The sequence below is a fragment of the Centruroides vittatus genome, unplaced genomic scaffold, assembly GCF_030686945.1.
Source record: "Centruroides vittatus isolate TY-2023 unplaced genomic scaffold, ASM3068694v2 contig_1381, whole genome shotgun sequence".
Taxonomy (NCBI): domain Eukaryota; kingdom Metazoa; phylum Arthropoda; class Arachnida; order Scorpiones; family Buthidae; genus Centruroides; species Centruroides vittatus.
In genome coordinates this window covers 1,934,906-1,998,418 of record NW_027120867.1, presented here as the reverse complement: position 1 = coordinate 1,998,418, position 63,513 = coordinate 1,934,906, and the positions used below count along the sequence as shown (strand labels likewise).

Sequence of the window (63,513 nt, the reverse complement as noted above, 5' to 3'; positions counted from 1 at the left end):
AGAAGTAAAAGAATAAAACCGGTAACTCGGTTAAAGTCTATCAAATGATATTTAACATTCCTGACTTACAGAGATAAACACATGTCGAAATCGTAACAGATATAAATGGATATCGATATGGAACTTTTTTAAATTTCTAAACACACTCGAGATACTTCGAGATAACGTTTAGTTACGGCCTTGAAATGCTTAAAGGATCCCGTAACCGACTCGTAACAACCCTTTGCCACGCGCGACAATGTCCGTTACTAAATACACAGACGTATTTCGTATTTACGAGTGATTTCTACTCAATTTTGTCATTATTAACGGTACTAGAAAGCGAAACTTTGTCGATTTTGCGCGTAAAATACGATGTTTTGGTGTTATCGATACGTGAAATTCCATAGCAGTCCTTTACATCTGTGGATGATTTGTGTTTTTAGGCGGACAGATGTTCAAACGCACGTCTTTAATCATCTGGAATTCGGTAGCTACAACTATTTAAAAGATGATGTCGATATTCAAGGGCACGAATAGGAAGAAAGGAAGAGAAAAAATAATAATAATTAAAATAAAAATTCGGAAGTTTTAAGGCGGAATTAACTTCTCTTACGTAACATAATTTGAGTTATAACACCACAATGTTTCTTTTTCTTTTCTGTCCTTCGTTTGTGTGACGTAAAACTTCGTCACGAGTGTTCTGTGTGATGACATAATCGTTCTTAGTAGTTAATTGTTTGCGGCTCTTAATATCTTCTATTATTGTCCTCGTTAATTCTATAGAAAAATAAAGAAAAAAAGGATAAAGAATAATCAACCGAGTTTTCAAATTATTAATGAATTAGATTGAAACAAACGACGGTCTTACAAACTAAACTATTTTTTTAAATTCTTGTATAAAAGATCAACTTATAATTAATTAAAATAATAAAAATTCCGAGTATTTTAGTTACTAAAAGAAATAACCAATGATTTCAAATGAGAGGAGCTATGTCATTGGCTGTATTAAAGCCGCTTTGCCAGGTTATGCATCCAATGATAAAGTCTATCTCAAATGAAACGAGTGATATCATTGGTTTACTTAACTGGCTGTGTTAAACCTGCTTTACTGGGCATACCTAAAATTAATGTTTAAATCTATAAATTATGCTTATAATTTCTTTTAAAAATCTTAAATAATAACGGATTTTAAAAAAAAATTTTTGAATAATTAATAGCTGTAGCGCCAATTTTAAAAATTTTCCTCACTAAAATAAGGAGGTCCCATCGTCAAATTAGCAAATTACCTCCAAGAATTGCGTTTAAATACGATTATTTTCGATTTTTAATAGGAAACCAGCCCCTATTTCGGTGTTAGACACACGAAGAAAACCTGAAAAACTCTTGGGGTCTTTAAGTGTAGGGGATGCCAAACAAGCGCATAGCTTCTTTATAAGATAATTTGCTGTTGAGTATTCTTTTTTTTATTTTTGACTCTCCGCTCTGTGCCCACTAAAAGAGCATTTTTAATAATGCCCAACATGGATTCTGCCAGGCCCACGATACAGACAGCCGGGTGATGAGGAACGAGGCCCAACGTATCCGGGCCAGACCAGCACCCGAACGCGATTCTGGGTCCTCCGCAGAGGTAGGCTCACTCCTCAATCACCTTAGCCATTATTCGTGATTATCATGCGGGAAAAATAATTTTAAAAGTTACCACCGGAGGAATAATCGCGCTGTCTTCGTCATAATAGTTGATAATTTATAGAAAGTGCAATAATTTTTAAGCGGTAATAACAATTAAAGTCGAGAATGACGACTGTTGTTACCTGATCTCAACGGTAAGCAACATGATATTTCTCGAGATGATGTTGATTTGCCATGTTATTTACCCTTCAGATCTTTAAATATAGCAATTTTACTATAGTAGACAGTGTTTCTTAGAATACTTGACAGTAGAAAATCAGAAGATTCGAGTAGAAAAAAATCCTGTCGAGTTACAATGAGTGTATCAATAGAAGAATGGCGGATAACATCCATCGACAGTTGACGTGGATTACAGTTCTGGGTCAAAATTGAATTTTAAATTTAGTAACTCGAAATCGCGGGTCAAATATTTAATTTGGGCAATTAAAAAATGCTTTATAAATTTTACTTTATTTTATATTTTAATGTCTATAAAAAATTTTATAAAAAATTGTAAATGTTAACGCACAATTATTTATTTTGACATGGTCACAATGCCGGGCTGCAATTTTTAATCATTTTAATTTTTTTAATTTAAAATATATGCTCTCCACCTCAAATTAGTGGCTTACCCCTGTATATCATACTTTTCCTGTTACAATAGAGTCGTGCCGGTCATCTATCTAACTCCTTCACGGGAAAACTTTTGAATTGAAATAATGTGACTTCCGGTTTTCATCGGAAGTTCGTATACCGTAGACCCCCTATAACACGGTAGATACGTTCCGTGTTATAGAGGGGTCTACTGTATAATTAATCGGGGACTCCTGCCCCTTTCCTAAGGAGTTGCTCGTCCGGATTCGATTTCGGATTCCAGGAGTTCGAGTGATAGGCTAACACCTTAACGGCCTCTGTACCAATATTCATTTTTCAAACTTTTCTCGAGGTTAGAAAGATGGAGCGCCAGTTTTCACCTGGTATCAACTTTTTCAATTAATTTTTTTTCCATATAATCGTATAATCGTTACAGTGGTCATTCTATAACAATCTCAATGTTTTCACATCAATTAAGACACGAGGAGAAATATATAGGCAGAATAGTGTGTTGCCATATAGATTATACAGTGGTCCCCAACCGTATGCCCGCGGGCACCATGGCGCCCACCAATCGTTTTACGTGTGCCCGCCACTGTGCGACCACGATAAAAATAAAAATATTTCGGTTTTCGATAAAATGCTATGTAAAAGTTTTTTCACTTTGAATGATTAACCATTCAAAAGTAGAAATGGCGTCCAACACAGATGAAAGCACAAAGCGAAATGCGACCGATCTCTTTTTCCCCTCCGCCAAATCTGCACCAATTCAGTTTCCTATACCTGAAATGAAGTAAATCGGTCCGTTCTGAATACCATAAAATCAAAGTAGGGAAACGTGTAGGGCCCGTAACTTGGAGTGACCTAGAAATTTCAGCAGTCGTTAACTAAAAAAAAAAAAAAAAAAAAAAAGGCCAACAGCCATCCGTGTGTCAGAAGTAATCTCCGCCACGATATCTCTCGCGCACCATCTAGAAATATTCCTGGGTGACACCACGATATCCGCACATGTCACCCATGCTAATGTCACATTATATAAGATTTGTTTAGAAGCAACTTATTTAAATGGGGCCCCAATTTAAATTTTGTCTAGGGCCCGCTAGAGGCTTAATCCGGCGCTGTTAACTATGTCCAAATATAAATTCACCTTGAAAAAATAAATGGTGCCCGTCGTCCAGCCGGTATTACTAGACACGAGGAGAAATATATAGGCAGAATAGTGTGTTGCCATATAGATTATACATTATTCTGAATACTCCATGTATGATTTAAGATTTGGTACATTTATAGAACGGTGCTAATTTTTCTATTCTAGATTTTTTTTTATCACCGTTTAAAAATTATCGTATTTCCTGCGGGTTATCTGTGTTTGAAAGATAAGTTTGGGGGAAGGATTTGGTTTGCTTTGTTGGAATACGGCAACGCAACGCATGGGCGATCTGCCAAGAGGCATGCCTTCGGAAAGACTTTCTATAGGAAACTAGCCATAGTTAGACATTAATACATGAAAATCCAAGAAACTGCACTTGGCCAGCCGGTTGGTGAGGTGCAAACCCTTCACCAATGACCAGTGTTTAGCAGTTTTTATCCATTCTGCCACTTGTACGCCAAGTTTAATATGTAGGATATGAAAGTTTTATTTAAATACAACATTTTTTAAATAGGATCATTTCACTCACCAATTATCGTTAGTTTTATCGCACCGTACCAAATAATATTGACAATAAATAGCACAAAGAAGTAATTTCTCATTAATCATCCTTCCAAAAATTAAATAAATTTAAGAATAAAAATTAAAATAAACAAATGAATATTCTAAATTAAGAAATCCCTTCTGAACTCTTCTTGTCCTCATTCTTTTTTCCGTTTTTATATTTTAGTAATTAGTGAGATTTTCAAAATAGAAAGTGTTCTTTATATAATAATTCAATTAAAAAGTCATTTGCTATTTTACAAAATTTATTTTTAAACAGAAAAATATACAACTAAATGAACATTTTTATAATTATTTGAAAATAAAAGAAAGTAAATATATTTTTAGAATTCTTATGAAATCATTAAAAAATAGCATTTATAAATATAAAATGTAAATTTTACGTCCGTCTTATACTTCAGACAGAAAAACAGAATATATTTGTATGCACGAACAACTTTATGAAGTGTTATATAAAATTTTACGCATTAATATGACAGATATTTGGATATTTTATATAAGAAACATTGAAATTTAACGAAGAAGAATACCTGAAACACAAATGATACAATTCAAAATATATATTTATATATGAATACTAATTTTTCTTTAAAAGAATGTGAATATATGAGTATAAATTTTTTAATTTCATAAAATTCAATTTAAATATTGTATTTTTAATTATTTCTTATTAAACTGTAACAATTAGAGTAGCAAATATTGTTTAAATTGCAAGAGTGTGGCAAGTCCGGAGTCAAAACTTCTGAGTATACGTTTTCGGCACCGACGTATGATATGTAGTACGACGTGAAAAAATATCGATTCGGTGTGTCGAATATTTGCGAGTGTTTTTAATAAAACTAAATAAAAATACTGAAACTTTATGGCAAATATATAAAAAATGACTTTTGATGGACTAAAAACTGGCACAAATAACTGCATTACTTCATCTTCTGCAACTGGAACATTTTGATTTCTTTACTTCAAAAGTATCTTTGTTGTTGTGCAATCCTACAAAATAATTATTAACATAAGAATAAAGTAGTTTGAGTTATTTAAGGAATTACGGCATCACTTACTGACAAAATCTTCCGATATCTCTTTTCTACTCGGAGAAACCAACTCCCTGAGGACCGAAAAATTAAAAGCAAGAGCGGCCAATCGAAAGAAGAAGTCCTTTACATTTTCTCCTGCAGAAAAATAATATATCTTATATATAAAATTCTCGTGTCACAATGTTAGTTACCGTACTCCTCCGAATATATATATATTTTATACTATCAAGAAATTCAATATAAATAGATTTGAACATAATTTCAAATATTATCAGGTGTTATAAACATAATTTTTTACAAAATAAAAAATAAATCAAGGTTTTTTTTTCAATAGATGTCAGTTAGAATTATATTTTGAGTTTAAAACGTAATAGCCATTAATGTTTAATCTCGACGACTCGATGGCCGAGCAGTTAGGGTGTCGGCACACTATTCCAGAAGACCCGGGAACGAATCCGGACAGGTAAAAAGATTCCAGAAATTTTTCAGGGTGATCTGTCCTAAACCACCTGGCCTAACCTGCAATGGGTTTGGTTAAAAAGCCCTCTCAGTGGCCACAGGATAGAAAGAAAAAATCCCAGCAACAAGTTGTATAACTTTTCCTGTCAAACTTTGTAAAATTGTATGTGGCACCATCTGTTACAAGATTTATATTAAGACTGAAGATATATATATTAACTGTAGATATTTTAAAAAATAAAACAGTTTTATTTCATTTAAATAAATTTATTTTATCATTTTATTGTTTGTTTGTTCGTTTATTAAGTTATGGCAATGCAACACTTGGGCAATCTGCCTAGGGAAGATGCCTTCTGGAGGCCCTTATTCGGGCATTACAGACGTGGAGAAAACTCAGAAAACTCCACGTCCCGCAAGGTGCAAACCCACGACCAAACTCCCGGTGTTCGGGGAACACAACCGCTTGGCCACTGGTGGGCCTTTTAGCATTTTAACTGCATATGTAATGTTTAATTTTTCATTCAGCCATTGTTTCAAAGGTAAAGGAATTAATTATTGTTGTTTGAAAATAATTATATATGGACTTATTTTTTAATCAAAATATGATTGTAAGATGTTTATAAAATAAAATTTTATTAATAAATAAAAATAGAAAATATAGATAAACACAAGCAAAAACAAATATTTGTGACATATTCTTAAGATTTAAATTAAATTAACTATTCATACTGACATACGCTTTTATTGATTTGATATATTATAAACTAATTTTGATATAGTTTTACCTGTTTTTGATGAAACTGACCAGTATTCTGCTTGCAGTTTATTAGCTAGAATGATAGCTTCTTTTTCAACAATACTGTATGTCGCATCTGACTAAAATAACAGTTTTTGTTAATTTATTAAATTTTAAATTCTCCTAAATAATATCTTAACCAAAATATTAAATAATTACAGACAACCCCAAACTTTTCTATGAAACATGTTCCTAAAAATATATACAAAAGTGAATGGCCAAATGGCTGAGACAGTTAGGGATCAATCTACTGCTTGGGGTCCAGGATCAAATCCAGATAAGCAATTCCACAGGAAGTTTTGTGGTTGTCTATTCCAGATATGGCAGATCTGTCTCTTACCATCTGGCCACTCCCACCACGGGCCTGGCCAAATCCATAATGGATACGGAAAGAGGCCCTCTTAGTGTCCTCGGAACAGAGTTAAAATATACATATAAAAATATCCGAAAGTCAAACAACGGAGTTGGATATTACAAAAGTTGTCTCTAAAGAGCCAAAAAATTATAAAATCTCGTTACAGTAGAAAAGTTTTACCTTTTTATAATGCATAAAACATTATTTGAAATATTAAAACAAAAACAGAAAATTTGTTTTTCTCCGTATATGCCAGGTGATCCAGAAGTCCTTTAATATAGCAGCCATTTGCAGTACCAACTTTAATAGTAAGAGTTTCTTACATGTGCATGCATTTATTATTAATGGCTATTTGTTTATACATTTATTACACAAATCACGTGACATAGCAGTGCAAATGCTTCTATGTCAAAGGACTTAAAATTACTATCAGCATACAAGTACACAGCATAATTAATCCAAAATTTTGATAACCTTCTACTAATTAACTAAATAAATAAATAACTAAACTCCAGATTTTATCAGACTATAAATAAACTAGATTTTAATTTTAAAGTAATTTGATTTAAAGGTAGGACATTAATATTGATACGAGAAAGCAGCTTAACCACCAACCTTCAGACAAATTACTCAAATTCTTTAAGGTCTAGTCTACTTACAACTTGATAAAATAGTGCTAATATATAATATATATTTACATGTAATAATATAAATATACTTATTATATATTTATATTATTAATAATATTATATATATTTCAATTTCAAAAATATCATAAATTTTCTTTTCTAAAATTACCAGATAGTTAAATATGATTTGACTGCTAAGATGATTATACTATGTCTGAATGCGGATTTATATTTTGCAATAATGCTTATTTCGTTCGTTTGAATGGTCGAGGCATTAAAACACTCGGCCTAATATTCCAAGAGATGGGAATCAAATAAGAGTACAATCCTCAAGGTTTTCTGGGTGGTTTGATCCAGTTCTTCACCACCTGGCTACCCCATTACAGCCTGAAAAGGGCTTTCTCAGTACAGAGTAGGGAGGAAAAACTGTTTCATTTATTGTTATTTAAATCATGAAATATTTGTTTCATACAATTCAATACAAAATTTTAAATATTGGCTACAATCAAAATGCCCAGGAAGATTATTGCAGACAATTTATTTTGTAAAATTGATGAAGTACTTATCCATTTCATTTTCTTCATGAAGAGATGAAGTACTGTACTTACCTGGCTTATGATCTTAAATTTAAATTCTGCACTGGATCATTTATTTCTTCTACATTAATTGATTCTAACTATTAAATTATTTAGATAATTATGTCAAAATGTTTCAATTATTCCATATTGTGCTAGATATAGTTACTTTTTTTAAACAGTTTTTGATTATAGATTACAAACAATAGTTGTTTAAGGCATAATTAAATATCCTAAAAGTTCCTATAGAGAATATCCACATCCTCTAAAGGAACTTTCAAAATATACAGCATATCCCAGATCAAACAGATAAACCAAAATTGAAATATATTAATGCTTTAAATGCCACAAAAGTTTAAAATTACACTTCAGTGAAGGGATCAAAGAAATGGCTTCAGTTGAATTCATGTCTTGCACTTTCAATGCATATCTCTGTGATCTAATATTGTTAAAAATTTCAATATTGGAAGGTTTATAAGTTAAAATTTAATTTCCACTTATAAACTTTCAATTAAATATTATAATTAACTATAAAATAAACATTTGTAAAAGAAAATTATGTCAAAACAAAACAAACAAGTTATGGCAATGCAACACTTTGGCGATCTGTCTAGGGGGAATGCCTTCCAGGAAGTCTTTTTAAGGGTAACTGGCCCCTAAGCATTACAGATGTGGAGAAAACCCGGAAAACTCCACGCAGCCGGCTCGTCCGGGCGAGGGACGGACCCACGACCTAACTCCCGGCGTTCGGGGAACGGAACCACTCGGCCACCGGTGGGCCTTATGTCCATACTAATTACAGTAAAAAGATTTTTGAATAATAAATTACAGTAACAAACTTAAAATGATTATAACTGAATTATCCTAGCAAATTTATTTTAGTTAAATAATTCTTACCACTAAATCCTTTTTGGTTCCAACAAGAAAAACGACAGGATCCTTATAATTGTTCTTATGAGTTTCTTCATACCACATTGCACAATTCTGAAGGCTTAATAAATTTGATATGTCAAACACAATAACTATAACTAAAAAATAAAAAAAATAAATAAATTTTTGAAAATCCTCTACATTACATTTCCTCTACATTACAGTAGACCTTTGATTTAATGGATTGACCAGAGAAAAGAATTGTCTGCTATTTCCAAAAGTCCACTAATAAAAATCTATTTATAAAGTAGAAATGGGCACTAAAAAAGTAGAAATTTAATATATTATTTAATTTTATTAATATATAAAAATAAATAACACAAGAAGTAAAAAGGAAAACAATTTACTAAATTCTATGAAATATAATTTCAATTTTTTATTTTGATTAAGTTTTAAAGTACTTTCTTTATAACTTATGTTATCTTAACTACGATGTGTAATTTATACTCACTGATTCAAATTTTTAGTGTGTTCTATTTATGGAAAGAAAAGATTCTAAATTTTTCTTTTAAAACAGAAATTTCTTGTTCATTAAATCAAAAATCTACTGTATATTGTTAAACAACAAATGTAATAATAATCAAAACTTATTCTTAAACTTTTATTATATTAATCTTTATACATTAAAATATTTTTAAAACACACACTACAGAAACAATGCATAAGTAAATAGACATCCTTATTTTCAGACACTGTCTTTTACTTCACAATATCCGTGCGATACAAATGCCACACAAGCACATTAAACTTAGTTGTCCCACCACTCACCTTCTTCAAAGCCTTAATCCATTAAGGCATAGAATCAATGAGTTTTGCTATCTTGGCCCGTGGAATGTCGACCCGCTCGGCACACAATCGACGTAAAAAATTCTCCACGGGTAGCGGGTTTTCTTAAACACCGTTGCATTGCACGATCTATCGGATTACGGACGTGTTCGATGGGATTCGTGTTAGGTGACCGACTGGCCAAGATTCCTTGGGGAATCTTGCGGATGCCTTGTGTTGCCGGCCGGTTCTGGATCGTTTTGGCAGCGTATCGTCCGTGAACAGATTGGATGTTTTGTCAACCAGCCCACCAGAGAATATTGGAAGACACTTCTCCAATATGGCAATGTATTTTCAGAGTTAATATTGCCTCATGCATTTGCTGACATTCTGAGTATCTACTTACTTATGGGTTGTCTCTTACATTTAACGCATTCCTTATCATTTATGTATATCAGTACAACTTACCTAAAAGTTCCACTTAAAAATGATCAGTCTTATAGTAATGATTTGATAAAATTATGATTCAAGATATAAAATATTTCAAGTAGACAGTCTATTACTCAAAAAAATTAATCTGAAATAAATGTAGTTATTTCTATTATTGTTTGGTTTATGGCTGAATAGAATAGAATGAACTACATAACTGAGTTCAAGTTTCATGTATTCTGGACAGTCAAAATAGATAAAAAGATGAGAAATAATGTTCAAATATGAAATATCCATTGTTGAGCTGCAATTTTAAAAAATTACAGACCTATAAATTCTCATTGGCATCTGTCTGTCTATCTGTCCTTCCTTAATCTCGAGAACAGAGTTAGATAGATGAAAGTTGAGACTAAATATGGAGAGCTTAGAGACAGGAGGCCCCGATTACCTATATACAAACTTCTGGCTTGGAATAGAACGTGTGTTATTTCAATTAAAAAATTTTCTCTTGAAGAGAGTTAGACAGATATCCCGCACGACTATTGTTTAACAGAAAAAGTATGATGTACAGGAACAAAGAACTACTGAAATTGAGAGCATTGTGATGATATCACAATAAATAATAGATTGTAAATTATGAATTCTATATCAAATTTGAATCTAGACCGCTATAGGGTTTAAGATTATTGATTCTTTACTGTATAATTATGTAATCATTATTTTTGAAATTACTGGTCCAATTTTTTTGATAAGTAAAAACACGTTTTAAACACATTGTGCATATACATTAGCTTATAATTTTGTCATAAAGAATAAATACAGTAAATAAATCACGTAATAAGAATGACTAAAAATACAAATGAAAGGTGGCAATAATAATAGTGAGTTTTGTCTGCTATAACTGTACAAATCAGCAAGGAAAAAATATTTTTAGTTTATTCTTATATACCGCATGTTCTGTTACTTTAAATCAGGGGTGTCAAACTTGTGATTTATAGAAAATATGTGATCCATAGAATATCTTTATGCAGCTTATGAAATAAAAGATAACAAATTTCAATATGTAATTTAATCAATTTAAAATTGAAATTCTACATTAAAAAATAAAATATGTATGAGAATTATCAGTTTATTAACTATTATCAATATTTAGTAGACGTTATTGATATTATAGACAAACTAGTAAAAAAATTGTATGCACGGTTTTGTTTTTGATGTCCGTGATAAAATTTTTTAAGTGGCTTGTATACAAAAATCTGTATTGCTAGTGGTTACTGGTAAACAAATTTGACATCCCTGCTTAAAATAATTTCATTAATATAAAACATTTTTACTAAATTCAAATGAATTATACAATGTACAATATTGAAGACAAAATTCTTTATTTTACAAAGTAATTTTTATAAATATCTGATGGTACAGAAACTGTTATACAATTTGCATACATGCAAGTGAAGAAGAGTCTATGAAAAGGGTGAACTTGGCCAGTGTTAATATTGTTCTGGTGATTTTAAGACTCAAAAATATATACACAGTGGGTGATCAGTTAACAAACAAAATCTGTTCCAAGACTTTGCTATCCAAATTGTTTGTTAACCGATTATCGATTTACCATAGGTTTTTATGAGAATTTGTTCTGAAAACTCCAAAAAATAAAAGTTATATACTTTCTTACTATGTTTATTTATATGTAATAATAAAAATACATACATACACTGTCTTGCATTTTTATTAGTCATGTTTTTTCCATTTGTGGGGGTTAAAGAATCTGTCTAATGTCAATTGCTTTTCTCTCTTTTTCAGGATTTAAAAAAGAAATTAATAGCATTGTAATTGTAGAGATCCCTAAGCCTATTAACCTCAACCTGGTTTGGATGCCATTCTAAGACTGTTGTTCTGACATCCTCCCACTTCTTCAAAAGATATTTAATAGCAGATATAAATAGAGATAGTCAAAAATCTGGACTTATAGGGGCCAAACCCAATTCCGGCATTAATTCTGTTTTTTCGGAAGAAAACATATCTCGCCGAGTTTCTTGGTGTTTTTCATTCGAGAGTTCTCGACGTTCTTCCGTCGTCAGATCAGTTTCGGATTCCATTATGAGCTCTTCAATGTTCTTTATTTCTCAGATGTGATTTTTCTTATTCCTTTAGCTGCTTGAGTCTTCTTGATTATACCGTATCTTTCTTAGATAAGATTGAACTGCGGCCTACCGTAGACCCGTTCGAGCTATACTGCCCTGCAACGTCAGACGTCTTCCGCCCACTCTCTACCTTTGTTATTATACTCTCGCCTTTCAAAAATAAAAACCCACCCAAAATTTAACGAGCGCTCACCCACAGTCTCGCGAATACTATAAAAGAATTGTTCTGTCAGAAAAATAAAAGGCTGGAATTACAAGGGAGAGTTTCAAAGTTTGGAGGAATACTATCCGATCGGTATATACCGGGTCGAGCGTCCGTGCCGACGTCTCCCGCACTCCGAAAAGTTTCGAATCGTTGCCCAAAGGCGAGGAAAGACCAATTGGTATTCGGTATTTTACGTTGCTGCTTCTTGTGTTTGTTCCACGAGGTGTTCATTGTCCAAATATAAAAATCTCTCGTGAAGGTGTTCGTTATCTGATTTATTCATTAACCGATCACCCACTGTATATTTAAATTTTGTTTTCATCATTATACAGAAACGTTTCTTCCTGGAATTTTTATTTTTATTTTTCTAATAAAATAATTTATTACATTACACAATAAACATTATAATAATTACCCTGAGATCCACGATAATAGGCAGATGCTAAACAACGAAAACGTTCCTGTCCGGCAGTATCCCATCTAAACACGGGGCATACACAATCTTATTAAACATTATAATAACTATACTATATATACTATTTAACTAAACACTATTATACAATTATATGACAAGAATATTCATATAATATAAGCTAAATAAATTGAAAACAATTCAAACTAATTTTTGTAAGTTTTAAGTTATATAAATAAGGATGAATTCCAATAGAAAAAGTGAGGAAAATATGTTAATCAATATCAGAGTAATTTAGTAATCTGATATATATGAAACAAGATCTTCAATTAATTTCTTGACAGAAAACATTGTTTTACTAAACATAATTTATATAGCAACAACTTTAAGATATATTTATGCAGTATTATTATTATTATACTTTAATAAAATAACAAATACATAAAAAATTTTATTAAAGTAAAGTGTTTTTTATTCAGTGATAACATTTGAGTCTGTATATATGATACATCTTAAATTCTTACAGGAAAAAAAAAATCTCAAAGACTAGTGTTATGAATAAAGAGTCTTTATTTCACAATGCATGTATATTTATTACAAGTAAAGTAATTCTAAGTGTTTTAAGTAACTGAAACTACAATTTGAAAATTCTTCTTAAAATTTAACATTGAAAATAATGTTTTTTTCAAAAGTACTAGCAAAGTAGATATTTATATATTTTAATAATAAAAATTTTCTATTATTTTACATAAAAATTCAAATTATATGTTCCTACCATGTAATTTAATTTTACTTGATAATAAATTTTAGACTGGTTTTTATCAAAGAGAATGTCGTGTATTAATAGCCGTATCTACGATTGAGTAATTTGGATACATCACGCATACCCTTGAAAATTTTTATGGAACATTTAGTAATTATTTTTTGTTTAAATTAGTTATATAGAACGCTAGATTTCGTGTCAAATTCTCTGATGAAAGTGATAAAATCTTTTGTTTCTAACAAAATACAAAAAGTTTTCATGGGTCTATATTTAATTCTTTTTAGGAAAAATTTAAATAGAAAAAATATACAGTGAAGTGTCAAAATCTGGACTTATGGGGGCCAAACCCTATCTGGATTTTGAAATATATGTGTAAGTTAGCATTTTAAGTACAGTAAACTCTAAATACACTGAAAATCAAGTTTAGGTGTTCTATGTTTAGACCAGTATTTCATAAGGAATGTAGGAATACTGACAAAGATTCAAAATATAATTCACAGGATCACTATTTAAAACAAAAAATACACTAATTATAATTTCAAAATTTTAAAAATTACAATTACAAACTGTAAATGAAATATTAGAACATCAACAATGCAAGGATAAAAGATCATCAACAATGCAAGGCCTAAAGAATAACAACAAATTTATCATTGGAAAAAGTTAATATCCATTTTTTGACATTGAATCTGGATTTTCAATGTTTCACTGTGTATGTTCCTTTCAATAATCTTTTCATCTAATTAAATAATTATTAGGTTAGATGACAATTTGTTTCAATGCTCCAGAAACCTTAAATCCAGTACAGAATAGACACAGTTTATTGATGGAACTGATGTTTTCAACCTTTTTTAAAGGTTATCTTCATGTTCTAAAGATGGAATAGAAATCACTCAGAAAAATCAAATTCAAAAGTATTTGTCAGATATGCAATGTCAAATATGCAAGATCTGAACATATAATTAATAAATACAAAAATAAAACAAAATAATATAAATTTATTTTATTTTGTTATATTTTTGTGTATTTACCTTTATCTTATTTATTTTTGTATTTATTAATTATATATTCAGCTCTTGCCCATGCAACATTGTATCTGACAAAGCCTTTTGAATTTGATTTTTCTGTTTGATTTGTATTCCACCTTTAGAACCCAAAAATGACCTTTAAGAAAAGTTGAAAACGTTAGTTCCATCAATAAACTGTGTCTATTAAATTGTATCAATAGACAAAATATTCTCTGCTGGATTTTTAAGGTTTTTTTTTTTTTGAAGTTTTGATACTAAATACACCAGTTTGTAAAGGAATTTTTGTTTTGTCTGTATATAAACTTTTATATAAAAGTACATTAAAATCTAGCATAACCTTTATTTCTGCACAATATATTGGGTTGATAAATAATTCATGAACATTTTTTTCAAATATAAAAATGCATGCAGAAATATAAAATGCATTGGAAAAATGTTTTATGTTATTTGAAAGAGAATTTTTTGCTCTACAAGATAGTGCGTTTTGATTTTTGCATAGTTTCAGAACATTAAAGTGGAATGTCGAGAGGAAAAAACTGAGCATTTTCGACACCATTTGCTTTTTGCATTTAATCGAGGCGTTACGGCCATCGAAGCCGCTCGTGAGATTTGTGCTGCGTACAGAGAAGAAGCAATGCCTCAAAGTACCGCCTACGTTGGTTTTCGCACTTCAACAATGGAAATTTTGACGTCGGGGACGGATCACACGCCGGTCGACCAATTGAGTTTGACGAAGAGCGATTGAATTAACTTCTTCGTGAAAATCCACATCATAAAACCAGATAATTGGTGGGGCAGATGGATTGTGATCAAAAAACTGGTTAACCATCTTCACTCAGTGGACAAGGTTCGGAAACTCGGCACTTGGGTGTCACACGCTTTGAGCAAAAACTTATTCAACGACGGGAGGACGTCGTAAACAACAACAACAACAAGTATATTAATTTGTTGTAGTTTTTTTGTTTAAGATAAATTAAAAAAAACAAAAAACGCTTATGAATTATTCTTCAATCCAATATATATTTATATTGTGCAGAAATACTATTTACAGCAATACATTTTAACTTTGATGCATATTTGTGTAGAGAATAAGACCTTGAATTTCAGTATAAAAATTATGAAAACTTTTTAAATTTGTTCTAATGTATGTATTCTATGCTACATTATTGTAAGCTGTTAAATGCAAGATTTTAAGCTGAAGATGGTCAGATCTTGATTGAAAATGCTTACTTTGTTTCAGGAAGTCAATCAACACTTATTAAACAAAGTGTTGATTGACTTCCTGAAACAAATAGTGATTTCTTTACTTATTTATAAAATATTTATATTGAAATTTATGAGGTGTTAATGTTTATCTTTCCACATATACATACACATAAATACAAACGAAGTACAAAATAATCTTACAAATATTCAATGATTTTAATTTAATTCCAATTTGAAATTTAAACAAGTTTTTCAACATAACATTCTATAAAAATGTTAAAAGCCAAGTTATAGATTGTTTTTTTAGATTTGCAAGTTGTTCTATTGGAAGATACTGTACTGTACATACATGATGTTAAATCAAAACATTTTTAATATAATGAAATACTGGCTCTTATATTCTAGTCTGTTCTATTTGTTTTAATGGAATTTTTATTTACTTCCTTAAATAATTGAAATGAAAAAATTTACAATTAATTATAATAATAAATAAATAAATAAAATGTTTTATTACTCCTAACTCCACGCAAGTACTTACCGTAATTGACACGTTAACCTCGTCGAGGAACCGTTCTCCGACGAGGTTAACGTGACAATTATAAGTATTTGTGCTTACGGCATAATTTTTTTCAGTCAAATTTGTTGTTAAAATATTTATCTTTGTAGCTGAATCTTTATCTAAATTTGTAAGTTAATTTTATATATTAATACATAGTTAATACTAACAGCATGTCTTATCCATTCATTTGTTTGTTTATCTTTTTTTATTATGATTTAAATATAAATGAGGGTTTTAAATGATGTTCGGGTATTTTGAATATGTGAATAAATTAGTTATCTGTACTCGAATTATCCCAAATACTCAAATATAAAATTTTTGTACTTTTCAGCACTAATTCTAATTCCATACAATTCATACCAAAAGTCACATAATAGAGGATATAATTAAATAAAATTAAATTTTTATAAATTATATATTGCTATATATAAAAATATACTGTATATGATGTCTATCATAATCAAGAGTAATGTTGCTGTAACATTACAGAAACATTAAGCAATGTTAGTAATATTTATTTAATCATATTAATTTTGCAATAAAGAATGATTAGAAGAGTTTTCAGTTTCACTATTGCCTTCTCTTAAAGAAAAAAGGATAAAACCAATAGTAAAACTGAATAATAAAAAAATTAAATTAAATTTCATAGCATAACTAGAACTGAAATTATGAGGGACAAATCAGAATTTGCAAACCTACATGTGGATGTAGCCACGTAGGTTTGAATGAAGAGGATGAAGAGCATGCACTTAGATATCGTATATACATGTATACAAGTGGATTTGTCACATTCAAATCTTTCTCCTGTATTTATTTGATTTTTTTTAAAATTTATTTATTCTCAAAGGAAGAGGCCTTTCCTGGTTACTCTACTGACTGCTACGAACTATTTCATATATTTAGAAATTCTCTATTTTATTAATTATTTTACGTTACTTTATGTTTTAAAATAAAAAGTAAATTATTTATTTTGTATTTAAAAGATGATAAAAGTAATCTAGTTAATTTTATAAATTTTTAATATATGTATTACATTTTCCATCAAAAGTATAATAATAATTGTACTTTTTTGCAGTTTTAAATTAAGGATTTTATTAAAAACATAATACTGTTAATAATGCTTAAAAAGTGCATGCACACACACACACACACACACACACACACACACACACACAGATATATATATATATATATCACAAAGAGAATTATCTAAATTAATTAACTTGTAAGTTAAAAAATTTATAATGTTCAATGTTTTTATCCGGTTAAACTGACTCAGAGTATTATGTTATTCAATACTTTGGATTGTGTGCTGTGCATTATAAAATTCTACATAAAGGCATCTACTAGATTAGAAAATTTACAGCAAATTTATAAACATTCTAACTTCTGAATTTCATAAATCAGAAACCGTACACGGGTTGTATATAACAAAACATGACCTACTCGACCCTTTAACCAGGTGGGGTGCGTACAAAGTTTATTCTTCCAAAACAAACGTTTTCCTAACCCCCTCTGGGTTTTACCCAAAGAAGAACCCAGAAGGGGTTAGGAAAATATGGAAAGCTTAGGGTCAGAAAGCCCAGATTAACTATATACGAACTTCCGATGCAAACCGGAAGTCTCGTTATTTCAATTCAAAAATTTTCCCCTGTAAGGAGTTATATAGATGACAGCATGACTCTGTTGCTAACAAGAAGTATGATATGATGTATAAGACAAGACATTACTAATTTGAGGAAGGGAGCATATATTTTAAATTAAATAAATTTAAAAAATACAATTAAAAATTGCAGTCTGGCATTGTGACGACGTCACAATAAATAATTGTTCATTAGCACAAATATTTTTCTTTATTAGAAACAATTATGTTTTTATTAGAAAAAAGCAATAACAAAACTGAAAACTTTTCTAAGTCACTGTTGCAAAATTATCGTTGTATGTAATTAAAATAATTAATTAATGTCATATGTCATATGATGACTATTATTATTAACGATAGTGTATTATTAATGTATATGTTGCAGTTAAAGCCTGTGAATTGAATAAAACTGGGATTAACTCGGCTACTGCTAGCTTTATCCAAGTCTTTTAGCAAGTAACACTATTAATTTTGAAGTTTATCAGTATAAAGCGTACTTTATCCAATTTATAAGCGGATAAAGCTGACGTCGTCGAAGAACAGATACGAAGTACTAAAGTGAATATATTAATAACATATATAAAATCAATGTATTATTTCAATACAATAATCTACATCAATCATAAAATAGACTAACAGTAAAAATAGAAAAAATGTAATTCAGAAATAAAATGACCTGTTTTAATGCATTTTAAAAGTACATTTTTGTAAATAATTAATTACCTAAACAAACGGATTGATTTATTACTAAATTATTTGGTAAATTTTAACATAATTGAGTACTTTCACAACTAATAATGTATTAATAAATCTAATTTAAACTTACATTTGTAAATTAAAAGGCACATTTAAAATGTCAAATCTTTCAACTTCAAAATCCACTCCTATAGTAGCTTTATAATTGGCATCAAAGATTTCATGGCAAAATCTATAAATGTAAATATATAAGAGTATATTTTACTAACTTATACATCATCTTATTATTTATTATAAATAATATATTTAATAATTTTTCATTAAAAAACTGTTAAATCCAAAGACTATATTACATTTAAAAATTTGTTTAATTTATCTAATTATTATTACAAAAAATACCTTGTAAAAAACAAATGTTTTTATAAGTTTTAATTACAAGTTATTTTAACTCTTATTTAAATATTAAAAAAATAACACTGAGTCATTAGGAAGACAATTTATTTTATGCAATATTTTATATTTTTGAAAATAAAAATTAAATTAAAATCACTATAAAGGTGTATAGAAAAATCTAATAAATTGGGTGCGGACACGACATCGTTCACAGTCCGGCAGTGGACCTTCATCCAATTCTGACCAAATTTCGGGGTAAATTTACATGACTCGACATTAAAATATTATTTTAAATTGACTGTTTCTTGTATTTTGATATTTTCTAATACTAAATACATTATTTGTAATTATCATCATCAAGGCTAGTGATTTTTACTTGTTAGGTGACTGTATGACTTGGAATATACTGTATTATAGGTAGTCCTTATCTTACAAAAGTCTACCCACCTCTGTGACAAATGAATAAATGTTATGTATATTGCCTGCTGCCCATTCCTTCCAGATAATGAGTGTAATATGTATATACAAAATAAAATAAAATACTATTTTTAAATTGTAATTAACACAAAGAATTCATTGCTATTGATAAAATTCATCTTATTAAAATATTTATAGAACATTAGAAGGTCATCAGCTTTTATATAATTTATTAAAAATCTTATCCAGTTCTTCTACAAGCTATATTATCAGTCAGGCAATGATAAGATTACAAACTAAGATTTAGAATGAACTTGTTTAATGTTTTTAACTATTTAGAATCATTAAATCAAATCTGTAATTCTCAAGATAGATTAAAATATCCACTTCAGATAAGAAAACAGCAAAATAAGTAAAAAAGTTATTTCGTTCAATCATTCTCTTGCATTTATAATAATATTTGTATCAAGTAGCATGGCCCATTCTAGTAATATTTTTGTTTGTATTTTTTATTAAAATTAATGTAATTAAGTATCTCAATTTCAAACTGTTTCTACTACTTTATATTTATGAATTTAACAAGTAAAATATTTTCAGTTGTTCCATTATATTAATATAATTGTAATGTGAAGTAATTTAACTAGATATTTTCCCATATAATTTTGTGACTTATCAACTTAAAAAATTTTTTCGTTTAGAAGATTATCGTTCGTCGAGCTCTGTCGTAAATAGAATTAAGTACGAAATTTATCCGACAAATTATCGCGCGAATCTCGAAATTTCTGCCGAGGAAGCCGTGTCACTAAGTCACAGATTAAATGAAATACTTTCATTTTGCATCTATTTATTTTTAACATCCTTGAAAAGTTTATCATACTATTGCGAAAGAAAGAAATTGGAAATAACACTAGAATTAAATTTTTTTATTTAAAAATTGAAAGTTCATATGGAATATTACTCCTTTAAGAGCTGTTTCTGAACATATGTAGCTCAAATAAAGCTTTTCAGTTCAGCTTTGATTGTATAAAACATTAAGATTATTTTAAAAAGCTGAATTGAAAAGCTTTATTAGGTATATATCCAAAATATAGCCTGAAATAATCTAGTGTTTTGCTTATATATATCTAGATAAATATGAATTGTATTTACATAAATATATTACACAAGATTTTAAGTTATATTTTGATGTAAATTCAGTATTCATAATTACTATAAATATAACAACAGTAACAGTAAATATATGAAACATAGATATACTATAAAATATAATATTAAAAGGAAAGTGTTAAAAATCAAGCAGATATCTTGTAACTAAATAACTTTAAATATTGTCATCACATGTTCATACAGAATTTAAAAATAAAACTAAAATTTGATAAATAAATAAAAATTATTAAGATTAGAACCAAGCAAATCTTAAATTTTGTGGGGGTTTTATTTTTTATTAATTTGATCAAATTTTGTTGAGTGCTTTCCATCGGTAGCTTACAAGTAAGGTCTGCAGAACTGTAGCCCTTTCAGAAATAACTAAATTCCCAAAGAAAAAGTTTCCATTAAAATAAACTCTGTATATATGAATCCCGACGAAAAACTTTTTCATACAAATAATATATATATAATTCTTTAAAACAAAAAATATGTGTAATTTTAAAATCAAATACTGATGACTACTCTTGGTATTTAACAGAAAAGTAACCTTACTGCACCCTACTCAGATATTGTGATAAACCAGATGGCTGAGCAATTAAGATGGCAGCCTACTGCTCTGGGGGTCCAGGATCGAAAAATCCCTCCACAAAATTTTCACACGGTGGTCTGTCCGGATACATTGGGCCCATTCTCGCCACCGGGTCGTCCCGTCGCGGGCCCGGCCGAACTTTCGACGGGCTTGCCAAAAAGGCTTTCTTAACGTCCGTGGGGTACGGTTAAAAAGTTGGACATTAAGCAGTGACATCTGTGCATCTGGGACAAATGATGGGAGGGAGAAGCAGTAGAATAAGTTGCTTGTCAGCTGTATAGTTAATGCAATCCAAAACATATCAAAGAGGCATTCATAAACATCTATTTACATTTTCTAAAATTACTGATGCTAGTATTTTAATAACTATTTTTATTTTAATTTAATTTTTTTTAAATTCTACATTCAAATCCTTTAATTTTAATAATAAAGAATTGAATCACATTTTTGTAATTTATTTTATTAGAGAAAACAAATTCTTGAAAAATGTATTCTTAAGTATATAAATGTTATTTAATGTTTAAAACTATTCAGGGCATTATTGACAAATATATTGATGAATTTTATTTATATTTTTATTTACAATTAATTTTTAATAAGTTTATTTGCATAATTATTGTGACTAAAGCTTAGCAGATCAATCGATCAATAGATGACAGCATTTATTTTTAAACTGTAATAATTACAATGTATTTAGATTGAACGTTAAAGAAAACAAAACTGTTTATTAAACCCAAAAAATTTATGTTGGCATGCTATTCTCACAGACTGGATTTAAGATGTTCACACATAATGTTCACAATGGGGAGGGAGGGGATATGTATAAATTTTGACTTAAAATTTGTGATGTCTTATTTCAACGACTCTCCCTATGCCTCAGAAATTTTCTTAAGCGACTCGGATACGCTAGTCCTCGTCCTTTTGCCCGACGGCTGCCCCAATATAAGCCCGATCGAAACTATAACGACGCGCCCGTCGGTGGCCGAGAGGATAAAAATCACCGAACGCCGGTAGTCGGTCGGGAATTCGACCAGACTAACAGGCCGGCCAAAAATTTTTGGGGTTTTTTTTCCTTGTCTAATACCTAAATAGAAGCCAGTTTCTCGCAAGAGGCACATTACCCTCATGTTGTGTTGCCTTATCTCATTGATTCCACGATGAGCACGAGATATTTAAAATCTGTACGTACATTTATACTTCTATATTTTCTAAATAACTTACTGGTTGACAAGGCAAGTTTTTCCAACTCCAACGTCTCCAACAAAGATTGCCTTTGAAATCTTGAGTCTGAAATAAGATTGACGAATACAAACGTATTAATTACTCAATTTAAAACACTTTTAATACAGAGATTTTTCCAATTTGTGTAAAACGGATTAGATCATTGAAAGGCATTTATAAAACCAAAACAAAAAAAAAAAAAAAAAAAAAAATACCCCAATCGGACCGATCTTTCAGATAAACACGCATCTTTCACTTCTTCATCGAAATCGAAATTTCTGTAAGGTGTAGCGGACGGAAAGAGTGCCTAAATAAATCAAAATTCCTTCAACATGTGATAAATATAATACATTGAAATTGACAACTTTTTGTCGACACGTGTGAAAACTCATACCTGAGGGAGACGATGAATAATACGGTCTTCCGCAGCTGTTTTCCTCATTATCTTCATACAGGCAGTCTCCTTCATTCAATTTTCATCTCACTAACGTTTAATAAAATAATAAAAAAAAATCAAACAAACAAAATTTACAAATTAAAACACCGACCGCATTCATTGCGGCAACGACGAGTGACAAATGAAACTACCGCAATGGTCAGATGGCGCTTTTTATCGACAGGCGAAAACTCAGAGGGCGCTTTAATCTTAGCAGGATACCGACGCCACGTGGAAAACACGTGGTCCGTGTTGTCAATTGGTGTGATATTGTAGTTTATTTTTATGTTAACGTTAATTGTTAATGATGTGGGAAAGTATATCGCCTCCGTCAAACGAAATTGAAGAGAATGGATTTTGGGAAGCCTTACGAGTGTGGATAGAAAGACCCCATATTGTTAATCGACGTTTAATGGGTGTCGATATATGTGATACTTGGACTGTGGAAGTAGATGATAAAGAGAGAAGTGATGAATGCGTTTCGGATTCGGTGTATGAATTGTTAAGACAGGAATGCTTGACGCCAGATATGAATGTTCGTGTAATTTTACAGAAGCGTTATGTTTTAAGTTCTTGTTGTCAAGTCGATATTTGGGAAGAAAATGGAAATAATTCGGGTTTGTTTATTCAAACGAGACAACTCTTACCAAAACAACCCAGTAAATTTCAAATCCAACAAGAAATTGTAATTTTAGGTACATTTTTAAATCTGTTTTTTATTCCTTTTTTTTAAATGTTAATCAGTTCTCTTGTCTTCTCTTTATGAAATAATATGAGGTTGCTAATTTCACAATATAAAAATTTGTTAAAACTGTTTGAATTGTCATTCGGTAAAGTATCTCCTATTACTGCGTGAGATACAGGTATCATTTCTCATCTTTGTGATTTTGTGTGGTAACTCAGATTATGATTCATTTTTTAACCTTTCGGTGCCTGATCTTATTGTAGGTAGAACTAAACCGTAATGGATAAATTGAAGCCTGTCGTGTAGTCTGGTGCCTTGCAAAACAAATCCAATCCAAACTTTTTACAACATACAGAGTAAATTAGTTTAGTAGTAAGTTCTTTGGTGCCAAACTGATAAAACCCGAACTGTTCGCCGATATAATATCGGATCAAAATTGACAAATGAGTGAGTTGACTTTGAATTGGATTAATTTAAAATTTATTTTGTATACTAGTACTTTCTATATATTAACAGGACTTATTATACTGGAAAATATGGATGCAGACATTTAGTCTTACAGATCAAAAATAATGTTCTTTATTTCGTTCACCCGAACACATACACTTTAAACTTGTGTTTCGGACTTGTTCGTCCCTCCTCGGCAGGCCTTTAAACGACACTTTAAATTCTGTATTTCCGAACTTCTTTACATTTCCAATTAAACTTATGATCCACGGCAACCGTACTACCACTTTTCTACTTAATTTCCTTTAGGGAAATTAAGTAGAAAGAATAAACGAAAAGAAGAATGTGTCAAATTGTATGGTTGCCGTGGATCGTAAGTTTAATTGGAAATGTAAAGAAGTTCGGAAATACAGAATTTAAAGTGTCGTTTAAAGGCCTGCCGAGGAGGGACGAACAAGTCCGAAACACAAGTTTAAAGTGTATGTGTTCGGGTGAACGAAATAAAGAACATTATTTTTGATCTGTAAGACTAAATGTCTGCATCCATATTTTCCAGTATAATAAGTCCTGTTAATATATAGAAAGTACTAGTATACAAAATAAATTTTAAATTAAGTTAAAAAAGGACACAAAGGCATAATAATTGAATTGGATTAGCTCATCTTCCTCAATGAAGTTAAGTTGGTAGATTGCTGTATTCATGTGTGATAAAAATACTGTATATGTTATTTCTGTAATATCGTGTTATGGTATGTTTGTAATGCTGGAATGTGTTGTTGCAATTTTTTTTAACAGTACCTACATAAATATTGTATTGTGGCATACTTTTGAAAAGTGCCAGAACACATCATAGCTGTTTATAAGCAACTAATATGGAAATTTCTTGTTATGGCTGTTTCTACAAAGCCACAATGCATTCTGGTCATTTTCAATTTTTGAGCCTGATGGATATATGCTTTCATTGTCTGAAAGTACTCAAGAAAATGATATTGAATTTAAGTTTATAAACTTCAATAAATTTAGTTTTGAGTTTATATAGTAATTCTTAACATTATTAATGGTTCTATTTACTTTTAATACTATATTTAACTTTCATTAATTTCTACATATAGGGAGGTATGTAAATTATGTACCCTTTTTTAGTTTTGAAACATAGACTTGAGATTCACATATGTTGTGCAATATACCACACCTTGTGAAGGATTTTTGATTCCATGGACTTAGACATAAATAGGCAATCAAATGTCCTGAGTTTCAAGATTATTGCAGTTGTATGGTGTTGTTTGACATTATTACAGTGCTGTAAAGCTAGCAGCATGGGCGAATGTGTGCCATTTCATCTCAGAGACACTGAGACTATGGGCATGTTTTTATGCAGCGAAATGACGTCACGAGCAGCATTGGCCATTCAGAAACGGGTTTCGGAGTGTTCGCTGTAAAGCTCTTCTCTAGTGCTGCATAAAAAGCACCCTATTGCAACATTCCCAAGGGCCATATTCTCTGGCATAAAAACTCTGAGATGGATGAGGGAAAATTTACACAAATATATCTGAATCTCAAGTCATAAAAACTGAGATGGATGAGGAAAAATTTACACAAACCCTAAGAAGGGAGTAAATAGTCTAGTGAGTGTATACCAAGGAGAATTTTTTGCTAGTTTAACAGTTTTTCCTGGCTAGTCTGCAAGCATCAACAAATTTCCAATTGTAGATCTTCAGCTGGTCTCTACAGCATATATTGGCAAATACATTGAACTTCAAGGCACACAGTGTTCAAACATTGCATGATTGTGTGAGCAATACTGACAACCAGAGGAAGAGGATGTCAGCACGTCAGATTTTTCTTTTCTTTCTCAATAGAAAGGACAGATCTTTCATCAGAAATTCTACTGGCCAAACTGCTCTTTCCAGAAACATTTAATTTCTCAGGAAGGATCAACAAATGGAACTGCCATGTTCTATTCCATGCTTGAATGACAATGCAAGTGCAACTCCTTGAAAGTGTATGTCCTGTTTTTCATGTCTGGCACAATGATTTTGATATCTTTTTCCCCTAATGATGCCATCACAGGAGAATTCTTCCATGCTATTTCAATGGAGATGATGTTGCCTGATATGCAGTAGCAATGGCTGCTGGATAATCAAGGTGTTTCTGCAGCAAGAAACCTGCTGCACTGGTTGCTGTTGTCCTCAATACTCAGATAACATTCTTTGTAGGTGAGGCATTTAGAAATGACCTCTGTGGCCTCCTCACTTATCCACCCTCATCTATTAGACTTCTTATGGGGTTAAGAACATGAGCTATATAATGAAAGCAAGAAACATCCTTGTTGATGATGTGCAAAACAAAAATTGTGAGACTTGTTATCTTGGCCACGTTAAACAAAATTTCCAAAGAAACTAAACAGTATATGAGCTTATGCACTGACTGTGAAGGTCATTATGTTGACAACCAATAAGGAATCAAAAATCCTTTAGTTATCATCACTAGGTACTGTACATTGCACAACGTATGTAAATCCCAAGTCTGAATTTTGAAACTGAAAAGGGATACATAATTTTGCACCTCCCTGCATTTAAAGATAATTCAGTAAAATCCGGTTATTTTGGTTTATTGTGCCTTATCTAACTAGAGTTCATACTGTTGGATGTAGGCATTATTTATTCTTTATCAATTAATTGTAATTATTTGCTTTTTGTCCTATATTGCAATAAATCTTTCCAATAGCTATATGTAATTTGCTATAAATTTTATGGGCTTATCACACCATAGTTTTCAATTGAAAAGCTCACTGAGATTCTATTAAACCAACATGTATGGTACATTTCATAGAGTTCATAGTTTTATTTTTATTTATATTTTCTTTTTTTACAGATAGGAAAGAGAGAAAAGTTATATTTCTGTCACCATGTTGCCTTGAGAATAATTGTTCTCTGACACCTGAATTTGATTACAGAATAATATTTACAGACTGTAACAGGTAATGTGAACTTTATTACAAATGTTTAAATATTTATTGGTAATTTGGTAAGCCTCAAATACTGTACAGGTTTGTTTGAGAGAACAACTAAAGGTACAAATATGGTTCAGTTATCAAATTAAAGCTCTTACCCTACAGATGATGCTATAAAAAAGAGATTTGAGAAAGGTGTAATGGTTCAAGTGTGGCAGAGCTGCAACTGTACAATATTAAGTCTATGGGACAAACATGTCAGGCTCTCCCATGCCATCTAGTGATTTCTTTTAACTGTTAGAATAATCCATTGCTACTCCTACTCTGAGTTCCTGCTTTTTTTTTTCCAATTACACATTAATTAAAAGACTTTTTGCATTATTTTTTATAATATTAATAAATGTAAACACTTACACTAGCTATTTAAATAATAAAATAAAATTAAGAATTTCTTTTAGTTAAAAAACCAATTTAAATTTTTTAAATCATAATAAAAAAGTATGTAATAATAAAATAAATGTACTGTTTTCAACAGTAAAAAAGACAATAAAAGAATTTTTAAATAAATTAGTTTTTCCAATATTGACTGCATTGTCAATCAGTTTTTATTTTTTAGTTACTGCATGATGAGACCAAACACGATTCTAACCATTCAATTTATTATTCAGTACTGATTGATGAATTTCTCAACAAACCTACCAACAAAAAGAAGAGTAAACTTGAACATCTGACTGTTGTAGGCCTAAGATTTTTGTTTTTTTAAGCCCTGGAAAAGGTGATTACCATAGATGCAAATTATTTGCAGATGGACCTGGAAAACACTTGCCGAACTGATGATTTTTGTGTAGAATGCCAAATTTTTTCTTTGAGCTCCTTGACTGTATTTTAATTGAATAAAACTTGATTTCAACAAGTTCCTGCCTACTTATCATAAATTCAGAATTCTATAATATTTAATAGCTAGGATATTTTGTAAAATGTAGTTTAATAATGAATTTTTTATTAGAAAATTTGATTTTGAATTTATTATATAACATTATTAAAATATAAATACTGTATTGATAAACATTATATATTCATAATTTATTTTCATTAATTTTTAGAATTCAGTTGGAGAAAAGATCGGAGCACAGCGAAGTTTCCAATAATCACAGTGTACAATGGCTTCAAACGTGTGTTTTACGTAAAATTTGTAATTGGGCAAAACAACGTAATAAGACCAAACCCATACCGTCTCTCAGCATTATACCTATTAGTAGATATTATTCCATATATACTAGGCTAAAAGAAAAATATTGGAAAAAGTTGATTCAAGTATGTATTAGTAATAAAATCTAATTAATATTTATATATAATACTAATAGTTAATTATTATGATAAATAAATCTTACCTTAATTTATATGGTAGAACTCTAATTATCCAAAGTAATGTGGACTGCTGCTACCTTGGATAACCAAAAATGTTGGATAAAACAGATGGCAGTGGCCATTTCAGATTAAAAACTAGATATATAAAAGATTTATATGGTATCAGTTTTAAATCTTTCTACAGCTCAATGAATTTAATTGTATATAAAATCAACAATTTAGGTGTTTGTGTCAATGTAATCCAGTAAACTGATTTTGCAACTTAACTGGTTTTTCAAGACTCCTGGGCTTTTAACTCAACCTTTATTGAATATATTTTAAACATTTCATATGCATTTTGAGCCAACTCTGATTTTTGGATCCTCCTTAGTGAATATAATTATCATAAAACAATTGTAAACAAAACCTAAACTGTTCCAGTTCTCACTGTATATTACAAATGGCAGTTCCAATTCGTATATTTGTTTAGGTAGTTCCATCTATAATAAAAGGTATTATAACATTTATTTTACATTATTGATCTCATTTATTTACTTACATAATCAATATTACTAGTAAGTCGTTTGAGAGATTTATAGTTGGAAATCGTGTGTTTCACAGTGAAGATGTGAGCTTTCAAAATCAAAAGTTGTTCCGTCGAAAATATTTCGCAAATCAAATACGAGGTGTGTTCAAAAATTTTGAGGACTGTCATGCAGGATGTAAAACTCAACCAAGAGGTATGTGATTTGTACAACAGATGGCACCACATGTCAGCTACAAACTCTCCAAAAAATCCATCTTAAAAACAAAGCATTAACAAATATATTTCACTAACCCTATGAAGCTTTGCAAAATTTAAATTATCACAAACGTTTTCGGTCCCCTTAGAACCTTCTTCAAGTGGAATTCTAGTAGAGCCCAAAAAGAACACTTCAGATGGAAGGCATACTTCCGGATGAAGTGGTATAACCTAAGGAATCACCGTGAGGAAACAGAATACCAGAAAGCTTTAAATAAGAGCAAGAAATGGCTACAAGAAAATAACACCCTTCTGAGAGCTGACAAGAATAAGGCTACAGTATGATGATAGAACAAAAGAGTGACAAAAAAACGATTGCTGAAGAACTTCTCGAGTGATTTGAAGCTGATGAAAATTTCTTAAAATCAATAATTACTGGTGATGAGACATAGGTATATGAGTATGATATAGAGATTAAACAGCAGTGGAATCGGTGGATGAAAAAGGAAGAGCCGCAACCAAAAAAAGCTTGAGTCAGTCTAATATGAAAGTGATACCGATTTTTTTATTACCGAGAAGATGTGCATAAGGAATTCTTTCCACGTGAATCAACTGTGAATGCACAGTACTATCGTGGCGTGTTGCAACACCTTCAAGATGTCGGACGTAAGCAGCCAGACTTGTGGCGTAAACGGGTGTGGTTTCTTCGTGCGATAATGCTCGACCACACGTAGCATTACACGTCCCGTTAGCACACGATATTCTTTCCACTGTTCCGCAACCACTTTATTCATCCAATTTGTTACCGGCAGACTTCTTCCTCTCCCTGTGTTTGAAACATGTTAGTTAGTTAGTTAGTTAGTTAGTTATTTATTGATTAAGATACCAAAAAGGTACATTCCCAATACCGTAGTATAACATAACCGGGTGCAAGCGCGACAAATAATAAGTACATAAAATGAGAGTGTAGATTACAATACATAGGAACGTAGATACGGCAATAGTTAAGAATGGCGGAGCGGTTAGTGAGGTAGTCAGTAATAATTCGGTAAAGATTAGCAGGGCAATCCTTGGCTCTAAGGCGGTAAAGAATAGAGGGCCACCAGGCACTGTCGAAAGCCTTTGCAATGTCCAGGCTGATGGCCATCATATACTTGTAGCTACTTAGGAGGTTGTTAATGCTGCTGAAAACCAAACTGGTTACTGTGCAGAAAGTTGTTCTTCTCCAGGTGCCATTGGAGTCTATTAGTGATCAACCTCTCCAGCACCTTGCCAAGAACTGGCAGGAGGGAGATGGGACGGCTCTCCTCAGGGTTTCCAGGTTTAGGAATCGGAACAATTCTGGCACATTTCCAGTTACTGGGAAAGATTCCATGAGAGAGGCTGGTGTTATAAATATGCATCAGGTGCTCGGGGATTATATTCCAGAGCTTCTTTGCCAACTCAGGCGTGATGTCGTCGCAGCCAGGAGCCTTCCTGCTATTAAGATTGGCGAAGGCGTACTTGATCTCGTGCGGCTGGAAGCTTGGAGTATCGAGGGTACTAATTGCATTAGATACCAGAGTTCGAATCCTATGATGATATTCAGTCTCCTGATCTAAGTTATCCTCCAGGCAGAATTGATCCATCCTCCGGTTGGCTGCCTGGAAAAAGTCCTCGCCAGGAGTGGAGGAATGTAAGACGGACCTGCTTTTGAACTTATTGGTGGCATAGCGAGTGATAAAACCCCAGGGGTTTTTAGCCGCCGATTGGCAGAAATGAGTCCAAGAAGTTTGCTTGGCCTTTTTAATCTCGGTTTTATAATTCCGAAGATGCTGAAGGTAGTGCAATTTGTGGTTGGTCCGATCAGGCTCAGTGTGACTCGTCTGGTATTTCTTCTGCAGCCTGATGTTCTTTAGGCGAAGGATTGTCAGGTTTTCCGTCCACCAAGGCACGGGCTTATGAGTGTTCATGTATTTCGGAATAAAGATGCTGCAGGCCTTCTCAATAGTATTAATATTACCCTCTATGCGCTCACGAGTAATCTGAGGGTCAGGATGGACACAGTCAATCAAGTTATTATGGAGGTAGGTCCTGAGATTGTCCCAATCCGCATGCCTAAGATTGTATTTAAGGCGTGGGTGCCTTATGTTGTCATTGGTGGTGGTGTTAATATTGAAGGTAATAACAGCATGATCATCTATGGAGTCGTTGAGAACCTTCCAGTCAGAAATAGTGGAATAACAGCCCAGGGAACATGCCGTAACATCTATCCAGCTATGTCCCTGGCTGGAGACGAAGGTGGGAGGGGAGTTTGGATTGTTAACAACAAGAAGCCCATTGCGGGCAAAGAAGTCTTCCCATCTTCGGCCACGATGGTCTAGGTTGTCGCCTCCCCAGGTGGGGGAGTGAGCGTTAGTGTCTCCTGCAAGAATGTAGAAGGCATTGTTGAAGGTGTCCATGCAGTTTTGTAGTGAAGACAGATAATCGTCGATGTCATTATTCATCGGACAGTAAAAGTTGATTAGGATGAGCCTGTTGTCGTTGACAATGATCTCAGAGCAGCAGATGCACTGAGAGCTAATGTTGCTGTGGTGCAGAAGGGACAAGTTGTCATTGGGGGCGATAGAGGCCGCCCAGGGATACTCTGAGGTACCACTAAGGATGGTGCAAGTGGTTGGAAGACAAGCCGGGCGGTTACGCACACAGTAGGGCTCCTGGCAGAAGATGAAGTCGCAGTCATTGATCTTGGAGCTTAAGATTGAGGTGGCAGCAATACTTCTTCCGGTGTTGTATTGCAGAAGACGAATACTTTTATTACTGCGTTGGTCCATATTCAGTACTATTAATTACGTTGTTTTTGATACGAGTATAAACCTGACATGTGCTGTCACGTGCGTTGTGTTCAGAGTTAGCTGCTTTCTCATGGGTGCAATTACAGCATTTAGCTGGCTTGTCCTTATGTTTGCAGTCTTTGTAGGAGTGTTCGCCAGAGCAGTGACTACATGTTGGCACTGTCTGGCTACAGGACTTAGTCGAATGGCCAAATCTACAGCACCTGTAGCACTGCAGGACCGGACAGAAGTCCGAGACCCTGCATTTGGACCATTCCACAGAGATCTTCCCCAGAATCAGAAGCCTTTTCCGCAGGTTGGGCGAGACCTGCACAGCCCAGTTGGTAAAGTCTTTCCCCTTCTTGCCCATAGTAAATTTGACTCTGAAGGCCTCGTTGAACTCGTCTTCAGAATATGTTTCGCTCAGGAACTCGTTCTGCCGATAGACAAGTAAAGGTAGCTCCTCCCGGGTCACTTGAACAGGAACTGAATAAAAAGCCACGTAAGGCAAACGCTTCTTTGGCCTTTTAATAGTTATTTGTGGAATTTCCTTGGAGATATGTTTCACAAGTCGGTCGGCATCGCTAGTGTTTCTTATCTCGATTGCAATTCCCCCACCTCCGATGTTGCGGACTCTGTCAACTCCAATCCGGAGCCTAGATGGTTTGATCTTCTCAAAAAGGAGTCTCCTGAGCTTATTACAGCTTGCTTCCTCTCCTTTGTTGTACAGAAGAAGGACCTCCGTACCGGTTTTTGGTCTTTTAGTGTTACCAGAGGATTCAACTATTTTTCCTGATTTAAGCGCTGTGCTGTAGGATCTGTCGACGCTGTTCACACAGGGGCCTTGTGTGCAGATCTCTTCAATTTTAGCCTTCGTGCTAAGTTGATTTTCCAGTATTTCTTGAATGGGGCCTTCTTCCAGGAGCTTCCCCAATTTACCGGAGAGGCCCTCCATCTGAGATAATGGTGCCTCAAGATCCATTCGATCAACAAGATAGTCTATGTTGTCACCTATTTTTTTATTGGTCACTGTGATCCTGTCCAATTTATTGTTGATTTCGTTGAGTTGGATGTTTAGATGTTTGACGTCGCTGGCACTTTGCTGTTTGTCATCATTGGTGGTAGAAGACCGTGGGCTATGGCTAGAAGCACTGTCCTTCACTTTTCCCATGATAGCAGGGAGGTTTTCGTAGAGAAGTTTATTAAGTTTGCCGGTAAAACCCTCAATCTCTGTTCTAGTTATGAAACAAGTGGTGGGAGGGTGCAAGATGGGCATCGAAGTAGTGGCTTCAGCATTCAGAATTTTATTGTTTTTCTTGATTGGTGTCCCTCTCCCCAATGAGGGGTCAGGGGTCCCAGACAGAACAAGCTGTTGGTTTTTCCCAGAGCAAACAGGGTTTGCATTGGGTTTACAGCAATCCCCTATGGTGCCGGCTGCGAGGTCTATTAACTTCTGGATCTGATCATTTATAAAGTTTTTATTCTGAGTGGAGCACGATCTTTTCCCCTTCTTCTCAGCGCAAAAGCCCTTAACTTCATTGGCGATGCGATATGCCTTTTCCAAAAATTCAGATAGAGCCTTGTTCTCCATGGAGAACAAAAGAGATAACAGAATATGTGGAAAGTGTAATCAACCAACCATGAGAGGGTAGTGTACAGCGTATTGTGTGAGAAAAGATGCCTGGTGGCCAAAAGACTCTGTCCGAGATGGAGTAATCCAGCCAAGACAGAGGGGAAAGCAAAGTTGGTTGGTTGCCAAAATAACAGGAATAGGTAATAAGAAATACCCTTTATCCTCCAAAATACTATTCCAATAATAATTAAATAACGAAAGTTTAAATTCGTGATGTAATTTTGACCGAAATACTAATCTAATAATAATTAAATAAACAGATGTTTAAATTCATGATGTAATTTGACCTTTCGCCTATCGCACCGTCACCAACTGTCGTCCTGCCTCACAACTCCCCTTTGCTCGACACTCTCCCTCGAACACCTCCTTTCCCCCGCGACCCCTCGTACTTTATTATCCTAACAGTCTTGGAATGTAACACGTGTAGACCCCACCTAAATGTGTTGGAGTAAAATAATTATACACAAATAATATTTAAAACTAACCATTATAATATTCTATAACATAATAACCTGACTTAAACACAATAGAATAAAGTTATAACCGTTCTAAAGTTAAAATGCATTTTGCATCAAGAATTCAGATACAGACCAAATTGCTGAAAGCACTAAATGACATTCCAAGCAAAGTGTATGCTGCAGTGCTTGAGGATTGGAAGAAGACATTTCAATGATGTATAGCAACAGAAGGGGCCTATTTTGAAGGAGATCCTATGTAAATATCTTATAAGTTAAAAGTAAATGATTTAGAGTGATACTCCCTGAATTTTTTGAACACAACTTATACATTCATGAAAAACTATTAGGCTTTTGTTCTTTTAGAATGTTATTTTTCCTGACAATCATTTAAGATAATTGAAAATGTTTGAATTAAGATAGTTTTATTACTGCACTAGATGGTTTCAGAGTTGGTATTTGTACAGGTACTTTCACTTGTATATTTTTATTTAACTTTAAAGATAAAGGAAATTATTAAAAATATTAATGAAAAATTATTGATAAATTATAAAGTTTTCATTTTATTCCTCTATAATTTTTGAATTGAATTTTGCAACTTCTGTTGGAAAAGTTTTCTATCTAACAGAACATTAACATTAACTTGATGATTCTTGCAGTTTTTCCAATAGTTAAATAAAGATAAATAAATCACATTCTTTACATATGTATAAATATTATTAGATTTATCTGCAAAAGTAATTTTAATGCATAAACTTATTCCTAATGTCTCTTTTTTACAATTAACTGTATGTTCGGTAAATATACAGGTATCCCTCGTATAACACAATAGTTCCTTCTGAAAAAGTGCCATGTTATGCGAATTCATGCTATGCAAAACAAAGGACTAATGCAAAACATAGGGTTATGTTCCAGAAGTTAGCAAAAATATACTAATCTTTTTCATTATGTTCATTAAAGTAATTAATAATTTATTTCCAATCAATAATTAATTAACAATTACAATTAAAAGTACTGTATTACATGTTAATATTAATTTTAGTTAAATGAGGGTGTTTTCTTTTTTACACAATATTGTCATCATCTCAGTTTTTTGTTGTTCTTGATCAGAAGTGTCAGCAACATTTTCACATTTTTTATTTTTATCATAAAAAGTTTTTATGGATGAAATAAAAACATGTTATTAATTGAAAATTTGTTCTAGAGGGCTGCATTTGTTCAGTTGAGTAAAAACCTGACAAAAGGCTCAAAATAATTTGAAAATTTCAATATTCATGGGCACATTTGAGACAACACACGTGCTTACTTGATAAAAAAATATCAAATAATGAAGTTTACACTTAAAAATCATAAAATTTTGTACAGAGGATCTCCAAAACTGTGTTAGAGTGAAACCAGAAGTTGGGTGGTACGGGGGATATTCCCAATTTTCAAACTGTGTTGTACAGTACAAGAGATACCTGTGCTCGAGCTATCACTTAGCTTCCATTCTTACAGCTCGTTGACGAGGTTGAGGCCGAAGTTCTAAACGTGAAAACTTGTACGCCAGACGTTCGGCGCCGCTCTCCCGTAAGCCTAGAAGTTTGACAATGGCGTTTGGAATGTCGAGCACGATTCCACCGACTTTCCAAACGCCATTGTCAAACTTCTAGGCTTACGGGAAAGCGGTGCCGAACGTCCGGCGTACACGTTTTCGCATTTAAAACTTTGGCCTCAACCTCGCTATTATCTTAATACTGAATCAAAAAACAGGTATGGGACATTATTAATGATGAAAGATTTTTATATACGTTTTCAAATTAGAATAAGTCTTTTCCTTAATAATTTTAATAGATTAATTAATTTATATTGCGGAGTCATTTTTCAAATTTTTGAAAAGTAACTTCACCATATAAACATTCAAAACATTTCAAAAATGTTTTGAATGTTTTTTCTCCTTTTGTAATATATCATTGTTCTTTATTACATTCTAATTTTGGAATGTTAAAGAGACCTGAAGATGATCTTAATAGTAGATTGAAAATGGTTGTCTGAAAATTAAGTATATTAAAGTTCTTTACTGGTGATTTAAGGTGTAATTATTATAGAAATTACACATTAGAACTCTTCTTAAGTGGTCCATTTTAATCAATTACTGGAGTAATTTGAAAAATATATATTCTACAAAAAAAATCACTGAGCCAAAAATGAAAGACTTTAAAGGGACTACAAAATTGATAGCCTATTTTGTGGCCCGGATGATGCTACAACTGGTAAAAATATGGTTGTCATTTTCTTAAATGGGACCTCCATGTTTTTATTGCATATTATGTGAGATTGTACATCAAAACAAACTTTTAAATAAAACAATTTTTTTTTTTTTTGAAAGATTTAATATACAGTAGAATCTCATTTTAACAGATGTTTAGGGCTGCTGAAAATTATCTGTTGTTACAAATTATATGGTAAATAATGGATTTCCTGCACATTCGGGAAAATATCCGTTATTCAAAAAAATTTGTTTTTTTAATCCCCTACGTATAAGAAATACCTGTACTTGAAATTATTCAGTCTCTTGATTTCTCTATTCTTTATTCTATAAAAACATATATGATACAAGATTGTATATTATGCTGTACATGTGTGCAACAAAGCAAATTATACCGTGTCCTATAAGCTCAAAAAAGAGGCAAATTATATATGCTCATTTATAACAAATCGTGACTTCGTGATTTGTTAAAAAAACTCATCCATCTTGGTTTGTTTTTGATGCCACTTTTTTACCTATTGAATACAACCGCTCGATGTTGGCAATGTCGTGTATAAAAGACTCGACGTTCTCACTAAATGTACACGGTCGGAATGTTCGCCAGGTGGTTCCTTCTCAATCATATTAGCTTGCTGACTCTCTTCATACAATTCTTCAATGATATATCCAGATGTAACGAGTGCATCATCAAACTACAAATTCCAGGAAACACCCAAATATTAATTAAATTCTTTGGTTTACTTCGTGCGGAAGTAAACCAAAGTTCGTAAGTATACGGAAAATTATTTTTCCTTTTTGTTCTGACTTATGGATCTTAAATATAACTAAAAAATTTTTCTCAAAACGTTTATTAAAAATGAACTTAAAAAATCTTAAAGTTGATAAAAAGGTAAAACGAAATTAATTCACAGAGGAAAAATATTATTTATTTACTTTGACAGCGCTCCTATATGCATTTCGCCTTTACAAGGCCTCCTCAATATTTTTAACATTACGTTTACAAAGCTCATTCCTCGACAGTAACTCAATGGAGAAAGCCACTTAAATGATTTACAAAGATTTCCCAGCATTCCGCTGTTAACACTCCCGTATTCAAATTTACATTGTTACTTTGCATAATGATAGCAAAGTGTTCTTTTACTTTTCGTTTTACATGATTTTTCTCTCTAAATACAGTTTTTAACTTATTAACATTTATATTACAATTATTAATATTACAATGTTGGAAGATAGGAGAATTACTAATTTTTAACCTTACAGCAGCTAAATGTTCCGACAATCTGATATTTAATCTTTTTGTTTCACCAATATAAAAACTGGGGTTGTTACATGTGCATTCTATTCTGTAAACGACGCCATCTTCTTCTAATAAATCTTTTTTGTTAGTGCTTCTTATAATCATCAGTTCTGATAACCTATTATTTTGGGATGGAGCCAATCTAATTAATTTTTGATTAAGAAACTTGTTATATTTTTTATAAATACCTTTGATATATGGAAAGGATACATACTGCTTTATTTCTTGACGTTGTTTAACTTTAAATCTATTTCTAAAAAATCGGTTGTACCAGTTAGTTAGTAATTTTCTCGGATATCGATTTAGGATGTATTTCCTATGTGTATCTGCAATCTCTTTATTCCTTTGGTCTATATTTGTTATTCTAGAAAAAATCTTTGTTATTTCCATTAAATATACATTATATTTTTGGTTTAAAGGACAATATGATTTGAAATTAATTACTTTCTTCGTATTACATGGTTTTTCAAATTTACAATATTCCAAATAATCATCAAAACATTTAATTGTTATATCCAAATAATTTAACTGATTATTTAATTCATGCTCTTGAGTAAATTTAATATTTGAATTAATATTATTGGCCTGTTCCAAAATTTGCAAATTTGTTGTTACAGCACTATTATATATGATCAAAATGTCATCGACGTACCTTGCAAAAAACTGTATGCCAGTTAACTTTGATAACATTTTATCTACGTCCAACATATAGATCTCGGCCAATTTTGGCCCTATTACAGAACCCATAGAAATGCCATTGGCTTGACGATAGAAATCTTTATTTACTGTAAAATAATTATTATCCAATGTGAAGATTATTAAGTCTTTCAGATAGTCAGATACACCATACTTACATAAACTTTTCACAATCATATCCTTACTGATGGACGGGTACATAGAGGTTATATCCAGGCTCATAAGTTTGTAATTCGACAGGATTTCTCTCTTTTGTAATCTTGATATTAAATCATCTGCATTTTTTATGGTATATTCTGAGTTTGGTATATCCTGTAATAATGTTTTAATAAACTTTTCTAAGTTATATAATAATGTAAATCGAAAGTCTATAATTGGTCTACATTTATTTTGTTTATGAGTTTTAATTCTAACATTTAATTTTGGAATTCTTACGTTTTCTTTCAGAAGTATGCTTTTACTTTGATATGACGTGATATAACCATCTTTAACCAGGTTCTTTAACTTCTTGGTCAATGCTTGTTGTATTTCCATAAATGGGTCGTATTCAGTGGTGATATTCGAAATATTTAACAAGGGGTTCGCTAGCAAAAAATTTTTCCCTGACAATCACCGACAAACGAAATGGAAGTTTTGGCTAGAAATAAATACAATACCTTTTCTTGCAACCATATATCTAACAATCAGTGGCGTATTTAGAACGTAACGAGGCATGGGAGAAGGCCAGGTAACAATAGTATTTTAGAGCTGTCGACCTTTTTTTTTTTCAAGGCAGAGAAATTCTTTACCGCAATATGGCGCTTCTAGAAATAGGCACATGTCATCATCTCTCGAGATACATTATACTTTCTCTTTCGCTGTCCATAGCCCGACACGTGTTCCACAGCCATCTTGTATTGTCTCTCGCGCGTGGCATTCTGGGATCTCTCTTATGACTGGATCTACTTTCAAGAACACTCTTGAATCGATTGTGATTAAACCTCGATTGAAACGGTCGAGAGAGATCGCACCAAGACATACTCTCTGACCTTGTTCACAATCTAGATTGAAATGCTCAGTGCAAACGGGGTATAAGGCCCTAGTTTAGTAGTATTACAGAGTATAATACGTATATTTTAATATATTTAAAAAAAAAAAACAAACCCACTGAGAAATGTTCTGTGTGTTTAACAAGGTTCGGAAAACTGAAAATTTTAACAACGGGTTCGGCCGAACCTGTGCAAACCCACCGAATATCACCACTGGTCGTATTCCAATTTTTTAAAATTTGCTTCCGATACAATTTCTTGTTTCTTAATTTCTAATTCATGTAGATCCATAATAACTATTTGACTTGACTTATCAGCTTTTAATAAACATAAATTATATTTCTTTAAAAATTTCTTAATTCTATTATATTTACCTGTATAGTATTTTGCTTTACGATCTAAAATGTACCTGTCTTTAACTTCAAGTTTCTTTAAATCTTCACATATTTTAATTCAAAGCTCCTCTTTTTCTTCTTTTTTAAGATTAAATTGAAATATTACATCTTCTATATCTGCTATAGTATTTATTATTCTATTAGAAAAAGGAAAGTTCATACCAGCACCATACGACAGGAACCGTGTAAAATCTTCTGGTATTTCCTTATTAGACAAATTAAGGACTAAATTCCTTTGCCATTCTAATTTCTCTTGTTCTGGTGGATAATCAAAGCGTTTATACAACTTAACGTTTTTATTTTTTATATAATTCTTATTTTTAGATGAATTTAAAGTTACGTTTTTATTTAAATCTTTTTTAAGGTTTTTAATCTGTTTGGATATAAAACTAATTGATTTACCTTTCTTCTTGATAACTGATTTGATTATTAATCTCTCTATCTTCCATATATCTTCTTTGCAAATGTCTTTCCTAATAGATTTTCTCAACTGGAGTGTTCTTGAAGTGGTTTTCTCTCGAAGATGACATCTAAAGAACTGTACATCCGTGATGTATCTTTTCCTCTGCTCATATAATTCCTCCAACCTCCCATCCAAATCCATCTTTCTTAACAAGCTGAATAATTCAAAATAATTATCAAAACGATGGAGTCAGATTCTATTCTTTGGTTTACTTCGTAAAGTATACGGAAAATTATTTTTCCTTTCTGTTCTGACTTATGGATCTTAAATATAACTAAAAATTTTTTAGTTATATTTAAGATCCATAAGTCAGAACAGAAAGGAAAAATAATTTTCCGTATACTTTACGAAGTAAACCAAAGAATAGAATCTGACTCCATCGTTTTGATAATTATTTTGAATATTAATTAAATAAGGTGTCTGAGTAGTATTGTTTTAAAACTCTGAGCATTTTATTCGAGTATATTAATTAAATATTGAAAAATTGTGAAATTTACAATAGGTGGGGCTAAAAAGATCTGTTATTCTAAGTTCCAGATCTGTTAAAAGGAGATAAGTTGTTCTGCAATCCATTAAAATGAGATTCTACTGTGTATATGCAAATTATCAGGCTTCATTAACAAAATACTATATGCATATTTTATGTTTTCAGATCTGGCCAGAGAATACAGATCCAATAAAATACATATATGAAGATATTGCAATTGCTTCATATTTACTTGTAAGTATCAAGTTTAATTGTTATACAGGGTGGGCCAGCGAAAATGAAACGGCAGAGTGTTCGTCCAAGCAAAGCGCTCGGACAGGTCGATTTTACTCTCGAGGGGACATCTTTTGCAATAAAGTTTTTGCGATTCTGAATACAACAGACAACAAAAAATTTTAAAAACTCATTTATTTTGTATTAACTAAACAAGCATTTATTTCGAAAAAAATGTTTGTTTAGTTAATATTCAGAATCGCAAAAACTTTATTGCAAAAGATGTCCCCTCGAGAGTAAAATCGACCTGTCCGAGCGATTTGCTTGGACGAACACGAACACTCTGCCGTTTCGTTTTCACTGGCCCACCCTGTATTTTAATTATTTATAAAAGGTTATCAGAAAATACCAATTATATTTTATAATTTGAAAAAATTTACAAATATTTTTTTAATTATTTACATTATTCATTTAAATGGCATAAGTAATAAAAGCACTTTCATTCATATTAGAATTTTGAATTAACTTGTAATTTTTAAGTTGCATTTTGTATTGATGATATAAGGCATTGCGGCAATAGGCTAAGGGAAAGATGCCTCCTAGACAGACTTTTATTGGAAACTGGCCCTATTTATCTGTTAGATTTGTGAAGAAAGCCTTGAAAACTCCGTACGGTTGGTTTTAAAATAAAAATTGTTATTTGTGATGTTACGACTTCACTTTTATTTCTATTAATTAACATATTACATTGATTTTGTACAGTAATTTCATATGCTAATCTCGTGATAAAGACGTGTGCTTATATTAAAGCATTCTTTAAATGTAAAAAATTTTTATGTTAATTTATGCTTAGCATTGAGTGGAAAATTATATGATAGGCCTATTTAATTATTTGTATGATTTAATTTGAATTTTTCAAAGTACATAGTAATAATTATTAATTTGTTCATAAGTTGTTTTAACTTGTGTGTTAGTGTACAATAATTTTTGAGGAAATTTTGTGTATATTTGTTGGAAATTTTAGGTTCTGAAAATATTCTATTCCTCTGGTTTGAAGTTATATAACAGAGGTGGGCAAGCAACAGTTCAGTGGGAGCCAAAATGTAGGTTTTGCAAAATGCACGGGAGCCACAGTTCTGTACCGTCGTGGCGGATAGTATGGTAAGGCAGGGAAGGATAGGGTAACCCCATCCGGGTCGAGAACTTGTTTTAAAAGAATAGATTTGAAATGTCAATTTAATTTTATTGCACCAACTTGGAAATAAATTACTAAATATTACATGTATATAATTACATATTTTTACAAAATTGTGGAAATAAAATTGTAAAAATAATAATAAAAAGCAGAAATTAACACTTTCGGCAAGAGCCGCACGTAACTCAAAAAGAGCCGCACGCGGCTCTCGGAACCGCATTTGCCCGTGTCTGTTATATAATTTGTCAAGATTTTTCAACAAGATAATTGTCTAGTTTAAGTTAAATTAACAAAAAATAGTTGAACAAGTTATAGTTTTGGATCAGTGTTTAAGATTTCTCATCTTAATTTACTAGAAAATGTTTTTAACATTCAGAAAATAGAACCTAAAACTAATTAATAAATAGTTTAATTAATTAATTAATTAAACTAATTAATTAATAAATAGGAAGATAGTAGTAGGCCTAACTAAGGCAAGAGAAAGGCTGGATTTCCTGAACACATGCAAGAGAAACGGAGTGTTCCCAATGACAATAATTAATAAATATTAATGTGGTACAAACCGTGTTACCGTAACTTAACCAAACAAACAAACCAAAAGTTTGGTTGGGTTAACTACAATCTAAACTTTCTTATCATCTTTACCTATAACCCTTTAAATAGAATGCACTAGTCGTTCTATATGTGAGATCGGGGGGGTGCCGAATAAGTCGAAACCCCACTCGATTGACACCAATATGTGATTTCGGGGAGGTAGGAGAAAGTCGTACCTCCCTTTCCGGTAACGCACTTGTCAAGGATGGCTGTTCGTTTCTTAGCATTACTCGAGTGGATAGGAGGTGAGATGGGGTCGACGGTAAGGCGAAAATGATATTCGAGAACAAGAGGACACCAATTAACAAAAATAACAAGATTTATTAATATTTAACAAAGGACACAAAGACAAAAGCTGACTAACTTCCCTAAGTCGCGTAGGGTTCGAGAGAGAGAGCTTACAAGTTCGGTTCATACCTCATTAGTTCGTTTCCGTAGGGTTAACACTTGAGATCCTCGAGGTGGGGATTATTATCCGAAATAGGCACAGTTTTATAATATCGCGACTGAGCGCGGAGACGTTCGGAGAAGGTCCGAGTCGGTGACGACAAGCGACGGCGTTTTGTCCGGCAGATGATAGGAGACTCCCCCGAGGGGGTGGAAGGAGTGGCTTTTATAGTTTTTGCCTGGGAAATTAGGTCACGTGATCGTAGGTGGATGACGATTTGTGTCATATGTGTTCCCAGGATTCAAAATACATGACGAATTTGAACGTTAAGTGTAAACTAAGGTTGCAAGATGATCTGTTTAAAGCTTAAGAACAAAGGATGGTTGACAGTTATACGGCCGGGGACGCATATTTTCTCGTCCAGGCCTGTTTTTAGACAGGATGTTTATATTAGTGGAAAATTCCTAAAACGAATTATTACAAGTTAAATTCTGAGGGAAATCCAGATCTCACATATATAACCACCAGTCGGAAACTCGGAAAACATAAGTAAGTGTAATTCCTTTCGCCATACAATGCAAATATAACAGAACTACTAAAATTATAAACCGAAATGGTATAGATTAGCTATGTGAGCCCACTCTGGGACAAGTTTACGCTTTTCCATATACACTCTTGTAACCAACTTAGTGCTCTATGAGCAGAAAGTGACTGCCTTATTAACTGCCAACTTTTACAACAGGAAGAATAAACTGTGTGTTACAAATTGGAGTAAATATGTAAAAAGAAATTGATTGTCTAAAAAATCAGTCAAATCTCTTTATTCAGAAGAATATTTATGTCGAGGCCCGAACTGTACCACTAAGCCACTCGTGATCTGGTGATACTCTGCTCAAGATCCCATTAAGTATTTATTGATTGTATACAAACAATATATGTATTTATACTATTAGTAATGTTCAAGTCTTGATCTGGTGTAGATACATTCATTGCGTACAGTTGATAAATATTTATTGAGACTGAGTGGAGTGTGACTACACTACGAGTGGCTCAGTAATGTGGATTGGACCTAAATGGAATTTCTAAGAAATTTTTTTGCTAAAAACTTTTAGAATATTAATTTTAAAAAATTAGATAATTTAGAGCAGGAAAAGCTGGTCATAAGAGTACTATTTGTCCTGGCTACGTTAAGGAATTCGGTTAGTTCAGAATACGGCTACTTCGAAGTTCGAAGTGAAAATTCTGTCCGAACTGTGATACGTGTAGGTTAACTTGTTCATTTACATCAAAGTGCCTTCATGCTATAAGACGACAATAGACCAAGAACAACCCCGATCTGGTCAATGTGGCTTTGCTTTTACAGTAACACATTTTCAGTTTTCATCTTATTCACAGAATACTTGTTTTTCTCTTATCTCATAAAATACGATTGAGTTTTGGGATTGCAAAATTAAGTTACAAATAGCACATTGAGATATTTATAGGACTCTAGGCTACTAGATTTGGGTGACTAACTTCTTTTCGGGCTACTTTAAAAATAATTTGGGGTACATTTTGAAGAATCCCGCTTTACTTTTTATAAAAACCTATCCGGCAACCTGTGAGATTCTCACAGATATGTGCTGTTTACTTGCAATTTATTTATATTATTATTAATTAATTAATGAAAATAGCATTCTGTATACATAGCCGTATTCCATTTGCTTACTAAATTATATCAGTTATGCAGCATTTGGCACATTATACTTCTTCTTCTTCTTCTTCTTCCTCAGCTTTTTCCACTCTATGTAGGGTCTCTGTTTCTGATGAGTCGTCTCCACTGCTCCCTGTCTTGGGCTGCCTCCACATTCAGATGTCTTTCTCTCAAGTCCTTCGCCACAAGATCCATCCACCGTTTCCGCGGCCGTCCCCGCCTCCTCCTCCCCCTCACTGTCATCTGCATAACCCTTCTTCCCACATACTCTTCTTCCCTTCGTACCACATGACCAAACCACTTCAACCTTGCTTCCTGTATCTTTGCTTCTATGTTCGCAACTTTCACAGTCCCCCTCACACATTCATTTCGAATGTGATCCCTTCTCGTAACCCCACACATCCAACGGAGCATCCTCATCTCCGCCACCTCCATTTTTTTGACATGGGTTTTCCTTAAGCTCACAGTCTCAATAGCATACAGCATAGCTGGTCTCACCACCATCCGATAAACTTTCCCTTTCAACCTAAGCGGCACCCTCTTATCACACAACACACCTGACATATCCCTCCAATTCCTCCAACCAGCCTGAATCCTGCCTGTCACCTCCTTATCCACACCTCCATCCTCAGCCATAGTTGACCCCAGGTACTTAAAGGTATTGACTCTGCGAAATACGTCTCCCCTCAACTCCAGATCACTCTCCCGGGCACCATCCACCTCCCCACTACACATATACTCTGTTTTACTCCTGCTCACCCTCATGCCCCTCCCTTCCAACACACCCAACCACCTTTCCAACTTAACCCTCAGCTCCTCTTTTGTCTCGGCACACAGAACGATATCATCTGCATACAACATGGTCCAAGGCGCCTCTTCTCTGACCTCGTCCGTGATCACCTCCATCAGCGTGTTAAACAAGAAGGGGCTCAGTGCTGACCCTTGATGTAAACCAACTCCCACCTTGAAGCACTGGGACACTCCAACACAGCTCCTAACTTTTGTGGCCACATCCCTATACAGTTCCTGGATCAATCTAACATACTTTTCAGGAACCAGCTTTTCCCTTAGACACCTCCAGAGCTCCTGTCTAGGCACCGTATCATAAGCTTTCTCCAGGTCAATGAATGCCATATGCAGCTGTGTTTGCTTCTCCCAATATTTTTCCAACATTTGCCAAAGGGCAAAAATGGCATCGACTGTTGATCGTCCTGGCATGAATCCAAACTGCTCTCCTGAAATGGTCACCTCTGCTCTCAACCTTCCGTCCAAAACCCTTTCCAAAATCTTCATCGTGTGAGACATCAACTTTATTCCTCTATAATTTTTACAATCTTGAACATCTCCTTTTCCTTTGTAGATAGGTACCAGTATACTTTCTCTCCATTTGTTAGGTATTTCCTCCTGCTCAAAGACTTTTTTGAATAGGTCCCATAGCAGATCAATACCCTTCCTTTCCAATGACTTCCACACCTCTACAGGGATTCCATCCGGGCCCTCCGCTTTACCGTTCTTCATCCTCTTTAGGGCCCTTTCCACTTCTTCTCTAGTTACCATCTGTACCATGCCCATGTTTTGGCTTCCTTCCTCTCTGTTCGTTCTTTCATTCTCTGTATTCAAAAGTCCCTCAAAGTATGCCCTCCATCCTTCTCTTATATCGTTCTCCCCTCGTAGGACCACCCCCGTCGTGTCCTTGATTTGCCTTACATGCGAAATATCCTTCGTTGCCCTATTCCTGAGTCTGGCTAAACGATATATTTTCTTCTGTCCTTCCCTTGTATCCAACTTCTCGTATAAATTCGCATATGCTCCTGCCTTTGCCTGTGCCACTACTCTCTTAGCTTCACGCTTTGCTGTTTTATACGCAAATCTATCTTCCTCAGTACGTGATCTGTCCCACTTCCGTTTTGCCTCCTTTTTTACCTTAACAACTTGTTGCACACCTTCATTCCACCACCAACCTTCCTTTTGCACCCTAATCTTTCCAGATGTTACACCAAGCACCTCTCTCCGCACAGTTCCTGATAGCCTGGGCATTATATGCCCACCAGTCCTGCACCCCTTCCCAATCTTGCGAGATTTGTAGCAGCACCCTCTCCACATAATCCGCCCTCACCTTCTCCTCCCTCAAACGAAACCACTTAATTTTCTTCATCTGTGTATTTCCAATTTTCCTATGCATTCTTGACTTCATGTCTATGCACATCAACCGATGTTGCGCCGATACCTGATCTGTTGGTATAACCTTACAATTTATCACCGTCGCAAGGTGCTCTCGTCTAGTGAGGATATAGTCAATCTGCGAACTATGAGGCCCGCTGTTGAAAGTTATCAGATGACTTTCCTGCTTGGTGAAAAACGAATTCACAATCGCCAGGTCGAAAGCCACAGCAAAACCCAATATACTCTCCCCCTCTTGATTGAGTTCCCCAACCCCATGGCCTCCATGAACCCTTTCATAGCCCATGTTCCGCCCCCCTATGTGCCCATTGAAGTCGCCTCCCACAATTACTCTCTCCCCTCCTTCCAGTGTCCTCATTTCTTCATCCAATTCATTCCAAAAACACTCTTTCTCTACTGTTGCACATCCTACCTGGGGTGCGTACACACTAAACACCACAAGTAGATCATCTCCAAAACTCAGCCTCAATCGCATCATCCTATCACCTCTTCTGTACACCTCTAGTACCTCGCTCCTCCACCTGCCAGCCACCACTATTCCAACCCCATTTCTTCCATTCCTGTTTGCACTGCTATAAAACAATTTACATTCATCTCCAAGTTCCTTCGCCTTGTCTCCCCTCCACCTCATTTCCTGCACGCACAGGACATCAATTTTCCTTCTCCGCATCATATCCACCACCTCCATTCCTCTTCCCGTCATACTTCCCACATTCAGTGTTCCCACTCTCAACACCTTTTCCTCAAGTAGGGCTTGCTTCCTTAACCTCATCTGCCCCTGGTGAGGTAGCCCTTGCCCACTTTTCGCAGCTTTAGGGCGATCTAGCTGCGCGTCGCCTACAGGGTATGCCCTAGCTCTCTTTCTATCACAGTTTCTGAGACTCATCATGTAGTTTTGGCAAGGTATTTTACGGCCGGATGCCCTTCCTGACACCAACCCTCCTCCTTTACCCGGGCTTGGGACCGGCAACAGCCATTTTCAGGGCTGCAGGCAGAGTTTTTGGCACATTATACAGAAGTACGTAAATCTTGGATAATTGAAAGTTATGATTATTTTGTCCCTCGAATTTTAAACTAACGAGGATTTTCTGTAATATAAAGAAGAAAAGTTTTAAATATATTAAACTAACTATACATAATTAATTTTATTCATTTAATATTAAAATTTATGTAATTATAGAAAATACTTTATGTAAAAAAGAGTATAATAATGTTTTCTTTTTTAATTTAAACAGACACTATTTGAACTGGAAAAAGAAACTAAAAATATTTCTCGAAAACAAACATTTGTTGATCTTGGATGTGGAAATGGATTACTTGTTTACCTATTAATGTCAGAAGGGGTATTGAATATTTGAGTTTTCCTTTTAATCATATAATGTACTAAATTTCTATAAAATTTAAATTGTAAATTAATTTTTTTTAATGTAAATTAAAATGAAAGCGTGTTGAAATATATGTTCTTTGAATAATTATATGCACTAAAATACATGACAGTTTACAATTATTTTTTTTTTTATAAGCATTCGGGAATTGGAATAGATATAAGAAAGCGCAGTATATGGGATCTTTACGAGCCTAAAGTACCGCTTATAGTAAGTGTAGTAAGCAAAATAAAAAACTTTTATATGCTTAGTTTTGTTTATTTTATTATTAAATTATATCTTTATACGTAACCACGGTATTATCCTATCCTGTCCATTTAGTCGTGTCCGACTCTCTGTCATTCTACGGATCAAAGCACTCCTACCCTCTCTAACTTGCATAGCCTCCTTTAGTTCTGTTACAGACGATTCGATGTCTCTTTTAATGTAATATGGTATTACTGATGTTATGTAATAAAGATATGATGTAATTTACTATTATTTTATATATACTATGGTATGTTAAATAGTAACTTGAAAAAGATTTATTTTGTTAAATGTATTTTATAAATTTATAATAATAAATTAAGTTATAATAACTCTTCTTGTACTAATTATTTGTAATTGTTTTAGGAGAAAAGCATTACACCCTCTGACAAAATGTTATTTCCCGAATATGATTGGATAATCGGAAATCATTCGGATGAATTAACACCATGGATTCCTGTTATTGCAGCTAGGTAAGATTTATTCCTGTGTCAATAAAATCTGCAAATCTTGACACCACTATATATAATAGAGAAAAACACTACCAAACTTAAGGTTACCAATAGAGATAGCTTCATATTTATTGATCAGTAAATCTTTTCTTTATAATTTATAAATTGGGGTTTTTATTAATGTTTGGAAAAGTTGTGAAAAGTTAGGAAATTTGCCTCCTTGGCTGCCTTGTTGATTTTTTTGCTGACAATATGCTTAACTAAGTGTAACTGTCTGCAGGCAGAAAAAAGTAGTGTGATGCAATACAACTTTTGAAATGAGATCAGAATATTTTCAGGATTCAAAATTTCTCCCAAGCATATACAAAATTTCATCAAAAATTTACGAAATACATAAAATGGTAAATAGTTTTAATTTAAATGTCGTTATGTATTATTTTTATTTTAATAATTACAGAAACATAGCCAAATGATTGCGTAAATAATCAAGCTATAATTTCACTAATTTAATGATTAATACTGAGTAATTTGTTACTACGGGTAGACATTAGGCACCATCTCTTAACTAAATTAATAATTATAATTTTAATAATTTATTAAATAATTTAGAACCATCTGAAAGGATAGAACTGACCCGGGACAGGGCTTGAACCCACAACCTTCACTGGCCGTGCGGTGCATATGCCAGTTGCATTACCTGGATCCCAAGCAAGCCTTCGCTTCCAGATATATTTAAATTTAGATATAACCTTATGCGATTAATCACAGTGCCAGCTGGGAATGATTCCTATGCCTAAGTACAATGGCGCTCGGCCAGCTAACATTTTACCCGGCGAGGTATATATATATATCAAACATCACAAAACCGATATGTATATAGAAACAATCACCTAAATAATCAGGCTGTAACTCTGCTTGTCAAAGCAGAGTGTGCGAGTTCAAGCCTCACCTCGGGTCAGTTCTTTTCTTCCAGATAGTTCTAAATTATTAAAATTATAATTATTAATTTACTTTGTTTCATTTCTGTCAGATGAATAAATATTTTTTTATACAATTAAAAGACACAGTCGCTCTAAAGACTGTGTCTTTTAATTGTATTAAAAAATTATTAATTTAGTTAAGAGATGGCACTTAACATCTACCTCTAGTAGCAAATTACTCAGTATTAATCATTAAATTAGCAGTTATAGCCCAATTATTTAGGTGATTATTTGGTTATGTTTCTATATATATATATATCAGGTTTTGCGATGTTTGATATACTTATATTTTAATAATTTTGATTGCATAAGAAAACAATTTTTGATTTTCTCCAGTTTATTAATATTTTATAAAGTTCAGGAAATTTATTAAGGGATAAATTTAATCTATATATATAATCGAGACGAGTTGATGATGATGATAATAATAATAATGAGTTGAAAGTTGAAATTTAGTGCACAGTTAGGGTACGTCACGAGAACGCACACTAAGAAGGGATTTTTTGAAATTCTTCTCCACGGGGGAGAGGGACAGGATTAAGTCTTAACACCTCCATCAACAATGGAAGTGTTACGTAACAATGGAAATGTTAAGAGCCCAAACAGTTAAGAGTTGAAAGTTGAAATTTGGTAGATAGTTATGGTATGTCACGAAGGGATTTTTCGAAATTCCTCCCCACAAGGAGAGGGACAGGATTAAGGCTTAACACTTCCATCAACAATGGAAGTGTTAAGTAACAATGGAGAACAAGAGAAAGCGACGTGCAAGATTTACGAGCGCTGGAGGAAAAAAAAGAAAAAGAGTAATATGTTAGAACATATTCAAGTTTCAAATTTAAACAGATTAGTTCAGTTTTTCTCGACTTTTCTTCTTTAGAACATTCGATGAAAATCGAACGTAATCAGAACACGTCGTGAAAATCAAACAATATTACAATATTCGATTTTCAAATTCGACCTTTCTTTAGAAATATTTAGTTTGTTGATGAAATTACTCTTTTTCTCTTGTCACTATAATGTAATAATCTTAATCTTCGCTATCGTTACTTTTGCCTGAGCAATGCCGGGTCTATCTGCTAGTAATTATATACTTTTGTATTTGGATTATACAGGATTTGTTAATGAATAATAAATAAAAATGGATTTTAATTTTTTCAAAGCCATGTAGATTTATGATTGTTAACAGGATAACAGGATAAGCTACTTTAATTTAATAATACATTTTATTTTTAGTTTTAATAATTTGGCAATTATAAAAAATATATAACTGTTAATTAGGAAAAATAACTAATTAAAAAGTTTGACAGGCAATAGGGTATGTGCACGTTTCATTTCGTTAATGTGCCATACTGTAAGGGATGTGAGGAACAGGGAATGTGTAGAAAATTGGTCAGGGAAAGACAGGGAAAATCATGGAATTTAAAACAACAATTACAGTAGGAACCTTATTTATATGTACAGTTGTTCAAGAAATCTGAGAGGGGGGTAGAATTTGGTTTTCAAAAATTGAAATTGATTTGTCTATGTGTTGTTATATTGTCATCTAAATTTAAACCAAAATACAGTAAATTCCCTCTAACTTGAATTAATAAGGTGATCTGTGAAGGTTCGAATATAAGAATAACGAGATTCGATTAAAATTTTTATTTGCCAACCGATTTTCGACAGTTAGGGTTAATTCAAACACAGAAACAAAAAACGGAAAAACACCGACAAATTTTCTCGTAAAAATTAATCATAAACTATCGTTCCCACGGTAATACTTCCTTGTAGAAGATGAGTTAACTGTTGAAAAATAATTATATCATGTAATTTACCATTGGTCAAAAGGGACTACCACCCTTGACGTACTTCACAAAATCTCGAACCCAAGATCTCGAAATAAAAGGAAAAACGAACGAAGATGACGCAGAGAGGGAGAGAGAGACAGAGTTTTGACAACTGATAAGTGTGTGTCGTGGATTATCATCTCCTGCTGTTGAAGCCGTCCATTTCATCTATCTACAGTCCATTGACTCTTATTTTCAAGCGAACTCTCGTTCCTCGGACTTTGTGCAAATCTCAGGATCACAAATCTCCGGATCACTAAGGTATTTATCCTGCTCGCGATGTTTTGTAAACTCTCTCTCTCCGATCACTCGAGACGCGGTTTAATAATTCGATTCGATGATATAAATGCTTCCCAATACGTTAATTGATGTATTCCCTATTAATCACAAAATAAACGGGTATTTTTGTTTAATATTAGAAGAGTGTGCGTTTCTTCCTCCATTGCCACCATCTGGCATCCCACGATTCGGAAAATAACGCGTATCTATCCGCGAGAAGTTTGATAGATTGGTGTCAGTTCCTGACGTAAACGGGATCTTACGATCCCAAATCCGTAACTAATCATTGACCGCTCGAGCCTTAATCATCCTTTCGACAACCGAGGTCGGACCTCAAGGTCTTGTGCCGTTAAGAGGTAGAGAAGATAGGAATCATCCTCCATCTCCTACCCTCGGTTAACCTCACAGATCCAAGTTTACAAAAGTCCATTCTACTTTCATAAACTTGGGTGTTACATCCCACTAACTCAGAGTTAGCAGGGTGTTTTCTCCAGTGACATGGAAAACAATAAAGTGGTTATACAGTACAGTAATTTATCAGTCAGCTCTATAGTTTTACTGAGCTTTAAATTCAGAATTTATTATTACAGCACAAAGTCCAAGTTGGCAGGATTTACTGTATCACTGTGATAAATAAGATGAATGTAACTGATAGAAACAACTTGTTTACAATCGATAGATTATACAATACAATAGTAAACAGTGATACATTTAAAATCAGCAGAAAACTTTAATATTTGCTGGTATTAAACATTTGACCATCGTCAGACTGGATCTTAACTTTCATTTTAAAACTGAATCAAATTTAAATATACATTTAGCATTATTTCAAATACATTTGAATATGAAACAAAAATTTTTACAAATACATTAAATTAAACATGATATATAAAAATTAAAGATTTTATACAAAATACAATCATAAAAATATTAGAGTTTATAAATCATTAAATGATAATTTGTTGTTTATAAATATATTAAATTTAATAAAAATCAATAATTTTTTGGATTAAATTGTTAATAAGTTGTTTTTTACCATTTTATCAAATGTTTAGGATAATTTTTGGATTTAACATTCACAGTTATTTTCTTTTGATATAATTTAATTAAGTTTTCAATTAATTGTTTATTCATGTTACTTAATTAAGCTTTGTTTTTATAAGTTTTAAATATTAAATTAATTAGTATTCATTTTTTTCATCTATTTAATAAACAAAGAGAGAAAAAAGATCATCTTACACGATTTCAGGATTTTAATGCTCATTTGTATTGTTTTTTAAAAAATAAATATCAAAATTCAACAGATATGACCACTTTTACATTGTATAACATTAAACAATAAACATTTCATGAAAATTATTTAAGTTTCAACCTGGTTTCTAATGTGATATGTAATTAGAATATCCTTATTAATTAATAAAATAAAAAACTATAATTGTTTCTTTTATAATTAGTTAAGTTTTAAATTTGTTTAGATGATTATTAATAATCAGTATTTATTATGTTATATGAACACTTGTAGGTCCTCCTATCATATGAGAATATTTCTTTTGCCGTGTTGTCCATACAGTTTTGAAGGAAAATATCACAGAACACATGCCGGTTGTAGTCAGTATCAGTCTTATCTCTATTTTATACAAGAAGTATGTGAGAAAATGGGATTCGAAGTAAAGGAAGATAAATTAAGAATTCCGTCTACAAAAAGAGTTAGTTAAAAAGATATATTTATATTTTATAATTCTATAATATGTACTGTATATAAATAGAATACTTTTATACATTTATTTATTTCAGTTGTGTTTTGTTTGCCTGTCTCGTACCTATTCGTCATCGAAAGAAAGCGAAATTGATTATGAAAGAACTGCATACATAAATAAATTTCTCAAACAAAATGCGAATAATTCCGGGAAAGTTAAAGAAGTTTCTAAATTATGCGATAAAAGTTTTCCGACCGACGAGAACCAACGTAACTGGATTTCCGGGTTTCGGCCTCGCAACAGGAATCAAGAAGTATGTAACTGCAGTACTCTGGATCAAAATTATATAGATGATGTAGTTAAACAATTAGCAAATTTACTGTTAAATTTACAATGTTGTTTTATTACCGTTTCAACTGACGACAATCAGATTCGTTGGAATAGAGGAGGTGCGTATTTTTCGTTAAATATTTATAAATCACTTTATGTTCGTGCGTGTTATAGAATAAATAAAGCATAGTTAAGTTTACAGTTTTTTAGTTGTTCGTCTTTAGTTTAAATGAAAACAACAAATTAATTTGAACTGAAGATGGAAAATATAAATTTTAGTAACAGCTAGAGTTTATACAGTAATTTGATTTCTGATACATGCAATATTTTAATGACTTTGTGAAGCTACTGGGTAATCAAATGGAAAGTTTGCTGGTGTAGAGTAGACCTGGTGATGCTGGAAATTGATGATGACTGAGTGACTCATCATACATTATTGATTTATTTATTTAGAGTTTCAAATGTTATCTATTGAGTTTATTCTAAATCAATATTTAAGATTTGAATGTTTCTCGTGACACTTAACAGGGCAGAAACAAGTATGGCTGGTTGACAGCATTGTCAATTCTATTCCTTGCAAGTAAACTTTTTGGAATGTATTTTGAAATTAAGTATCACCTATAATATAAAGATGTTTATTTGTTATATCACACGAAATTAAAGAAGAATGCTATTAGTTATAGTATTTAACAGATTTACTATTTGAAATATATAAATAATATATAAAGCCGTAAACGAAATTAGTGTCGTAAGGTATTATGCATCTGCTGCAAACTGTTATCATCTATTTGTGAAATAACAATAAACATCATTTATTTTTTTATTTTATAAATTATTTATTGAAACATGAAACCATTTATAAAATTATTTACCATACTTTCGTGTCACGGAATGTATACAACAGGAAATGATTCTTTTGATCTAAAAAATTTTAAATTTTTATGTTAACAATCATTATTGAGTTGAATAAAATTGCAAAATTAATTAATTGTGTCATTGAACATTTCACAAAGACAGCAGAGCCGAATGGTAAATGTGTCAGTCTGCAGCACTTGAAAAGAAATTTAGAATTTTCGTGGGTTGTTTGACACGGATATATTGACGCCATTGGTTCGACTAATAGCTTACTTGTTAGAGTTTTAATATTTTTATTGTTTTTATTATTACTTGAAATAAATTATTTTGATAATTTACTGGAATGAAATATATTGATTTTTTTTATATTCAGGGGAGATGACAATTAAAGATTTAGCTTCCTCATTAGACCCAGAATTATTAAAAAAATTAAAAAGTCAATATGGTGGCCTTCAAACTTTATTAAAAAATCATCGACATATTTTTTCAGGTAAATATTTTTTCTTTCTTTAAGATATTCTTTGTCAACTAAAAAATTCTAAAATCATTATTTTGTAAAATAACAGAGGGAAAATTTTGTATTATACCTTGCACAACGTTTATTATGTTAGTTAAGGAAGTTTTAGAACAAAGGTAACTATTTACTGCTTATACAGAGTGACAATTCAGCTGTTCAGCTGAATGTAAATAATGTAAGAAAATAAAAATATTTGGAACCTAAAAATTTCTGTAGCTAAATCCCATGTAGCTAAATCCACGATACGGGAAGAAAGTCAAATTGCCATTTTCAATTGACAACTGAAAACTGTATCGTGTAAAAATGATACCTGTTGAATATAACTGGAAACAATGGGCAATAGAACCAGAATATTTTCACTGTGAAGTATAAATCAAATGTAAAGAAGACAAAACCATATTTTAGTTTTCTTTAATAAATTTTTTTAAACTATTTTTCTATTTCTAATCATTCAATTTTTTCCTGAAAATTTCAAACTTAAATTAGGGGTGCATCTTAAATATGAAATAATATATGTACAGTACCTTGTACTTTATTTTTTACCTGTTCTGTCATGTGGGCATTAAAGTAGCCTTTTAATCGTACCCGTCACGGATGGTGGTGAGGGATGGGACTCGCCGACTGTAAAAAATTCCTCGAGTGCTTAGATTTAATCCCGGGCAGACCGGTAGGCCGATGCCTAAATTGCGTCGGCCGTCTCGGTCACGTCACACGTACTAGATATTGGTGTAGTATACATTATTTTATGTCTTAAAGTAAATTTAATTTATCCAAGAAACATTATTCTTTTAAGGGACAAAGTTAACAATTCACAAACCAGTGGATAAAACCAATAAACACTGGTAGTCGGTTGCGGATTCGTGCCTCGCCACACGGAGTTTTTCAGGTTTTCTTCGTGTCAGTAACACCTAAATGGGGGCTAGTTTCCTTTAAAAGATCTCTCGAGAGACATTCCTCCCTAGGCTGATTGTCTGCATGCCACATTGCTGTAATCAAATAAATCTAAACCTAAAACCTAAGTAAATTCACAAAATAGAATTATCAAGTTATTTCATTCAATTAAAAAAATGTTGTGTGGATTTAAAAATGAATAAGAGCAACCATTTAGTTATCTATTTAAAAAACAAGCCTGTTTATGTAATTATTAATAATAATAATAATAATAATAACAACAACAACAACAAGTACACAGAACTCGCCCAGGAAATAAGGCATCTGTGGAGGATGGATAGGGTGCTTATTGTACCTGTTGTTCTCTCCTCTACAGGTGTCATACCACACATACTACACAAAAGCCTGGGCACATTGGAATTGAATAGAAACACATATATCACACTGCAGAAAGCCACTATATTGAATACATGTCATATTGTGAGAAAATTCCTGAATACAGACACACACACTGATACACTTCTTTAATTTCTGTTTTGGTTACTATGCCTTGACTCTGGTCCGGCATAGTACACAGCCACCGGTGTTAACCGAGTATATCTCACTTAACCCAACATAATAATAATAATAATAATAACTCTCCCGTGGTCACCACCTGGTCGTGGTGGGAGAGCCCAGTAATTTTACTGATCCATAGGGCAATGCAGGCTGGAGCATAAGCTCCTGGTAGGGACACCCATGCCAGTAAGGTCTATGGGAAGAAATGAAGCTAAGAGTGACCACGCCCACATTCTGTGGAGATATTTATCATGGTAATAACTAGATCAAAGTGTGATACCGGCTCGGACGTCGCCCGGGTTAACAAGGTCCGCGTTCGTGGGTTAGGCAGAGGCTCACGTTCGAAAAATAGGTCACAGTCTCCCTTGGTTACCGGTGGCGAAAGCAGCACCGGCCCAAGCATGGCTACTGCAATGCCCTCAACAGATGTGAGGAACCAACCCAGCCTTGGTGTTTCTGTGGCAATGCATCCACAGACCACAAAGGCTGGAAAACCACGCCAACGGATGAAATGGACAGTAGAAATGAACGAGTTTATCATCCGTACTTATTACACCATCACAAAACTCGAAACAAACATGACAGCATACAGACAACAATTACACCATAGATTCACACAACAGTATCCTCATCTCACTGTCACCGAACAAAGGGTTGTTGATCAAAAAAGAACAATTATACACAACAACCTTATTCCACAAACAACACTTGAACTTATCAAACAACAGGTTGCTGATCAAATACATCAACAGACAGAAACATCTAACATTAATGAAGATCATGTAACCTGTCAGGATAATCCAGCAACAAGCATTGATAATAACACACATACAACAATTACCACTAATGATACTACAGACACTTCCTCATCCATCACTGATAACATAGACATGGATTTAGTTAATACGCTCTCACTTATATTTCAGGAAACACTCACTAAATATACAGGTACAGATCCCACACAACGACCACGAATACCAAAAATCAACACGTCAAAGGAAGTAGGAAAAACACTAAATTATGTAAACACTCACTTACTACCACACTACATTCATTCAATTTCTACACTCGCAGACATTCATACATTAGTTTATGCTGGGGCAGTCACAGTAGTGACACACCATGGACTGAAAGTACAATCACAGACAAATACACAGAAAACACAATTCTATCACAAGCCTGCCTGGCAGAGAAGAATAGAAACACAAATAAATGACATTAGACAGCAATTAGGCAGGCTAACACAATACACTAAAAACAACATAACACCGAAATTAAGGAAACAGCTCAAAAACATTTTCAAGAAAATAAAAACACACACAAAACACGAACATCACAACACACGCATTACAGAATACATCAATACACTAAAACAAAAACTTGCTGCCAAAGCACGTAGACTCAAACGATACAAAACATGTACACTACGAAAACAACAAAATAAATTATTTACAAACAATGAAAAACTCTTTTACAGACAAATTAATAACAAAGCAAACACTGATACACAGCACAGTGGCACACCAACAGAAGAAGAACTCACAACATATTGGTCTTCTCTTTGGTCCAGTGCTGTCACGCACAATGCTGATGCAGGCTGGATCGAGGAGGAGAACAGAAACTTGCACAACATACCAACTATGCCCTGTGTTGAAATAAACATACATGATTTCCAATACACTGTTAACAGAACACACAACTGGAAGACACCTGGTGTAGACAACATTCACAATTTCTGGTACAAAAAGTTTACATCACTGCACCAGGAACTAGCTAAACATCTAACACACATCATCATCAATCCACAAGACATGCCAAATTTTCTTACTCAGGGCATCACCTACATGAAACCTAAAAACAACAATACCACAGACCCACACAATACAGACCAATTACATGTCTTCCAACACTCTACAAATTATTGACATCCTGTATCGCAAACAAAATATACAAACATGTTGAAGAACACGACATTCTAACAGAACAACAAAAAGGTTGTCGTAGAAACCACAGGGATGCAAAGAACAGTTACTCATAGATTCAGTCATTCTACGGCAAGCACACAGACAACACAGAAACATACACATGGCATATATAGACTACAGAAAAGCATTCGACAGTGTTCCACACAGTTGGCTGCTACATATCCTACACATGTACAAAATACATCCATCACTCATTGCATTCTTTCAAAACACTATGCAGCATTGGAGAACAACACTACATCTCAGGGCCCATAACACTTCCATACAAACAAACCAAATTTTTATTAGGTGAGGAATTTTTCAAGGAGATTCCTTGAGTCCTCTCTGCTTCTGCTTAGCCCTGAACCCATTATCCATCATGTTAAACAACACGCAATATGGTTACAATATCAGACACGAAAAAACAACACAGTTTACACTGTCACATCTCATGTACATGGATGACATAAAACTATATGCATCCACACAAAAACAACTTCATCAACTCCTACAAATCACACATTCATACACCAAGGACATACAAATGGAATTTGGCCTAGATAAATGCAAAACAGTTCACATAGAAAAAGGAATCCTGAAGAAAGAAGATTTTGCACTTGGAAATGGAGACATTATTGAATCCATGGAAGAGGGCGAGCTCTACAAGTATTTAGGATTCCAACAGGCCAAACTAACAGAACATACACAAATAAAGCAAAGATTAATTAAAGAATACCAAAGTAGGTTAAATGCTATTCTCAGAACACAATTAAATGCAAAACACACAGTTAAAGCAATAAACACATATGTCATCCCAGTACTCACATATTCTTTTGGAGTTATACATTGGACTCACACAGATCTTGAGCAACTCCAAAGGAAAACAAGAACAACACTTACTAAGCATAAACAACATCATCCTAAATCTGCCACAGAAAGATTAACCCTTCCACGTAAAGATGGCGGACGTGGCCTGATTGACATAGTTAACCTTCACTACAAACAAATACAGTCACTGCGAGAGTTTTTCTACAAAAAACAAGAAACATCACAATTACATAAAGCAGTAACTCTAGCAGACTCGAATAACACACCATTAAACTTACACTCACATCATATGGACACAACGCAACATATAAAAAGCATAGACACCATTAAGCAATCGTGGGCTCGAAAGGCACTCCATGGCAGGCATCCTTACGATCTGGCCCAGGATTTTGTTGACAAAACTGCGTCAAACAGCTGGTTAGCTCGGGGATGCCTCTTTGGGGAGACGGAAGGATTCATGATTGCCATACAGGATCAGGTCATAAATACTAAAAACTACAGAAAACACATACTCAAAGATGCAACACTCACAAATGACACATGCAGAAAATGTCACATCATGCCAGAAACTATACAACACATCACCTCTAGTTGCAAGCTCTTGGCACAGACAGATTATTTACACAGACATAATCAAGTAGCAAATATAATACACCAAGAGCTTGCAAAGAAACACAAATTAGTAGACATCCACGAACCATACTACAAATACATTCCACAGACAGTATTGGAAAACAACACGCACAAAATGTACTACGACAGAGCCATAATCACAGATAAAACAATTTACCACAACAGACCAGACATCACACTCATTGACAAACACAATAAAATCACATACATAATAGACATATCCATTCCAAACACTCACAATATACAAAACGCATGCACTGAAAAAATTAGCAAGTACACAGAACTCGCCCAGGAAATAAGGCATCTGTGGAGGATGGATAGGGTGCTTATTGTACCTGTTGTTCTCTCCTCTACAGGTGTCATACCACACACACTACACAAAAGCCTGGGCACATTAGAATTGAATAGAAACACATACATCACACTACAGAAAGCCACTATATTGAATACATGTCATATTGTGAGAAAATTCTTGAATACAGACACACACACTGATACACTTCTTTAATTTCTGTTTTGGTTACTATGCCTTGACTCTGGTCCGGCATAGTACACAGCCACCGGTGTTAACCAAGTATATCTCACTTAACCCAACATAATAATAATAATAATTAATATACTTTAACTTATTTTTCAAGTATTAATATAGTTTTATTTTTGTGATCTGATTTTTCCATATTAATTTATTTCTCTTCAATATTTAAGAATCATGTAAGAAACAAAAGAGTTTATGTATGAATTTTTTAATATATTAAAAATACAATCAAATGTAATTTTTATAAGTAATTTCTGATCAATGGGTAATTGTATTCCTGCCATAATAGCACAGACTTTTGCATTTAAAAGAACTTAAAAAACTGTGATCTTTACTATTTTACAAATATAATCTTTTGTTTTAATTATAATTGCTTATTCTTATTTTTAGTGATTAAAGATAAAGTGTCCATGACAGTTCCGACTAAGAAAACAAGTGCCAATTACTTGCCGAAATCTAACAAAAAGAAAGGAAAAGAACCAAAATTTAAAACCAAACTGTGTTGGTTCCATTTTAATCATCCCCAGGGATGTCCACTATTGGATGAAGACTGCACTTTTCTTCATCAAGAAGAAATCTCTCATTCTGTATAATATAAAGTAATATTATTTTGATAAGCCCATGAAATTTTATTAAACATAAATAGTTGTATACATAACATATTTTAATTATAACTGTTTATTGTTGCTAAATTAAAATGTATAAAATATATCAAATTATATTGATTTTAATTATCAAATAAACATAAATTTTAATTTATTAATATTTGCAAAATTTTCTTTATTTGTGAGATGATTAAGAGAAATGATAATTTCATTCCTACGTTTAAGCTCATGTTGATGATATTTAGAAATTTCAGTAGATCGTGAAAATTATATAGAATTGACTTAGAATAAGAGAAATGTTTAGTAGTCATTTTATTGAATGCATTTGGAAAATAAAAGAACAAAATCCAGAAACTTTGTGTGAATTAAAAGACAACTAAGCTAGTTAAATAATAATAATATAGTAATGATAATAGGGTTTATGATTGCCATACATAGACCAGCTGAGAAATACAAGAAAGTACAGAAAGCACATTTTACAAGGTAGGATCAGTAATGGCAATAAAACTGTTATGTAGTCCCAATTTGTTTTTTTTTTTTTTTTTCTAGGTGTTCCCTTTATATGATGACATTCTCAATGTTTTGGCAACAACAATATACCCATAAAAGTATTTTGGCTTACATTTTTCAAGGCTTTTTTCAAAGGGCCAAATAGGTGATAGTTTCGTAGTGGAAGATACAGATTGTAAGCCAGGTGATTCAGAATTTTCTAACTAAGTCTATTGATCTCCTCCACCATGGCCTAAGTGATGGGAGAAGTGTCATTGTGTGGAAGAGAATACGTAGGAAAGAAACATAATTTGGGACTATGTGGGGTATAAAGTTCCATTACCATTACTGGAATTCTGGACAGATGTCAAACCATCCTCATAAAAGACAAAATACTTGCTGATGTATAGGTTCATACATGATTGCATAATGCATAAAACTAAACATCACATTAGATTGCAAGTTTTTATCACATACAAACTATTTATATCAAACCAAACTACAAATGTAATACATCAAAAGCTTGCAAACACATTTCACAAATAGAAATCACATTACAAATTCACACTTCGGACGATTATAAAAACAACACGCACAAAATATACTATGATCAAGCCACGATTTTAACAGAACAGACATCAAATTATTTGACAAACAAAACCAAAATCACATACATTATAGACACTGTATGAAACATCCACAATATAACAAAATATATACACTGAAAAATTAGTAAATACTCAGAACTTGCCCACAAAATAAAGTGCCTTTGGAGAAGAGGTAAGATAATTTTCATGTCACTGATCCTTTTTTTTAGCACAGCATCATATCACATACACTACACAAAATCTAGAAACAGTAGGATTTCACAATGACACGTTCATTACATTACAGAAAATTGCCGTACTAAATACGTCATATAGTCGGGAAATTCTTAAATACAGAAATGCACACAAATGAGCAATTATTTATTGCGATGATGTCAATGCTTGGCTGCAATGTGTAATCATACAGTATTTTTAATGTATTTAATTTAAAATGAATTCTTTCCATTTTAGTAAATCCTTGCCCCTGTACATCATACTTTTCCCGATAACAGTAGAGTCACGCCAGTCATCTAACCGTTCTGGAGTTAATTAAGGAAGGACAGACAACAGATGGATACCACGGGAACTTATAGGTCTACAATTTGTAAACGGCAGCCCAATAACACAAACGGCTCTTTCTGTAGCCGTGCCTCGATCTCGGTTCGGCATAGTACTAGCATCGGCGTTAAGCAAATAGGATACATCTCACAAAACTAACAATAATAATAAAATATGCCGACATTACTAAATACGGTAGAGCCCCATACGACGCGCAAATAAAGCGAGCAACAACCCTCGAATTTTGTCGATCGGAGGTATACTCTTTTTTTTCAACTTATAGGCCGAGATTTAAACTTTCATAAATGGTGGGATAATGCAGGTTTCAATAACACGATTTCCTATAACGAGTAATGAATCCTGCGTCGTACGGGACTCTACCGTATATAATTATCACCCGTTTTACACACAAGTCTTTAAATTAATTTATATTTTATTAGTTATGTTGTTTTTTTTTACTCTCTTTGCCCTACAAACATTAAGAAGCCTTCACTCATGCTTATTGTAAGTCCAGCCAAATTCATAATGGAGTGGTCATAATAGATAGGGTCT

General features: G+C 32.9%; 2 protein-coding genes across 2 annotated transcripts; one reads left to right on the top strand and one right to left on the bottom strand.

The window, feature by feature from the left end:
* Window positions 1-4,185: 4,185 nt before the first annotated feature.
* RabX5 (RAS oncogene family member RabX5) lies at window positions 4,186-22,949 on the bottom strand. Its single transcript, XM_067289404.1, has 9 exons — window positions 22,749-22,949; window positions 22,570-22,661; window positions 22,355-22,420; window positions 18,716-18,817; window positions 12,695-12,759; window positions 8,704-8,834; window positions 6,237-6,327; window positions 5,017-5,127; window positions 4,186-4,948 (listed from the first exon to the last, which is right to left on the bottom strand). The coding sequence occupies exons 1-9, from the start codon at window positions 22,821-22,823 to the stop codon at window positions 4,884-4,886; spliced, it is 798 nt and encodes a 265-aa protein (XP_067145505.1). The 5' UTR covers window positions 22,824-22,949; the 3' UTR covers window positions 4,186-4,883.
* Window positions 22,950-22,981: 32 nt separating this feature from the next.
* LOC136990915 (probable tRNA (uracil-O(2)-)-methyltransferase) lies at window positions 22,982-61,481 on the top strand. Its single transcript, XM_067289383.1, has 11 exons — window positions 22,982-23,485; window positions 26,797-26,902; window positions 27,979-28,189; window positions 40,645-40,713; window positions 47,979-48,086; window positions 48,267-48,338; window positions 48,741-48,847; window positions 53,437-53,620; window positions 53,709-54,060; window positions 55,170-55,286; window positions 61,113-61,481. The coding sequence occupies exons 1-11, from the start codon at window positions 23,095-23,097 to the stop codon at window positions 61,313-61,315; spliced, it is 1,920 nt and encodes a 639-aa protein (XP_067145484.1). The 5' UTR covers window positions 22,982-23,094; the 3' UTR covers window positions 61,316-61,481.
* The last annotated feature ends 2,032 nt before the right edge of the window (window positions 61,482-63,513 follow it).

Bases quoted from the DNA above. Each gene is read 5' to 3' on its own strand.
- RabX5 (XM_067289404.1), bottom strand. From the start codon at position 22,823: ATGAAGGAGACTGCCTGTATGAAGATAATGAGGAAAACAGCTGCGGAA. The intron at 8,835-12,694 runs GTAATTATTATA...TTTATTTTTTAG, and splicing joins CTATTATCGTGGATCTCAGG to TTATAGTTATTGTGTTTGAC. The intron at 5,128-6,236 runs GTAAAACTATAT...ATTTTTCTGCAG, and splicing joins GTCAGTTTCATCAAAAACAG to GAGAAAATGTAAAGGACTTC.
- LOC136990915 (XM_067289383.1), top strand. From the start codon at position 23,095: ATGATGTGGGAAAGTATATCGCCTCCGTCAAACGAAATTGAAGAGAAT. The intron at 48,087-48,266 runs GTATTGAATATT...TTTTTTTATAAG, and splicing joins ACCTATTAATGTCAGAAGGG to CATTCGGGAATTGGAATAGA. The intron at 48,339-48,740 runs GTAAGTGTAGTA...TAATTGTTTTAG, and splicing joins AGCCTAAAGTACCGCTTATA to GAGAAAAGCATTACACCCTC.